Source organism: Chiloscyllium plagiosum, unplaced genomic scaffold, assembly GCF_037043375.1.
Source record: "Chiloscyllium plagiosum isolate Xiang-an unplaced genomic scaffold, Cpla_swu_hap1 HiC_scaffold_4, whole genome shotgun sequence".
Taxonomy (NCBI): Eukaryota; Metazoa; Chordata; class Chondrichthyes; order Orectolobiformes; family Hemiscylliidae; genus Chiloscyllium; species Chiloscyllium plagiosum.
The window spans coordinates 137,855,836-137,927,924 of record NW_028270142.1 but is presented as its reverse complement, the minus strand read 5'-3'; positions in this window follow the sequence as shown (position 1 = coordinate 137,927,924).

Here is a 72,089-nt window from a genome sequence, read left to right as displayed (position 1 = left end):
CATCTTAGCTCCAGGACATCTCTGCAGGAGTCCCTCAGGGTAATGTCCTAGGCCCAACAATCTTCAGCTGCTTCATCAACGACCTGTCATGTGGTCAGAGGTGGGGAGGTTCATTGATGATTGCACAGTGTTTAGCACCATTCACGGCTCCTCAGATACTGAAACTGTCAGTGCTCAAATGCAACAAGGTCTGGCTTGGGCTGACAAGTAGCAAGTAACATCTGTGCCACACAAATGCTAGACAATGATGATCACCAATAAGAGACACTCTAACCACTGCCCCTTGACATTCAACGGTATCACCATCACTGAATCCCCCACTGTCAACATCCTTGGGGTTACCATTGACAGAAACTCATTTGGACTCACCACATAAATGCAATGGCTACAAGAGCAGGTCAGAGACGAGGGTTTCTGCAGCAAGTAACCCACCTTCCAACATCCCAAAGTCTATCTACCATCTACAAGGCACAAGTCAGGAGTATGATGGAATACTCCCTACTTGCCTGGTTGGCTGCAGCTCCAACAACACTCAAGAAGCTTGACATCATCCAGCACAAAGCAACCCACTTGATTGGCACCACATTTACAAACATTCAATCCCTCCACCAGCAACAGTCAATAGCAGCAGGGTGTATTATCTACAAGATGCACTGCAGAAATTCACCAAGTATCCTTAGACAGGACCTTATAAACCCACAACCACTTCTATCGAGAAGGACAAGGGCAGCAGGTACTTGGGAACACCACCACCTGCAAGTTCCTCTCCAACGCACTCACCTCTCTGAATTGGAAACATACTGCCATTCCTTCCCAGTCATTGGGTCAAAATCCTGGAATTCCCTCCCTACTGGCATTGTGGATCAACCCACAGCAAGAGGACTGCAGTGACTCAAGAAGGCAGCTCCCCACCATCTTCCCAAGGGCAAATAGGGATGGGCTATCAATGCTGGCCCAGCCAGCGATGCTCAAGTCCCACAAACAAATAAAAAAAAGTTTGTTGATTTCCAAGTGTTACAACTTTATTTCTGGATTTTCTGTTCATATTACTGATCCAGTGACATTACCACTCTACACAAATTCCCCATTCCCCAACAATTGCAAGCATTTATTCTGTTCAGGTTAGGAATGGCAAGGCCTGTATCTTACCCTGGATGTTATGACCTTTAGAGTTTCAGATTAAATCAAAGGGAAAGGTGTTTTTTTAAAAAGAAAAATTTATGACAAGAAATGCATTGAGAACATGCCTTCTAGAGATGCAGCTTGATGCTTGACAACATGAAACAATTTTGTTTGAAATACGGTCTATTTTCTTCACAAGTAATAATACCTGTAGGGGAAATAAATTGAATTGGACAAGAATGGAAGAAGGATAGGAAATGGAGAACAGCTTTTAAGTGACCAATGTTGCCATACCTAGTCGATAAGGACCATTACGCACTTTTTAAAATTTTATCTTCAAAATTTGATGCCTGCAACACAATTTCGGGTCTGCTTGCTGTGTTCAGACCTCACTCTGTTTAAGCCAGTCACTAAGATTGATAAAAGAATGGAAGTGTGTGTAAAGAGCACCACAGGAATTACAAAAGATGAATGACACATCAGGTCCCCTTCCTTCCTGCCTTTAGTGTGATCAATCTTCTAGAGGCTGAGGCTGGAGATACTTGAGGGTTCTTGTGACTTGGTCCAACTGAGTATTGTACGTGAGTTTCCCACAAGATGTTACAGGTTTTTAACACACGGGGTGGTTCTCTTCCAGGCTATTTACTGTCCTACAAACTCATGCTCACCTCTGTTTGTGTTTTTATATGTGTGTTGATTATTTTTCCTCAGCTCAGCAGCTTTTATTACGTTTATGCTCCTGTCCCAACACCCACTCACCTCTGCTCACTTATCGCCTCACGATTCACTCCCAAATATGTCAGTTTTGAAATTCTGTTCCTGGCTTTGACCTGCACCTGCTCCCTCCTCCCTACCTCTGTTACCTCCTTTGACCCCACCACTCTCCAAGCTCTCTGTCAGTTCTGGCTTCTTTCCTGAGCACATCATGTTTGCAATGGTGTTCATTGTTGCCCTGAACTTTCTGCTCGGCTCAGGTAATGTTTTGGGGAACCTGTGCTCAAATCCCACCACGGCAGATGGTGAAGTTCGAATTAAAAAAGTAAAATCCGGAATTAAGACTCTAATGATGACCATGCAACCATTGTTGATTATCAGGGAAAAAGCCATTTGGTTTGCTAACATCCTTTAGAAAAGGAAACTACTGTCCTTACCTAGTCTGGCCTACACGTGACTCCAGACCCACAGTAGCGTGGCTGACTCTTTACTGCCCTCTGAGCAATTATGGATGAGCAATAAATGCTGACCTAAGCAATAATGCCTGCATCCCATGTATGACTTTTAAAAAAAGCCTTTTCCTATCTGTGTCAGTAACAAAGTGACTCAGTTTCAATTTTGTTTTGAAAATGCTACATAGAGAGATTAAAAAGTCGGATCTGGGATATTAATATTAAAGGCACGATAGGAATGAAAATTATTGTAAATGGACGGACAATTTCCTCCGAGAAAGCAAAACACCCATCTATACACTAGCTCCAACCAAAAAATAAGCTTGGTTATGCTTTCCAATGCATCAAGTAGCTGAAGTACAAGAGAAAGGGATGGTATTTTGACTTTTAGACAGAACCATATTGAGTTACTGAGAGCTTTCACCATTGTACCAGGCCTTTTGGCCCATTTGGTCTATGTTAACATTCATACTTCCCTCTTCCCATTCCTCTTTGTCTCATCCAATCATCATATTCCTTTCTTCAGCACATGCTTATCCAGTTTCTCTTTGAAGGCATCTGTACTGTTGACCACAATTCCTCCACATGACAGTGAGGTCTAACCACTCTTTGAGTGAAGAGGTTTGTCCTAGTTTTCCTATTGGATCTATTTTCTCTTGACGGCCATGAGGTTTCGACATCCCCAGAGTGAACGCATTTTCAGATTGCCGACCCTACCTGAAGATCATGCAAGGATCTCTATTAGGTCACTTACTCCTAGCTCAGTCCCTCTCAACCCCAGTCAGCAGTCCCCTTATCTCCCCGGCAATGTGACATATTTTGCAGTTCCTTTTTGTCATCAGGAGCTGGCGGATTACTGGTTGTGTTGCTTCTTTTACAAATCCAGAAACTTAGGCTAATGGTCTGTGGAATTGGAAATGGGAGGGTTCAATATTTAATTATTAATGTGAAATATTATGAAGCATGGAATATGTACCTCGTCTCAGTAATGGTGGCCATAAGAGCATAAGAAATAGGAACAAGAGTAGGCCATTTGGCCAGTCAAGCCTGTTCCACCAATCAATGGCTGATCCAATGCTCCTCACATCCACTTTTCTACCCCTTTCCCATAACCCTGGATTGAAAATGTGTTGCTGGAAAAGCGCAGCAGGTCAGGCAGCATCCAGGGAACAGGAAAATCGACGTTTCGGGCATAAGCCCTTCTTCAGGAATTAGGGAATTCCTGAAGAAGGGCTTATGCCCGAAACGTCGATTCTCCTGTTCCCTGGATGCTGCCCGACCTGCTGCGCTTTTCCAGCAACACATTTTCCGCTCTGATCTCCAGCATCTGCAGCCCTCACTTTCTCCTCATAACCCTGGATTCCCTAATTAATCAAGACTGTCTCAGCCTTAAATGTACACAAGGACTCTACTTCCACAGCTCTCTGTGGCAAAGAGTTCCAAAGACTTACAGCTCTCTGAGAAATTAAATTCCTGCTCATTTCAGTCTTAAATTAGTGCTCCTTTATTCTTAGACTATGCCCTCTGGTCCTGTACTCACCCATGAGGGGAAACATCCTCTCAGCATTGACCCTGTCAAGTCCCTTAAGCATCTGAGATGCTTCAATGAGATAATCTCTGCAGGAAGTAGATTCCCATCTGTTTGCTCATAAGACAATCTCTCCATACTGGGGATCATCTCAATGAACCTTCCCTGAACTGCCTCCAATGGAGTATAATCTTCCCATAAGTAGAGGGACCAATTTGCTCAAATAGCCCAAATCGATTCACCCGAATCAAAGCAAAGTACTGCAGACACTGGAAATCGAAAACAAAACCTGAATAGTTTGGAGAAGCTCAGCAGATCTGGCAGCATCATTGGAGAGAAACAGAGTTAATGTTTCAAAGTCTGGTATGACTCTACTTCAGAACTGACAGGGTTCTGGGAAAGAGGTTGTTCTCTCTTCTGTCTGAAATGTTACTCCAGATCTACAGCAATCTGATTGACTCTGAGCTGCCCCCTGGAACAGCTGAGCAAGTCAATCAATTCGAGGGTGATTAGGAATAAGCACCAACTACAGGCCTTGCCTGGGGACCCCAACCATCGAGGAAATATAATAAAGGCTGAACACTTTCCAAATCATCTAAGAAATACATTCAGCTAAATCGGAAACTCACCAAATTTACCACCCAATTTAAAATAACTGAAATGTGGAAAATAGGAGCAGCAGTAGACCATTTGGCCCTCTACTCTGCCTTTTAAAATGATCATGGCTGATATCCAACTCAGTGCCCTGTTCCCACTTTCTCCGCATAACCTTTGATCCTCTTGGCCCTAAAAAACTATATCTAACTCTTTTTTTTAAAAGCATTCCATGTTTTAGCCTCAACCACTTACTATGCAGAGATTTCCAGACTCCCACCACTCTCTGGGTGAAGACCTGAGACACTAATCCAGAAATAACACCAAGAGGGTCTATAAAGGTCTCCCATCACCTTCTTGGTAGCTGTTACTTAGCAATTCCAAAGAAGGACTACGTTCAACTTTAAGCTGTTTTTCTCTGTCCATAGGTACTGCTGAGCTTTCTGAGACATTCCATTTCATGTTTGGGCTTTCCAACATCGACGGAGCTTTACTCTCATTGCAACAGCTTTGCAGTTGATTCAGACTGAAGTGTGCTTTCTCTTTGATGAGCTGCAATGTGAGTCATTCTCATGGCAGTACTTCGAGATACTGGAACAGATTAGTCAGGCTCCAAGCAGAACTAATGGCTCCGGACATTGATTTAACCGTGTTTACAGCAATGTGCCTCTTGGGACAAATCCTAGACTTGGTTTCTAGTGTGGAAACGGAAAGAGAGAAAACTGTTTAAGTGAGTTCCCGTAACAGGCCAAAACTTGCTGTGAAAAAGTTGTCAAGGCTGATTGCGTTCATATTATTTATTGGCAAATGGTAAGTAATTTCAAGTGAAGAGCAAATATTGGTTGAATTTGTGTATCCTTTTGTTGTTGTCAAGTGTCAACACTTTGTATTTAACTTTGTGAAAAAGGCTTTTCTTTTCCCTTGGGTTAACATTTTATTTCGTCACTTACTGTGTTTGCCAATTGAAATAATTGCACAGAGGCTGGTATCCCATCCCAAGTCACCCTCTCTTCACATGTGTACAGTGGATGGGCTCTGATCAGCTAGCTCAGAGCCAGGCCCTAGATTGAAGAGACTCTCTGAATCTCTCGCCAACACCAAAATACCTCCAGAGAGGTCAGTATCCCGTCATCAAGTCACCCTGTATTTACACGTGCATAGTACATGTCACTGACCCAGCTCCCTCAGAGCCAGCTCCGAGAGTGAGCAAAACCCCGACCCTCCTGTTTATTTTTTTCCCCCACATTACCCTCTAACAGCGGTGGTGCTTATATTTTCCCCAGCAACCATGTTGTGTGTGTGTAGGTGTGAGAAACAGTGAAGACACAAGGTGTACAAATCTTTATTTATTTTACTCCTGTGCTTTTCTTGTTTTTTCTTTAATTTCTCTTTTTTTAAAACCCACATTGTGTGTGTGTGTAGGTGTCAGACACAGTGAAGAACAACAAGTGTGCAAATCTTTGTAATCTCCTGTCAGCCAGAGCTCCCTGATTGGGACAGGTTAACAGCCGCAATCAAGGATTTCACAGTCAATGAGATCCACCTGCCCCTCTTTCCAATCGCTATACCAGTCAAAGTTGTCACAGAACGTTAAGCTCTAATACTGCGAGTGTAAGGTCCACTTTCAATAATCCAGCAAACTCTCTGGCCTTGAGAATGAGCAGTTACAAATGTGGAGCCTTGGAAATTCAGTCTTTGGACATTTTCTGGAGAGATCCTAATATGACAAATGTCAATATTTTAGTGAAAAGATAAAATGCAGTACTTATTCTGACATGATCCATGGGGAGAGCAACAGATTTAATGTTCCAGGTTGATGACTTATGAGATTTTCACTCTTGCTTTCGCCTGACATTTTTTTTACTTTTTCTTACTTCTCCTTTGTCTTTTCCTCTTTCTATTTGCCTTAATTCAATCTTTCTTTCCTGCTCTTTATTTTTCTTGCCAAAGCTGATTTTACATTGATTATAACTCATTTAACACAGCTTCCTTTCTCCTTTCACAGTTTATTCTCAATCTTTCATTCTCACTGGTTATGTTTATCTGTGCAGCAAGTCTTGAATCCCTGGACAACCTCCACACAATCCTTTAAATTATGCCGTGCACATGCTTGTGTTAAAAAGTAAACATTAGTGGAGTTCCATTACATTATTAGCCTTTGCACTGGACAGAAACAAATAGAGGGAACATCATGTTCTGACTTGGAACTGTTGTGTTAACTGTATTATCCTCTATCTAAGGTAATCAGAGGGTTAGATAGAGTGGATAGTGAAAGCCTTTTTCCTCGGTTGGCAATGGCTAGCATGAGGGAACATAGCTTTAAATTGAGGGGTGATAGACATAGAACAGATGCCAGAGGTTGTTTCCTTACTCAGAGATAGTAGGGGCGTGAACGCACTGGCTGTAACAGTAATAGACTCGCCAACTTTAAGATCATTTAAATGATAATTGGATAAGCATATGGAAGAGAATGGAATAGTGTAAGTTAGATAGGCGTCAGATTGATTCCACAGGTTGGTGTAACATCGAGGGTCAAAGGGCGTGTACTGCGCTGTGTTGTTCTATGTTCTATGTTCGATATCTCTTGACTTCAGCTTCCTGTAGTGATTGGAACAAGGTGGATCTCATTGACTGTGAGATCATTGAATGGTGTTGTTACGCTGGGCCAATCAGGAAGCCCTTGTTGTCCAATATAAACAGTGCACTCGCAGGGAGTGGAGTGCATCATTTCTCCCTCCAATTCTATTTTGATTTAGTCCCTACCCACCCCTTCACTGTTTTGATCACACAGCACTGTCCCTTGCTGTGAAGGGCAGTGTTTGTCACTGGCCACCCGGGTGTTTTCCTATCTTCCTGGTGGTGGAAATTGAATAAAGATTCGTGCACTTTGTGTCTTTCACTGTGTCTCACACCTGCACACACACACCATGGGTGCTGGGGGAAAAAATAAGCACTACTGCAAAAAAAAAAAACAGTAGAAAAAAAAATAACCAGGAGACCTAGGGGCAGACCGAGAGCCAGAAGGCGGGTAGCCGTCCGAAAAAAGAGATAAACACAGAAAAAAAAAAAAAAAAAAAAAAAAAAAATATAAACAGTGCACTCGCAGGGAGTGGAGTGCATCATTTCTCCCTCCAATTCTATTTTGATTTAGTCCCTACCCACCCCTTCACTGTTTTGATCACACAGCACTGCCCTTTGATGCGAAGGGCAGTGTTTGTCACTGGCCACCCGGGTGTTTTCCTATCTTCCTGGTGGTGGAAATTGAATAAAAGATTGGTGCACTTTGTGTCTTTCACTGTGTCTCACACCTGCACACACACACCATGGGTGCTGGGGATAAAATAAGCACTACCGCACTTAGGCGGTAGTGTGGGGGTTAAAAAAAAAAGAAAAAAAAAAAAAAAAAAGGAAAAATAAACAGTGCACTCGCAGGGAGTGGAGTGCATCATTTCTCCCTCCAATTCTATTTTGATTTAGTCCCTACCCTCCCCTTCACTGTTTTGATCACACAGCACTGCCCTTTGATGTGAAGGGCAGTGTTTGTCACTGGCCACTCGGGTGTTTTCCTATCTTCCTGGTGGTGGAAATTGAATAAAGATTGGTGCACTTTGTGTCTTTCACTGTGTCTCACACCTGCACACACACACCATGGGTGCTGGGGATAAAATAAGCACTACCGCACTTAGGTGGTAGTGTGGGGGTTAAAACAAAAAAAAAGAAGAAAAAAAAATATAATTTGGAAAAAAAAAGAGAAAAAAAAAAAGGAAGCGGGGAAGCTTCCCCTCCCTGAGGCTATAAAAAAAAAAGAAAAAAATAAACAGTGCACTGCCTGCCCCTCTTCCGCAGTTACGTTAGAGCCCGGGTGTCCTTGGAGAAGGAGCACGCGGTGTCCACCAACACCCTGGAATTGTTCAGGGAGAGGTGAGCGCCGCAGGGAGTGGAGTGCATCATTTCTCCCTCCAATTCTATTTTGATTTAGTCCCTACCCTCTCCCTCACTGTTTTGATCACACAGCACTGTCCCTTGCTGTGAAGGGCAGTGTTTGTCACTGGCCACCCGGGTGTTTTCCTATCTTCCTGGTGGTGGAAATTAAATAAAGATTCGTACACTTTGTGTCTTTCACTGTGTCTCACACCTGCACACACACACCATGGGTGCTAAAAAAAAAAAGAGAGAAAAAAAGAGAGAAAAAAAAAATAAACAGTGCACTGCCTGCCCCTCTTCCGCAGTTACGTTAGAGCCCGGTTGTCCTTGGAGAAGGAGCACGCGGTGTCCACCAACACCCGGGAGGAGTTCAGGGAGAGGTGGGCGCCGCAGGGAGTGGAGTGCATCATTTCTCCCTCCAACTCTATTTTGATTTAGTCCCTACCCTCCCCTTCACTGTTTTGATCACACAGCACTGCCCTTTGATGTGAAGGGCAGTGTTTGTCACTGGCCACCCGGGTGTTTTCCTATCTTCCTGGTGGTGGAAATTGAATAAAGATTCGTGCACTTTGTGTCTTCCACTGTGTCTCACACCTGCTCACACACACCATGGGTGCTGGGGATAAAATAAGCACTACCGCACTTAGGTGGTAGTGTGGGGGTTAAAATTAAAAAGAAAGAAAAGAAAAATTAACAGAGGAGTCAACTCTAAAAAAAATGAGAAAAAAAAATAAAAAAAAAATAAACAGTGCACTGCCTGCCCCTCTTCCGCAGTTACGTTAGAGCCCGGGTGTCCTTGGAGAAGGAGCACGCGGTGTCCACCAACACCCGGGAGGAGTTCAGGGAGAGGTGGGCGCCGCAGGGAGTGGTGTGCATCATTTCTCCCTCCAACTCTATTTTGATTTAGTCCCTACCCTCCCCTTCACTGTTTTGATCACACAGCACTGCCCTTTGATGTGAAGGGCAGTGTTTGTCACTGGACACCTGGGTGTTTTCCTATCTTCCTGGTGGTGGAATTTGAATAACGATTCGTGCAATTTGTGTCTTTCACTGTGTCTCACCCCTGCACACACACACCATGGGTGCTGGGGATAAAATAAGCACTACCGCACTTAGGTAGTAGTGTGGGGGTTAAAGAAAAATAAAAAAATAAAAAAATATAAACAGTGCACTGCCTGCCCCTCTTCCGCAATTACGTTGGAGCCCGGGTGTCCTTGGAGAAGGAGCACGCGGTGTCCACCAACACCCGGGAGGATTTCAGGGAGAGGTGGGCGTCGCAGGGAGTGGAGTGCATCAGTTCTCCCTCCAACTCTATTTTGATTTAGTCCCTACCCTCCCCTTCACTGTTTTGATCACACAGCACTGTCCTTTGATGTGAAGGGCAGTGTTTGTCACTGGCCACCTGGGTGTTTTCCTATCTTCCTGGTGGTGGAATTTGAATAAAGATTGGTGCACTTTATGTCTTGCACTGTTTAAAAAAAAAAGAGAAAAAAAAGAAAAAAAAAACATGAATGCTTCACTGTGTCTCACACCTATACACACACACCATGGGTGCTGGGGAAAAAAATAATAAGCACTACTGCACTTAGGTGGTAGTGTGGGGGTTAAATAATAAAAAAAAAGAAAAAAAAAGAAAAAATTATAGCTTGCAACACACAGCAGTGCCCTCAAAAAAAAATGAAAAAAAAAATAAACAGTGCACTGCCTGCCCCTCTTCCGCAGTTACGTTAGAGCCCGGGTGTCCTTGGAGAAGGAGCACGCGGTGTCGACCAACACCCTGGAGTTGTTCAGGGAGAGGTGGGCGCCGCAGGGAGTGGAGTGCATCATTTCTCCCTCCAACTCTATTTTGATTTAGTCCCTACCCTCCCCTTCACTGTTTTGATCACACAGCACTGTCCTTTGATGTGAAGGGCAGTGTTTGTCACTGGCCACCCGGGTGTTTTCCTATCTTCCTGGTGGTGGAATTTGAATAAAGATTCATGCACTTTGTGTATTTCACTGTGTCTCACACCTGCGCACACACACACCATGGGTGCTGGGGATAAAATAAGCACTACCGCACTTAGGTGGTAGTGTGGGGGTTAAAAAAAAAGAAAAAAAAAGAGAAAAAAAGAGTAAACAGTGCACTGCCTGCCCCTCTTCCGCGGTTTCGTTAGAGCCCGGGTGTCCTTGGAGAAGGAGCACGCGGTGTCCACCAACACCCTGGAGTTGTTCAGGGAGAGGTGGGCGTCGCAGGGAGTGGAGTGCATCATTTCTCCCTCCAACTCTATTTTGATTTAGTCCCTACCCTCCCCTTCACTGTTTTGATCACACAGCACTGTCCTTTGATGTGAAGGGCAGTGTTTGTCACTGGCCACCCGGGTATTTTCCTATCTTCCTGGTGGTGGAATTTGAATAAAGATTCGTGCACTTTGTGTCTTTCACTGTGTCTCACACCTGCACACACACACCATGGGTGTAGGGGTTAAAATAAGCACTACCGCACATAGGTGGTAGTGTGGGGGTTAATAAAAAAAAAATTAAACAGTGCACTGCCTGCCCCTCTTCCGCGGTTACGTTAGAGCGCGGATGTCCTTGGAGAAGGAGTACGCGGTGTCCACCAACACCCTGGAGTTGTTCAGGGAGAGGTGGGCGCCGCAGGGAGTGGAGTGCATCATTTCTCCCTCCAACTCTATTTTGATTTAATCCCTACCCTCCCCTTCACTGTTTTGATCACACAGCATTGCCCTTTGATGTGAAGGGCAGTGTTTGTCACTGGCCACTCGGGTGTTTTCCTATCTTCCTGGTGGTGGAATTTGAATAAAGATTCATGCACTTTGTGTCTTTCACTGTATCTCACACCTGCGCACACACACACCATGGGTGCTGGGGATAAAATAAGCACTACCGCACTTAGGTGGTAGTGTGGGGGTTAAAAAAAAGAAAAAAAAGAAAAAAAAAGAAAAAAAAAGAAGTAAACAGTGCACTGCCTGCCCCTCTTCCGCGGTTACGTTAGAGCCCGGGTGTCCTTGGAGAAGGAGCACGCGGTGTCCACCAACACCCTGGAGTTGTTCAGGGAGAGGTGGGCGCCGCAGGGAGTGGAGTGCATCATTTCTCCCTCCAACTCTATTTTGATTTAGTCCCTACCCTCCCCTTCACTGTTTTGATCACACAGCACTGTCCTTTGATGTGAAGGGCAGTGTTTGTCACTGGCCACCTGGGTGTTTTCCTATCTTCCTGGTGGTGGAATTTGAATAAAGATTGGTGCACTTTGTGTCTTGCACTGTTTAAAAAAAAAAGAGAAAAAAAATAAAAAAAAAAAGCATGAATGCTTCACTGTGTCTCACACCTATACACACACACCATGGGTGCTGGGGAAAAAAATAATAAGCACTACTGCACTTAGGTGGTAGTGTGGGGGTTAAATAATAAAAAAAAAGAAAAAAAAAGAAAAAATAATAGCTTGCAACACACAGCAGTGCCCTCTAAAAAAAAAGAAAAATAAATAAACAGTGCACTGCCTGCCCCTCTTCCGCAGTTACGTTAGAGCCCGGGTGTCCATGGAGAAGGAGCACGCGGTGTCGACCAACACCCTGGAGTTGTTCAGGGAGAGGTGGGCGCCGCAGGGAGTGGAGTGCATCATTTCTCCCTCCAACTCTATTTTGATTTAGTCCCTACCCTCCCCCTCACTGTTTTGATCACACAGCACTGTCCTTTGATGTGAAGGGCAGTGTTTGTCACTGGCCACCCGGGTGTTTTCCTATCTTCCTGGTGGTGGAATTTGAATAAAGATTGGTGCACTTTGTGTCTTGCACTGTTTAAAAAAAAAGAGAAAAAAAAAATAAACATGAATGCTTCACTGTGTCTCACACCTATACACACACACCATGGGTGCTGGGGAAAAAAATAATAAGCACTACTGCACTTAGGTGGTAGTGTGGGGGTTAAATAATAAAAAAAAAGAAAAAAAAAAGAAAAAATAATAGCTTGCAACACACAGCAGTGCCCTCTAAAAAAAAAGAAAAAATAAATAAACAGTGCACTGCCTGCCCCTCTTCCGCAGTTACGTTAGAGCCCGGGTGTCCTTGGAGAAGGAGCACGCGGTGTCGACCAACACCCTGGAGTTGTTCAGGGAGAGGTGGGCGCCGCAGGGAGTGGAGTGCATCATTTCTCCCTCCAACTCTATTTTGATTTAGTCCCTACCCTCCCCTTCACTGTTTTGATCACACAGTACTGCCCTTTGATGTGAAGGGCAGTGTTTGTCACTGGCCACTCGGGTGTTTTCTTATCTTCCTGGTGGTGGAATTTGAATAAAGATTCATGCAGTTTGTGTCTTCTCACTGTGTCTCACACCTGCACACACACACCATGGGTGCTGCGGAAAATTAAGTACTACCGCAGTTAGGCGGTAGTGTGGGGGTTTAAAAAAAATAATAAACGGAATGAATGGGCACTGCTTGTCACTGGCCACTTGGGTGTTTTCCTATCTTAAAAAGAAATAAAAATTAACAAAAGATTTTTGCCCTTTGATATGAAGGGCACTGTTTGTCACTGGACACCCGGGTGTTTTTCTATCTTGAGAGTTGGATCAGTGTGAGTGAGTGTGCACGCGTGCAAGGACTCTCCTCCTTGAAGGGGACTGTCCCTGGACTAGATGCCCTACATAAAAGAGCGAAAAAAAAACAGTGCACTATTTAGTCCCTGCCTTCCCCTTCACTGTTTGATCACACAGCATTGCTCTTTGATGAGAAGGGCACTGCTTGTCACTGGCCACTCGGGTGTTTCCTTTCTTCCTGGTGGTGGAAATCGAATAAAGATTCGTGTGCTTTGTGTCTCTCACTGTGTCTCACACCTACACACACACGCCATCGGTGCTGGGGAAAAAAAATAAGCACTACTGCAGTTAGGCGGTCATGTGGAAAACAATAAAAAAAACAAAGATTCTTGATCACACAGCATATAACCGGGGGAAGCATTGCCCTTTGATGTGAAGGGCACTGCTTGTCACTGGCCACCCGGGTGTTTTCCCTTTTGAGAAGTTGGATCAGTAGAGAAAAAAAATAAAAAAATAAACAGTGCACTATTTAGTCCGTACCCTCCCCTTCACTGTTTGATCACACAGCACTGCCCTTTGATGTGGAGGGCACTGCTTGTCACTGGCCACTCGGGTGTTTCCTATCTTCCTGGTGGTGGAAATTGAATAAAGATTTGTGCACTTTCTGTCTCTCACTGTGTCTCACACCTACACACACACATCATGGGTGCTAGAGAAAAAATAAGCACTACCGCAGTTAGGTGGTAGTGTGGGGGTTAAATAAAAAACAAAGATAACATAAGTGTCAGAAATTCTGTTCTCTCTGAGGAAAAAAAAATAAACAGTGCACCAACTCTATTTTGATTTAATCCCTGCCCTCCCCTTCACTGTTTGATCACACAGCATTGCCCTTTGATGTGAAGGGCACTGCTTGTCACTGGCCACTCGGGTGTTTCCTTCCTTCCTGGTGGTGGGAATTGAATAACTGTTTGTACACCTGTTGTGTTTCACTGTGTCTCACATCTGCACACACACACAAAACATGAAAAAAAATCAGGAGATTTAGAGAAAAAAGTATATAACCAGGAAATTTAGAGTCTCCTCTGTTTAGGGTACTGACTCTGTAAAATAAAAAGAGAAAAAACATAAAAAGACATTCAACATGGGTGTTGGAGAAAATATAAGCACTACTGCAGTTAAGCAGGATTGGGGGGAAAATACTATGTTTAAAAAAAAAGGAAAAAACATATAAAGAATGGATTTTGAATCCTCTCAGTTCAGCAGCCTGACTCTGAGCTAACTGGCCACTGTCAGTATACTGTGCACAAAAAGAAGAAAAAAAAATAAACAGGGCATTCAACATGGGTGCTGGGGAAAATATAAGCATTGCTGCAGTTAGGTGGTAGGGGTAGGGGAGGGGGGCGGGTGGGGGCTGAGGATTTAGAATCTCCTCAGTTTAAGGGACTGACTCTGAGCTGGCTGGGCCACAGTCAGTGTGTTCCCGCTGCTGTTGGTTCCTATGTTTTGGAGGAGGAGGATTTTCTTTTTCTATCCCCTTGTTTAGGGAAGACATTTGTTCTTTTGCTTTTCTTTTTTTTTGGAAAAAAGAAAAAATATAAACAGGGGATTTAGAATGTCCTCAGTAAGATCTGATAATCCTCAACTTTCTTGCCTTATCCTCATAAACTGACGCTGAGCTGGCTGGCCACAAGCTGGGTACTGTGCACAATAAAGTTAAAAATCACACAACACCAGGTTATAGTCCAACAGGTTTAATTGGAAGCACACTAGCTTTCGGAGCAACGCTCCTTCATCAGGTGATTGTGGAGGGCTCAATCGTAACACAGAATTTATAGCAAAAATTTGCAGTGTGATGTAACTGAAATTATACATTGAAGAATTTTTGCTATAAATTCTGTGTTACGATCGAGCCCTCCACAATCACCTGATGAAGGAGCGTTGCTCCGAAAGCTAGTGTGCTTCCAATTAAACCTGTTGGACTATAACCTGGTGTTGTGTGATTTCTAACTTTGTACACCCCAGTCCAACACCGGCATCTCCGAACCCTGTGCATAATAAAGGGGAACTTGGTGACAGGATATCGGCGTCTGTGCAGTTATTTCACTTCCTCACTAACAGCGTTGTAGGTAGCCATTTGCCAGAAAGACAGCAGTTCAAAAAGGCTGTTCACCATCTTCTGAAGGGCAATGAAGGATAAAGTAATGGGGATATTAAAGGGCTGATGTAGGAGCTAAGCTGAAGCACTGCCTATTCAGATATAAGACAGGCTCTAGGTGCACTATCAGGAGCACAGGCAGACAGTTGAGTCATGGCCCAGTCTGTTGATGGCGATACATGTGGCTACTCTACTTCTTATTAGTGATGGTTAATATGCTGAAGTTCTAATGTAACTTGTGGATCATTACTGAGAGATAATGAGCTGCATTCTATTTTCGAGGACAAAAGAACCTTTTGCTGAGACGTATTATTGGTTCACCCTTCACCACAGACATGGAAACATCAAAAATAGGAACAGGAATAGGCCATTCTGCCCGTCAAGCTTGTTTTACCATTCAACATGATCATGATTGATTATCCAAGTGAATGCCCTGTGATTGGTTACTCCTCATACTCTTTCATTTCTTTCAACCAAAGAACTATTTTGAGCTCCTTTTTGATCTGTACAGCCATTTATAAGAGTATAGGAAGGAGACCGCATTCATCCTCAAACACAGGTTGGGATCCTGGCGTCATTAGGTTGCTTCTGGGTGTGGAGGGATTTTCTGATTGGAAGAGGTTGAGTGTGTTGGACGTATATGCATTGTACTTTAGAAGAATGAAATGCCAACCTTTTTTGAAGCATATAAGATTCTTAGGTGGCTTGACAGGGTGGATGTGGTGAGATTGTTTCTGCTTGTGGAGGTGTGTAAGACCAGAATACAGGGTTGCACATGTAAGACTGAGAGGAGGAATTTTAGAGAGTTATGAATCTGTAGAATTCTTTGCCGCCAATAGCTGGGTCTTCAAGTATGTTTAAGGCTGAGATTGATACATTACTAATCTTTAAAGAATTGTGAGTTATGGGGTAAGTCAGGAAAGTGGAGTTGAGGATGATCAGATCTCACTGAATGGTGGGTGTGGACTTGATGGGCTGAATGGTTTACTTCTGCCACTATGTCTATGTCTTAAGATCTCACATCCAATTGTAACATATTGACAATGATGAATTTCCCATCACTGTTATAACAGAGTGGGTCTTACCAGTGATGGATTGGTTAGCTCAGTTGGCCGTATGTTTGGTTCTCTGACCAAGAGTGACACCAGCAGTGAGGGTTCAATTCTCATGCTGTCTGATGTCACTATCAAGTACTGCCTTTTGAACCTCTCCCTTTGCTTGACATGTGGCAATCCTCAGGTTAAACCACCCCCAGCCAACTCTCCTGCAATGAGAGAGGCCCCCTATGGACCTCTGGATCAAGGCTGACTTCACTAGCCAGTGATGCTCACATCTATGAGGCCCTGATGTAAGATGTGTTGAAACAAATGCCTCACTGTTGCTTTTTTAATTGCTGATATAATGAAGTTTGCTTGTACCAACCCTTCCTGCCTTTTTTTGCCGCAAATGGATGACAGCTGTGGATGGAAATGGGTACCTTTTCGACAAAGGCTGCTCTGTCATTGCCATAAACTCTCTAGCGTGTGGTGAGCGATGGGCAGTAGACATGGCAGGAACACATCCAAGCAGGTTATGGACCTCAGAGAGGATATTTGACTACACTTTTCTTTATTCATAATGTTGCTTAGTTCCCCAGCGGCCTGGGAACGGGGCACATCCAAATTCCAGCTTCCAAGGAATGCTCTCTCCAGTTTGCTGGCTAACCTCAGTGTTTGGGTTTCAGCTCCAACTTCAGATAATCCCGAGCCTTTGGGTCTGCATCTGAAATCCAAACGGTCTCCTCCCAAGGCTTGAGTTACAATGGGATCCATTTTACTGTAGGGGTTAACATCTGTGCAGCTGTCTGGACTACTCAGTTCAAGAGTAATATTTCTTTTGGGTGTTCCATTGCTTTCGTAATTCACATATACCAAAAGGTACGAGCAGATGTACATTCAGCAGCACACTGTAAACCTTATTTAGTTTCTATAGTATTTTGATGTTTAAAGAATTGGAGCCAAATCTTGGAAAACTAATGTGCTAATGGCATTTACCGCTGTTAATTCACAAGGCAACCATTCAGAGGATTAAGAAATTAAGAACATTGAGAGTTCAGGCACTCCAGAATTTGCTATTGGGTTTGCTCTACCTTATTTGTTTCAAACCACTAACTTTGCTTCCTTTGTACTTTATGAGATTGATATAAATATTAACTGACCATTAAGCTCCACACAGAAATTAGATTGTGACTTAACACCATAATTCTCACAATAATAGAATTCCAGTTGACCTCTGTGGCCCAGAAGAGAAGCAATTTAAAACTGTTTTCTCCAATCCTTGCATGTCCTTTATTCTTTGAAAACAAAGTATTTTTACATTTCCATCTGTCTCACGTTTTCTTCTCTCTCTCTCTCTCATACACTCCATTCTTTCTGTACTTAACATGTTTTCATTCACTCTCTAGCTAGGTTAGCTTTACTGCCCATCTCCAATTGCCCAGGGGGTGGTTAAGAGTCACCCACTGTGCTGTGGGTCTGTAGGCCAGACCATGTAGGCCAGACCATGTAGGCCAGATCATGTCAGGATGGTAGCTTCCTCCTCTGAAGAGCATTAGTAAATTGGATTCTTTTTCTCTAACCAAAACAATAATTTCACAGTCATCATTAGAGTCTAAATTCCAGATTTTTATTGAATTCAAATCCACAACCTGCTGTGGTGCGATTTGAATGGGGAAAGAAGTCTTTGTTGTTAGTTATTTGGGGGCGGCATGGTGGCTCAGTGGTTAGCACTGCTGCCTCACAGTGTCAGGGACTCAGGTTGGATTCCAGCCTCGGGCAACTGTCTGTGTGGAGTTTGCACATTCTCCCTGTGTCTGCGTGGGTTTCCTCCGGGTGCTTCGGTTTCCTCCCACAGTCACAGAGATGTGCAGGTCAGGTGAGTTGGTCGTGTTAAATTGTCCATAGTGTTAGGTGCATTATTCAGGAGTAAGTGTAAGGAAATGGGTCTGGGTGGGTTACTCTTCCGGGACGGGGGGGGGACGGGGGGGGGTTCAGTGTGGACTTGTTGGGCTGAAGGGCTTGTTTCCATAATGTAGGTAATCTAAAGAGATCTGAGAACATGACATGATGGGAGGGAGGGAACTGAAGGCTACTGTCTGACCCGCATCTCTGAAGCCTCTGTCTCCTCCCACACGCTGGTGACCCACTGGCCTCCTTCCTGCACTGATTTGCCTGTAACTAACCATCCAATGATGATAATTGGCTGAAGTCACAGAGCTGCCAATGGGAAAACACCCACTCCTTGCTGGCATTGGGTACTGTTGGTCCTAATTCAGTGTGGTGACCAGATAAATACCTGACAGATGCATTCCTGATGAAGGGCTTATGCCTGAAACATTGACTCTCCTGTTCCTTGGATGCTGCCTGACCTGTTGTGCTTTTCCAGCACCACATAATGCCCATCATGTGCAGGACAAATGTGGTATCCAAGATTCCATGCAGAGACTGCACAAAACACTATATAGGAGAAACAGGCAGACAACCAGCAATTTGCATTCATGTCCATCACTTAGCCACTAAACACAACAACCAGCTAACCTCAGTATCTAGGAGAAAGTGAGGACTGCAGATGCTGGAGACCAGAGTTGAAAAATGTGGTGCTGGAAAAACACAGCAGGCCAGGCAGCATCCGAGGAACAGGAGAATCGACGTTTCGAACCTATGCAGACAGATGACAAGGACCATAAATTTGACTGGAACAACCCAACAATGATAGGACAAGCCAAAACAGAGGACAGCCAGAGAATTTTGACTCTGGTCTCCAGCATCTGCAGTCCCCACTTTCGCTTAATTTAATTGAGCCTTCTTCACAACAGTGACAAAGTTTTCCTTGGAAAAATTCCAAAGAAAGGTCAAGATTGGAGCAGATTTTCCGAAGGTCACACAGGCATTATGTTAGTGTAGATGAGAGTTCCACATTAGGATCTGATGGATTCCCAATATTCCTCTATGTTTGGAGCCCTCCAAAACTCTCCATAAAAACTGGAGAGTTTGATGGTTTCAATGAAATTGAGAAAAATGGTTATACAGAGAAATATTAGGCAATTAAATACATCACCTACCCGCTGAGGGATTAATTATCTCACCCTAATTGTACCCGCACACCTCTCCCTTATACATCCCAAAGACCATACAGTTTCTCCATGAATTTGCCTGACCCCCATTCACCATTCACCATCAAACTCACGCCCAAAATGCCCACACCTTCTCCCCAAGTCCCTGCCATCACCTGATCTGACCTCCCCCCCCGAACCCCCACCACTCTGAAACGGTCAGCAGACTAAGCCCTCCTCCCTCTCCACCCACAGCATCATATCCAACAGGATCTGACACTCTTGACATTTATTCCCATCTCTGCCCCCTCCAAACCAATCCAAGGTGACTACACCTTTAAAGTTTGGAACATAGAGTCACAGAATCATACAGCACGGAAAAAGACCCTTCGGTCCAACCAGTCCATGCTGAACATAATCCCAAACTAAACTTAGTCCCACCTGCCTGCATTTGGTCCATATCTTTCCAAACATTTCTTAATAATGTACTTATCCAAATGTCTTTTGTTGTAACTGTACCCACATCCACAGGATGGACGTTCTATCTACCCATGAACCACGCTCTGTGTGAAAACGTTGCCTCTCATATCTTTTTAAAATCTTTCTCATCTCCCCTTAAAAATATGCGCCCTAGACCTTACATCTCCCATCTGAGGGAAAAGATACCTGCCATTCACCTTATCTTCAATGTCTGTGCGAATCTTGTTTACACAAAGTTCAAAAGGGCTACAACACACTGCAGCACCAGCAACCTATGAAGAGCAGAAGAAGAATATTTCTACAAAGTCTTTGCCAAGAACAGATATCCCGTAACTTCAATCAGCAGATGCCTGGCAGGCAAACAACATGACAAGGACATGCCACGACCTATCGCACTAGCCATGCTACCCTAACATAAAAAAACACCTCGGAACGGACAACCAGACTCCTCCGACCGCTGGGATCCATGACAACCCATAAACCGACAGCCATGCTCAGACAACAACTCACCAGGACAAAAGGCCCAATACCCAGCATGTGCCAGACAAACGTGGTATCCAAGATTCCATGCAGAGACTGCACAAAACACTATACAGGACAAATAGACAGACAACTAGCAATCCACATTCATGAACATCAACTAGCCACTAAACACAATGACCAGCCGTCGTCAGTATCTATGCAGACAGACAACAGGAACCATAAATTTGACTGGAACAACCCAACAATGATAGGACAAGCCAAACAGAGGACAGCCAGAGAACTTCCAGAAACTTGGTACTCATCCACAGACTACATCAACAAGCACATTGACCTGGACCCAATTGACCGATCACTGCACCAACAACCCGAACTGGTAACTGGAAGCAGCGGGAACAAAACCAAATACCAATCGACACAGTACATCGGCAATTTACAGCAGGATCCACAGCACTGAGGATATCACGTGGAAAGGGGATGGAACATCTGCCAACCAACTTCCCAGCTCGGCAAACATACCCACAACAACCGCGTTCACCTTATTGATACCCCTTATTATTTTACAAACCTCTATAAGGTCGTCTCTCAAACGCCTACACTCAAGTGAAAAAACTCCTGTGCAAAAGTGAGGACTGCAGATGCTAGAAATCAGAGTTTAGATCAGAATGGTGCTGGAAAAGCACAGCAGGTCAGGCAGCATCTGAGGAGCAGGAAAATCGACGTTTCGGGCAAAAGCCCTTCATCAGGAATAGAGGCAGAGTGCCTGCAGGGTGGAGGGATAAATCACTCCACTGAGGGACTGGAACTGTGTTTACTCCACTGTGGGACTGGGTCTGCGCTCACTCCACTGTGGGACTGGGCTGTGCTCACTCTACTGTTGGACTGGGTCTGTGCTCACTCTGCTGTGGGGCTAGGCCCGTGCTCACTTCACTGTGGGAATGGTCCTGTGTTCACTCTACTGTGAGACTGGGTCTGTGTTCACTCTAGTGTGGGACTGGGTCTGTGCTCACTCCACTGTGGGACTGGGTCTGCGCTCACTCCACTGTGGGACTGGGTCTGCGCTCACTCCACTGTGACTGTGTCGGTGCTCACTCTACTGTGGGACTGGGTCTGTGCTCACTCCCCTGTGGGATTGGGCCTGTGCTGACTCCACTGTGGGAATGGGTCTTTGCTCACTCCACTGTGGGACTGGGCGTGTGATAACTCCACTGTGGGACTGGGCCTGTGTTCACTCTACTGTGGGACTGGGCCTGTGTTCACTCCACTGTGGGACTGAGCCTGTGATCACTCCACTGTGGGAGTGGGCCTGTGCTATTTCCACTGTAGGACTGGGTCTGTGCTCACTCTATTTAGTGACTGGGTCTTTGCTCACTCCACTGTCGGTCTGGGTCAGTACTCATTGCGCAGTGGGACTCTGTCTGTGCTCACTCTCCTGTGGGACAGGGCCCGTGATCACTCCACTGTGGGACTGGGTCTGTGCTCACTCCACTGTCGGACTGGGTCTGTGCTCAATCCCCTGTGGGACTGGGTCTGTGCTCATTCCACTGTGCGACTGGGCTTTGCTCACTCTACTGTGGGACTGGGTCTGTGCTCCCTCTAGTGTGTGGCTAGGCCCCTGCTCACTTCACTGTGAGAATGGGCCTGTGTTCCCTCTACTGTAGGACTGGATCTGTGCTCACTCCACTGTGGGTCTCGGCCTGTGCTCACTCCACTGTGGGTCTCAGCCCGTCTTCACTGCGCAGTGGGTCTCGGCCCATGCTCGCTCCTTTTCACTGTGGGAATCGGTGAAAGCTGCAGTCAGTACCATCTACAGATTGGACCATAACAATTCACTTTCTAAACCTTCAACCTCTTCTACCTCGAACGACAAGGACAGCAGAGACATGAATACACAACTACCTTAATGTCCCCGTCTGTTCCTTCAGTGTCGCTGGGTTAAATCCCTGGGCCTCCCTCCCTAATATCATTATGAGTCAACTTATAGCAGCACATGGACTGCAGTAATTCAAGAAGGCAGCTCACCACCATCTTCCCAAGGGCATCTGGATACAGGCAATGAACGCTGGTCTAGTCAGCAATGCTCACATCCAGTGAATGAACTTTTAAAAACAAAATACCTCAGGTTTCTTGTAAGTGATATTAATCGAAATTATCATTGTACATTACTGTCAAAAAACATTTTATCAACTCTGAACAAACTTGAAAATGAGGAAAAACCTTTTTATAGTCAGCCAAGTCTTTAACGGTTACCTGAAACCACTTCAGTGTAAATCTTTTCGACATGCAAATTCTTTTGAAGCTTCTAAAATAGCAACAGAAATAGGTCATTTACCCTCTTGGGTCTGTTGTGTCATTCCATTAGATCATGCCTCTTCCAAACTTCAATTCCATTTCTGAGACTTTGTTCCATATCCCTGCACAACAGAAGTATATCGCTCACAGTCATGAAAGTTTCAACGGATTTAGCAGCAAGACTTTTAGGGAGAAGAGTTTCGGAATAGAATTATCCTTTAAACTCTCCTAGCTTTCACAAAAACAGTGCAAGTACTTTCTATGAATAATGGACATTACAAAGTACAATTAATTGCAATGTAATAGTTACATTGGAATAGTTTGAGAACCAACTGGGCACACAGTTTCAATCCCAGGAGCAACATTTTTTGCATTAGGCCACTTGCCTTACCCTTCTATGTCTGGAACTCACCCCAACTTGCCATTAGGCCCTAGGTTATTTCTGGCTTGGCCAGGAACCATGGCGATAGATCCCCAGTTACCAAGGTGACAAGGACAGGGAAGATCTCCTTGCTATCTCCCAGTGCTTCCCTGAGCGCCTTAGTCAATAATTTGGCCCCCAGACACACCAGGGATCCTGTTGTCAGGGAGCAGCACAGGGCCCCTAGGCCATCATCAGAGCCTCTGGAGGATTCCTGAGAGGACCCTGTCCACTGGCTGATCCTAAGGGTGGCATCCTTATGGAGAAGGAGTCAGCTGGTGCCTATGAACAAGGGAGCGTAATTGTATCCAGCTCTGCTCAGCATCAGTGGTGACATTGAGGGGTTTGGTTGAAACCTTGGAGTTGATGGATATTTGGTGACATAAAAACGTAGAAACACAGAACATAGGAGCAGGGGATTAGTCCATTCAGCCCTTCAAGCCTGCTTCCCCCATTGAAAAGGCACATGGCTGATTGTCTTACTAGATCAGTGGTGCTGGAAGAGCACAGCAATTCAGGCAGCATCCGAGGACAGGCAAAATCGACGTTTCGGGCAAAAGCCCTTCATCAGGAATAAAGGCAGAGAGCCTGAAGCGTGGAGAGATAAGCTAGAGGAGGGTGGGGGTGGGGAGAGAGTAGCATAGAGTACAATGGGTGAGTGGGGGAGGGGATGAAGGTGATAGGTCAGGGAAGAGAGGGTGGTGTGGATAGGTGGAAAAGGAACTGGGCAGGTCGGACAAGTCCGGACAAGTCAGGGGATCGAGTTGCTGGAGGTTAGAAGCTAGGATGAGGTGGGGGAAGGGGAAATGAGGAAACTGTTGAAATCCACATTGATGCCCTGGGGTTGCAGTCATTGTTTTTACCTCGTGATTGTCTTACTACCCTGTTCCCACCTTCTCCCCATACCCTTTGATTCCTTAGCCCGAAGAACTATATGTAACTCATTCTAGAAAACATTCAATGTTCTGGTCTCGATTGCTTTCTATGACAGAGAATCCCACTGGCTCTCCATGCTCTGGGTGAGGACATTTCTCCTCATCTCAGTCCTGAATGACCCATATCCTTAAACTGTGAGCCCCTGGTTCTGGACTCCCCAGCCACTGGTAACATCCTTCCTGTGTTTGCCAGGTCTAGCCCTGTTAGAATTTTACCCGTTTTCTTTAGATTACATTGCAGTGTGGAAACAGGCCCTTCGGCCCAACAAGTCCACACCGACCCGCCGAAGCTCAACCCACCCATACCCCTACATTTACCCCTTACCTAACACTACGGGCAATTTAGCATGGCCAATTCACCTGACCTGCACATCTTTGGACTGTGGGAGGAAACCGGAGCACCCGGAGGAAACCCACGCAGACACGGGGAGAACGTGCAAACTCCACTTCACTAGAGAGGAAATAAGGAACATTCCAGAGTTAGCTGTAAATCGAAATTGAAAGGGATGGCAGAACTCAAGAAAACTACAATGTATACTCTATAATCTTCTGGATTTAATATTGAATTTAACACCTTCAAACTGAGAACCCACTCCCATTCCTTCCTTTCTTTAGCTTTACATATCACGTTCTCTGTCACCATGTCCTCTCTCCCCTCTCCCCTCCCCCCGAGGGTCTGTCTGTCCTTTCCAGTCTGGCAGTTAGATGCACCATCGTTTTGCCATTCTCACATTCTTATCACTTAATGTGAACAATCAACATCTTTTCTCCCCCAGCAATCTAACCCCCATGCTCTCCCCGCCCCCAACTATTACATAAATACTGCCCCCTCCACACTTCGTGTCAGCTCTGATTAAGTCATTGAGACTCGAAACATTAGCTTGCTCTCTCTCCATGGATGCTGTCTGACCCACTGTGATCTCCAGGATTTGTTGTTTTCAGTACAAAATTACAATTACACTTAGTAAGTTGTTGGAACTATGGATTGACAAGTTCCTGATGGATTTCATTTTAAGATACGAAAAGAAGTGGACAGTGAAATAGTTGATGTGCTGGGTTTAATTTTCCAAAACTGATTGGATTCAAGGAAAGTCCCTTTTACAATGGAAAATAGCTAATGTAACTTCTTTCTGTGGAAAGTGAGGGGGCACAAAGCAGGAAACCACAGGTCAGTTAGCTTAATGTCTGCTATCGGGAAAATGTTAGAAGCTATTATTAAAGATGTTATAACAGGGCACTTAGATAAGCTCAAGGTAATCTGGAAGAGTTGACATGGTCTTGTTAAAGGGAAATCGCATATAACTAACTTATTGGCATCCTTTGAAAAACTAGGGAAGGCAATGCCTTGTGGACTGTTAATCCAGAGAGCCAGATAATGTTCTGCGGACCTGGGTTTGAATCCTACTATGGCACATGGTGGAATTTAAATTCAATTTTTAAAATCAGATGTTAAGTGTCTCATGATGATGATGAATCCTTTGTCAGAAAAACCCACTAATGTTCACTAATGCCTTTTAGGGAAAGAAATTTACTTGGTCTGGCCTACATGTGACTCCAGACCCATAGCAATGTGGTTGACTCTTAACTGTCCTCTGGGCAATTAGGGATGGGCAATAAATGCTGCCTAGCCAGCCACATGCTGTGAATGAATAACAAAAAAACTAACCTGTGCTCTAAATAAAGGTGTACCAGTGGATGTATTTTACTTAGATTTCCAGAAGGCATTTCGTGAGGTGCCACATTGAAGGTTATTGCAGGAAGTAGAAGCTCATGGTGTTGGGGATAAGACGTCGGCACGTACAGAAGATTGGCTAGCCATCAGGATATTTCAGGCTGGCAGGATGTCACGGGCAGTGTACCACAGAGGCTGGGTGGCAAGGTGCTTCAGCATTGCTGCCTCACGGTCCCAGGAGCCTGGGTTCCATTCCAGCCTCAGGGTGACAGTCTGTCTGGAGTTTGCACACGCTCCCTGTGCCTGCGTGGGTTTGCTTCAGCTGCTCTGGTTTCCTCCCACCTCCCACAGGTCAGGTGAATTGGCCATGCTAAATTGCCCATAGTGTTAGGTGCAGGGGTAAATAGGAAAAATGAGTCTGGGTTACTCATCAGAGGGTTAGTGTGGACTTGTTGGGCCAAACGGTCTGTTTCCACATTATAGAGATTCTTAGCTAATCTTATTAGTGCTGCAGCCTCAACATTTTACAACTTATACGAACAATTTTCATGAAGGGATTGAAGGTATGGTAGCTGAATTCGCTGATGACACAAAAATAGGAAGGATAGTGAGTTGCGAAGAGGACATAACGTGCCCACGAAGAGATGTAGGTGAGAAGGTGAGTAGGCAAAGATCTGTCAGATGGGGTACAATATAGGGAATGAAATATTCCATTTTGGCAGAAAGAAGGCAGCATGATTAGTATGTGATTAATTTAGAAGTACAGCAAGTAATCAGAAAAGATTTTAGAATGTTACGTTTTATTGCAAAAGAAAATTGAATGCAAGACTATGGAAACTATGCCTCAGTTAAATTGGTCATAGGGTCATAGAGATGTACAGCATGGAAACAGACCCTTTGGTCCAACCTGTCCATGCCGACCAGATATCCCAACCCAATCTAGTCTCACCTGCCAGCACCCGGCCCATATCCCTCCAAACCCTTCCTATTCATATACCCATCCAGATGCCTCTTAAATGTTGCAATTGTACCAGCCTCCACCACTTCCTCTGGCAGCTCATTCCATACACGTACCACCCTCTGTGTGAAAACGTTGCCCCTTAGGTCTCTTTTATATCTTTCTCCTCTCACTCTAAACCTATGCCCTCTAGTTCTGGACTCCCCGACCCCAGGGAAAAGACTTTGTCTATTTACCCTATCCATGACCCTCATAATTTTGTAAACCTCTATAAAGTCACCCCTCAACCTCCGACGCTCCAGGGAAAACAGCCCCAGCCTGTTCAGCCTCTCTCTATAGCTCAAATCCTCCAACCCTGGCAACATCCTTGTAAATCTTTTCTGAACCCTTTCACGTTTCACAACATCTTTCCGATAGGAAGGAGACCAGAATTGCACACAATATTCCAACAGTGGCCTAACCAACTGGTGAGACAATATCTGGAATATTCAGTACATATTGATCACCATTCTTAGGGAAAAATGTTAATGTATTCATATCATTTCAGAGGTTTGCTGGACTAATACCTGGAATGAAAGGATTGCAGTGTAGCAAAGCCTTGATAGGCCAGCCCTGTGTCCGTTGGAGTTTAGAAGAGTCAAAGGTTACTTAATTGAAACATATAAAATCGTGAAGAGAGTGCGATCTGGTGGATGTGAAAACAATGTTTTCTCTTTGGGGATAATTTAACAGAAAGGGGTCATAGGTTAACAATAAAAGGTTGGCCATTTGAGACACAGATGAGAACTTTCTTTCTCTCAGAGGCTTGTGAGGATTTGGAATTCCCTTCCTCAAAAGGCAGTGTCTGCAGAATCTTTGCGGGCATGGGGAGTGGCGTTTGTGTTTACCAAGGAGATCAAAGATTACTGGGGCTATGTGGAGTTGCTGTTAAAATCAGCCATGGTCTATTGAATGAAGGCCTGAGTGACCTCCTCTTGTTCCTTCTTCGTATGATCGTGTCTCTATGACCCAAGGACTGCAGCATTTCAAGAAGACATCTCACCACCACCTCACCAAGGCAATCAGCGATGGACAGTAAATACTGGCCTAGTCAGCATGCCCACATTTGTGAACAAATCTAAAAATGGATAGAACCATGGTGTCTTTTATGTCCAAATGAGAGGACCTGATTTAAGGCCACACTCTAAGGAAAACAATGCAACACTTCCTCATTATTACAATGTACAGGTCAGTCTAGAAACAGGTGCCTGGAGCAGGACATGGTACTGAAGGCTTCAAGTGAGAACGAGGTACAGCTGACAACCATGCTATGAGAGGTTTAAACATCTCCTGCAAGGATCTCGGGACTATTGATGGTCCAGCCCCTTTTGGGGCAGGTTTCAGTGACTGATGTTGGGACAATAACAGAGTTAAACATGTATTCAACTCACCTAACAGTGGGTAAGATATCCGAAAGGTTTCGGTAGTAACTGAAGCTGCCTGCTTCGTGCCACTACAATGCAGTGTGTGTTGGCCACTATTAGCAAGCTGTCATCAGGAAAAAAACGACATTCTACCTCTGACACAAGCGAGCGCTGAATGTGTCTAATCTTCAGTGCTGGTGTATTGTAGATTGGAGACCGTAATTCTCAACTGATTTATTATTTAATTAATAATTCAGGTTTGCAGACCATATGTCCCAAAGGTTGGTATCATGTCAAGCAGCATAACGATACGGGGTATACCCCTCTGCTAATTTAAACCAACAACACTGAAAAGATTCATCCTATGTTGTAATCTGTTAAAATTCAAGAGGCAAAGAACTATCCCAGAGGTAAATATTTAAAGTAAAAATTAACAACTTTGTTTCTTTAAGTTTAACAGAGAATATTAACAAGCAACTATTGACAACTCCTTTCTCTTAACCCTACCTTTTAAATCCCACTCGACAATTCTGGTTTGACAAAAACATCCCGATTATGATTTATAGAAAAATTAATCATGTTTCAAAACCAGACAGCTTTGCCGAGGTTCCTGTGTAGGTTTTTCTTTGTAGATTCTCTGTCCAGGTCTGTTTCCATATTCTGTTGTACCAACTTCTTCCACAGCCAGGTCCCTTTATGAGAGATCTGAAACGAGCCGCCTACATCTGTTGGTCTTCTCGCAGTCCTCTTTGCCGTTCTGACCAACTGTTCAACATGTCTGATATTTATATCCCAAAACATCAGATCATTTCATTGGTTTTAATATTATCAAAATTCAAGATGATTAGAGTTTGGTATCTCGGGGCACAATTTGAACTGATTGACCAAATTTGAAATTTGTTTTTGTCTCAGAGCAATCTAGCTGTTCGACCAAATGTTATGTTTTTACCTTGTTCGGAACACTTTGTGTAGTTTGTTAATAATAATAATAATAACTTTGTTTTTTCAATGTGCAGGGAATTCTGGTTTAACATCTCATCTGGCAGCCAATACCTTGAAAATGGTGCAGCCATTATTCCACAGTGCACAGGAATATCCAACCGGATTGTTGCACTGAAATCTCTGGACAGGGCTTGAGCCCACAGCTTTCTGACCCAGAGGTGAGAATTCTAGTCAGTGAGCCAAGATTGACACCTAATTGAGCAGGCGATGGACTGAATTATTCAAATATTTGGCCCACTAGATACAAGCCTGAAATATTCCTCAGACTGAAGGAGTTCAATAATATATACAAAAGCAAGTAAGCAGTTAATCCTTTGTGGAAAATGTTGATAAACAAACACATCTAATTTCATTTGTAGGGTGTTCATAAATATTTTAACAGTTGGTACAAAGAACAGTGGGGTTGCAGACAGATTGGTCAAATGTCTACCCATAGATTACATTAGCCAGTGACCACCCCTGGACCCCAGCCCCCTGCCGATGGCTAGTGGAAGAGAGGTTACATCCTGCCCTTTGTCAGCAATAATTTGACGTGAGCCGACACACACAATGCTGCCTCTTCTCGTAGATCCTCCTTATGTTTTATTCACCAGCTCTCATTGTAAAGGTCACTTCCCCACCTCGCCAAGAAAAATGTCAAGTCAGATAAATAAATGATATACTCCACTGGAGTGGCAAAAGGAGAATGGTAATTCAGGGGTAATTTGCAGGCTGCTCAGCACACAATTTAAAAATAATGTTTCTGGAGCAGGAGTTTACACTTTGATTGTGTAAACGGAAATCGGGAGTTGGAATCCATGAATGCTTATTTGGCTAAAATGCTGCTCTATCTGTGATTTAGAATCCATTCAATTGAAAAGGTTTGCACAATTGCTAAAACAACAGAAAGAGGATCTGCTTTCCAAGGTGTCTCTTTAAGGTTCTGCTGTTCACTTTAACCCTTTGTAATTGTAAGAGAAAGATTATTAAATCAGATCATAGAATCCCCACAGTGTGGAAGCAGACCGTTCAGCTCATTGAGTGCACACCATCCCTCCGAAGAGTCTCCCACCCAGACACAGTCCCCTACTCGCTCCTTGTAACCCTGCATTTCCCATGGCCAATTCACCTGACCTGCACACCTTTTGACTGTGGGAGGAAACCGGAGCACCCAGAGGAAACCCACGCAGACACAGGGAGGATGTGCAAACTCCACACAGTCAGTTACCCTCTGCTGGAATCAAACACAGGCCCCTGGAGCCCTGAGGCATAGAGCATGCAGAAAAAAAACAGGCCATTGGTCTGACAAGTGATATTTATTCTTTGCATTTCCATGTTTTTTCTGAGGAAACGCTAAATCTCCTGGTTATGTTTATCTTTTTTTTCTTTTTTTCTTTTATTTTCCTGTCTTTTTTTCTTCTTCTGCCCCACACTGATGCCTAACTGTGGTAGTGCTTATATTTTCCTCCATCTATGTTAATTGGTAATAGTGTCATAAAGCCAATAGAGCACAGTTAGCTGCTAGCCATTCTACCCAACAAGTGCAGGCCAAAACTCTACATAGAAATCAAGTCAGTCCCATTACCCTTTAGCCCTCTTCCAGCCAGCTCCTATTGATGCGCTATAGGTTAAACACTGATTAATGTACACCATCTGATTAAAATATAAACCAATTTTATCTTAATGTAATGACATATCAATAATATAACATAGATTAGATTCCCTACAGTGTGGAAACAGGCCCTTCAGCCAAACAAGTCCACATCAATCCTCCGAAGAGTAACCCACCCAGTCCCATTTCCCTCTGACTAATCCACCTAACACTATGGGCAATTTAGCATGGCCAATTCACCTGACCTACACATCTTTGGAAGGAAACCCACACAGACATGGGGAGAATGTACAAACTCCACACAGATAGTCTGTCCAAGGCTGGCACTATGAGGCAGCAGTGCTAACCAGTGAGCCACCATGCCGTTTAATTGCAGGAGGTTTGATAAAGTCTACACTGTCATGGCAGGTTGATGTAAAGTAGGCAAAAGAAAGTAGCTGTTCCTCTCAGCTGATTGTTAAAAGGCTTTTGGAGGCACAGGTTAAAGGTTTTGTGTTTGAGATGCAGGTTGAAAGTGAGGAAGAGTATTTTTTTTTGTGAAGGAAGCAGCAATAAAGGAACACCAGACTCCCAGTTTTCGCTGATGCCAATGAACTATGCTAAAGGCTTTTTTTCACTGTACGGCATGAAGCTGCATGGAAGACCCTCCTAGACTTCTTTACTGAACAAACATCTTGCTTGGCTCATAAAGAAATTCTTCGGGAATCAATAGACCTAATGCTGGGCAGTCAAATCAACTCCAATTTAAGAAGGGAGTCAGGCAGGAGTGTTTAATGCTATACTAGATAGGTTTATGAAGATGGTGGAGCAAGTGTTACTAGAGAGAAATGCACTGCATTGTGCAGTCTTAAAGTTGCAGTTTAGACCACACACTTGTGCAAAACAGAGCACGAGATAGAGACTATATCATGTCTGGACAATAGGCACACTGACTCAGACCAAAAGTTAAACCAAGCAATGACCAACATTAAGATCTCTGAATGGCAGTGGAAAAGTTAAGATTGAAAATTCAAGCAACTTGTCTCAATGATAAAGACTAAAATTTGAATGAATTGCATTGAATTGAACTGAATTTATTGTCACGTGTACCGAGGCACAGTGAAAAGCTTTGTTTTGCGAGCAATACAGGCAGATCACAGAGTTAAGTAGCATAGATAGGTAAATAACAGGTAAACAGCGGCAAAAACAAAAGACAGTTATAGGCGAATGTTAAGAGTTTGTGAGTCCATTCAGTATTCTAACAACAGTAGGGTAGATACTGTTTCGAAACCTGTGGGTGCATGTGTTCAGGCTTCATACCTTCTCCCCGATGGTAAAGGCTGTGGAAAAACATTGCCTGGGTGGGATGGATCTTTGAGAATGCTGGCGACTTTTCCTTGACAGTGGGCCTGGTAGATGGATTTTAGGTAGAATGAAGTTTAGGTTAGGTTGGCTGTGCTAAGAGAAATGGCCATTAACGTAAGTAACCAATGGGCCATCTCCAGTAGCTTCCTATGAAGTTAGAATGATATGTTACAGTTATAAAATATTACAGTTAATCATGTGAGTCCTACATTCTGTGGATGTGAGAGTTGGACCCTGGAGAAATAGAATGGAGTAGAATAATGCTTGAAATGTGCATCTGGTAGACCATGCTCAGAACCAGCTGGATGGACACAGGACAAATAATTGGGTTAGATCTGCTCTCCCTGCTATAGGAAAGATGTTGTGAAACTTAAAAGGGTTCAAAAAAGATTTGCTGGGATTGGGGGGGGGGGAGGTTTGGGCTGTAGGGAGGGGCTGAATATGCTGGGGCTTTTTTCCTCAGAGCGTCGAAGGCTGAGGGGTGACTTTATTGAGATTTATAAAATCATGAGGGGCATGGATAGGGTAAATAGACAAGGTCTTTTCCCTGGGGTTGGGGGGAGGGGGGGTCCAAAACTGAAGGGCATAGTTTTAAAGTGAGAGGGGAAGATATTAAATAGCCTTCGGGGCAATGTTTTCACGCAGAGGGTGGTGCGTGTATGGAATGAGCTGCCAAAGGAAGTGGTGGAGGGCTGGTACGATTACAACATTTAAAAGGCATCCAAATAGGTACATGAGTTGCAAGGATTTAGAAGAATATGGACCAAATGCTGGCAAATGGGACTAGATTAATTCAGGATAACTGGTTGTCATGGACACGTTGGACTGGAGGGTCGTTTTCTGTGCTATATAACTCTATGATTCTGTGACTCAAGCAGAAATATGAATCTCATCTGAAGAACCATGACCATGAAATTCGCTCTGATTGTTGTAAAAATCCAGTTCATTCACAATTAGGGAATTTTTAGTTTGGTCCGCACGTGACTCAATACCACATAACAATCTTAACTACACTCTGAAATAGTCCAACAAGTCAGTAAATTCAAGAGCAATTCGGAACAGACGGCAAATCTTAGTATTGCCCGTGACACCTCCATTACCGAAAAAGCAAACAAAAGGAAGTCATGCTCAGTTCCGACAAAATGTACTTTCAGCTGAAAACATCACTTCTCTTTTACTGTCTCCAGAGCTGCTGCTGGGCCTGCTGTGCTTTTCCAGCATTTTCTGTCTGATTGCAGATTTCCAGCAGCATTTTGCTTTTGAATGTGTGGCGAAGGCAAGTACTTTCACAGGCCACAGGGACTGGTGCTGCCATGTCAGTAATAGCATGGCTGATGACTGATCCAGATCAAAACCAGTCACAAATGAGGAATTGCCTGAGTCGAATCTCTCCGCCTGGATATCTATGACCTGATGCAGTGCCAGTGGGACAAGGCAGCAGCTGTTCAACATATTCAGAGAGCATCCTCAAAGGAACTGCCTCAGGCTTGACATCTGGGTGGGAGAAATCAGGCAGTCTCTATGGTGTCCATTGCTTTCATCAAATTAGTGCATCAGCTGGATGGAAATATCCACATGCCACAGAGCTTGCACTTTCTGTGAACTGTTTATATTCTGTGCTTTCAGACACAACATGCACCAACACGCATTAGAGCTGGCATAAACAATCTTTTTTTAAGTCCTGTACCTTTAACACACAAGTTGGAAGGGAGCATTACTTCAGACATTTAGCATTATCCTGTTCCTGCCACTTCATCGTTAAGTTGTCCCGTAAAGCTGAGCTTGTTAGGAAGATGTGGGTGTGCTGTACTTTTCAGAGAGTTAAAAGTAGCAGAGCTACCTGACACAGCACCAAGTGTTCTGAGAAAGGTAACAATATCACACTTGGTCAAAAGCTAGGGTAGCTGGTTACCTTTAGACAAAAACAAATTTGAATTAGGCCAATCAGTTTAAATTATACCCCCCGCCCCCAAAAGAAAACCAAACTCCAATCAAGTTTGAATTGAATATATTGACAATATTAAAAGCCAATGAAACAATCCAATGCTTTTGGGGGCGGGGGGGGGGGTAGATGATGGGAGAAAATTGAACAGTTGGGAGGAGAACTACCAAAAGATGTAGACTGCTAGATTAGATTAGATTCCCCACAGTGTGGAAACAGGCCCTTTGGCCCAACTTGCCCAAAACCCATTCCGGATTATGGATTAGTGGTGCTGGAAAAGCACAGCAGTTCAGGCAGCATCCAAGGAGCTTCGAAATCGACGTTTTGGGCAAAAGCCCTTCATCAGGAATAAAGGCAGTGAACCTGAAGCATGGAGAGATAAGCTAGAGGAGGGTGGGGGTGGGGAGAAAGTAGCATAGAGTACAATGGGTGAGTGGGGGAGGGGATGAAGGTGATAGGTCAGGGAGGAGAAGGTGGAGTGGATCGGTGGAAAAGGAGATAGGCAGGTAGGACAAGTCTGGACAAGTCATAGGGACAGTGCTGAGCTGGAAGTTTGGAACTAGAGTGAGGTGGGGGGAAGGGGAAATGAGGAAACTGTTGAAGTCCACATTGATGCCCTGGGGTTGAAGTGTTCCGAGGCGGAAGATGAGACATTCTTCCTCCAGGCGTCTGGTGGTGAGGGAGCGGCGGTGAAGGAGGTCCAGGACCTCCATGTCCTCGGCTGAGTGGGAGGGGGAGTTGAAATGTTGGGCCACGGGGCGGTGTGGTTGATTGGTGCGGGTGTCCCGGAGATGTTCCCTAAAGCGCTCTGCTAGGAGGTGTCCAGTCTCTCCAATGTAGAGGAGACTGCATCGAGAGCAACGGATACAATAAATGATATTAGTGGATGTGCAAGTAAAACTTTGATGGATGTGGAAGGCTCCTTTAAGGCCTTGGATAGAGGTGAGGCCGGAGGTTTTACAGTTCCAGCGGTGGCAGGGGAAAGTGTCAGGATGGAACTGCTGTGCTCTTCCAGCACCACTGATCCAGAATCTGGTTTTCAGCATCTGCAGTCATCGTTTTTACAACCCATTCCCCCTAACTCCGTGGGCAATTTAACATGACCAATTCACCTGACCTGCACATCTTTGGACTGTGGGAGGAAACTGGAGCACCCAGAGGAAACCCATGCAGACACGGGGAGAACGTGCAAACTCCACACAGACAGTTGCCCAAGGCTGGAATTGAACCTGGGTCCTTGGTGTCTTGAGACAGCAGTGCTAACCATTGAGCCACCGAGAGGTACTATCTAGAGAAGGAGTTTGCACAGAGAAAAACATCAACACTGACCTGGACAGCAAATCTACAGAGGAAGGTATAAAAAAAGAAGAATCGACAATTGTTTTGAATTGTGTTCCTTGTCTCGCAGTCTGTTGGTGACATATGGCATCATAGAGTCACACAGCAAGGAAACAGACCCTTTGGTTCCAACCAGTCCATGCCATACTTAATCCCAAACTAAACTAGTCCCACCTGCTTGCTCCTGGCCCATATCCCTCAAACCTTTCCTATTCATGTACTTATCCAAATGTCTTTTAAACGTTGTAGTTGTACCTACATCTATCACTGCCTCAGGAAGTTCTTTCCACACGTGAACCACCCTCCATGTAAAACATTTGCTCCTCATGTCTTTTGAAAATGTCTTTCCTCTCATCTTAAAAATGGGCCCCCGGTCCTGAAATTCCCCTATCCTAGGGAAAAGACAATGAATATTTTAAACAATATTTTTTTACCCCTCATTATTTTGTACACTTCTGTATGGTCGTCTCTCAACCTCCTACGCTCCAGTGAAGAAAGCTCCAGCCTTTCATTGTAACTCAAGCCTCCCATACCCCGATAACATCCTGGTAAACCTCTTCTGAACCTTCTCCAGCTTAATAATATCCTTCTGAGATCAGGGCGACCAGAATTGCACACAATATTCCAGAAGGAGTATTAAGGTCCTGTGCAACCTCAACGGAATGTCCCAACTCCTACATTCAAAGCTCTGAGCAACGAGGACAAGCGTGCTAAATGCCTTTTTATCCAGCTGCCTGTATGTGGTGCAAACTTCAAAAATTATGTCCCTGCACCCCTATCTCCACTCGATTTGTACAAAAGTTTCTTTCAGAACGAGTTGATGGGTCTTTTGTCTAAGTTAGCTTCAGTGAATGTTTCGGTGTGGGTGAATTATTAGCTGTCTATGGATTCTCTCAGTCCCTTTTCTGGCTGTTGTCAGCACGGACATGAACTCAAACTTCAGCTTTTCTTCAAAACTCGAAGACATTTTGCCAGGATGTTTGCAATCATGAAAAGAAACGCAGAAGGAGTTTATTCTTCTTCAAGCTTCAATGTCCAAAATGAGAAAACGTTTGACTCACTGTCATTCTCTGTATGCCATCTTGTAAAAATGGAGTCTTTCATTGAATAACTGATGGAACGTGGGTGGCACGGTGGCACAGTGGTTAGCACTGCTGCCTCACAGCGCCAGAGACCCGGGTTCAATTCCCGACTCAGGCGACTGGCTGTGTGGAGGTTGCACATTCTCCCCGTGTCTGCGTGGGTTTCCTCCGGGTGCTCCGGTTTCCTCCCACAGTCCAAAGATGTGCAGGTCAGGTGAATTGGCTATGCTAAATTGTCTGTAGTGTTAGATAAGGGGTAAATGTAGGGTTATGGGTGGGTTGCGCTTTGGTGGGTCGGTGTGGACTTGTTGGGCCGAAGGGCCTGTTTCCACACTGTTAGTAATCCAATCTAAACATTAAAGGCATTCCAATTAATACAGAAATGTTTGCTTTCTTTCCTTCTTTTGGAGACTAATTGCTCTGTATATGTTAGTATGATAAACTATATGGCAATGTAACGTTTTTCTACCTTGTAGCTGCTGCTTTTTTTTGTAAGTTGCCACATTGTTAGGCATTATTGATTGTATGAAGGTAGGAGTCAAGACAAGGTAAGGAGTTTCATGGTGAATCAACTAGGCAAAAGTGAGCACTGCAGATGCTAGAGATCAGAGTCTAGATTAGAGCGGTGCTGGAAAAGCACAGCCGGTCAGGCAGCATCTGAGGAGCATGAAAACCGACGTTTCGGGCAAAAGCCCTTCATCAGGAAGCTTTTGCCCGAAACATTGATTTTCCTGCTCATCAGATGGTGCCTGACCCACTGTGCGTTTCCAGCACCACTCTAATCTAGTTTCATGGTGAATGGTAGGGTCTTAAGGAGTGTAGTGGAACAAAGGGATCTTGGAGTTCAGGTGCACGGTTTTCTGGAAGTAGAGTCACTGGTAGACAGGGCAGCGAAGAAGGGTTTGGTACACTGGCCTTCATCAGTCAGGGCACTGAGTACAGAAGTTGGGAAGTTATGTTGCAGTTGTACAGGATGTTGGTGAGGCCACACTTGGATTATTGTGTCCCGTTCTGGTCACCTTATTACAGAGAGGATGTTATTAAACTGGAAAGAGAACAGAAGAAATTTACAAGAATGTTGCCAGGACTTAACAGTCTGAGTTATAAGGAGAGATTGGACAAGCTAAGACCTTTTTTCTTGAGAGTGTAGGAGACTGAGGGGGATCTTAGAGAGGTGTATAAGATCATGAGAGGCATGTTAGGACGGATGCACTTGGACTTTTTCCCAATGTTGGGGAATCAAGGACTAGAGGGCATCAGAGAGTCATAGAGTCATAGAGATGTACAGCATGGAAACAGACCCTTTGGTCCAACCCATCCATGCCGACCAGATATCCCAACCCAATCTAGTCCCACCTGCCAGCACCCGGCCCATATCCCTCCAAACCCTTCCTATTCATATACCCATCCAAATGCCTCTTAAATGTTGCAATTGTACCAGCCTCCACCACATCCTCTGGCAGCTCATTCCATACACGTACCACCCTCTGTGTGAAAAAAGTTGCCCCTCAGGTCTCTTTTATATCTTTCCCCTCTCACCCTAAACCTATGCCCTCAAGTTCTGGACTCCCCGACCCCAGGGAAAAGACTTTGCCTATTTACCCTATCCATACCCCTCATAATCTTGTAAAACTCTATAAGGTCACCCCTCAGCCTCTGACGATCCAGGGAAAACAGCCTCAGCCTGTTCAGCCTCTCCCTATAGTTCAAATCCTCCAACCCTGGCAACATCCTTTCAAGTTTCACAACATCTTTCTGATAGGAAGGAGACCAGAATTGCATGCAATATTCCAACAGTGGCTGAACCAATGCCCTGTACAGCTGCAACGTGCCCTCCCAACTCCTGTACTCAATACTCTGACCAATAAAGGAAAGCTTACAAACACTTCTTCACTATCCTATCTACCTGCGACTCCACTTTCAAGGAGCTATGAACCTGCACTCCAAGGTCTCTTTGTTCAGCAAAACTCCCTCGGACCTGACCATTAAGTGTATAAATCCTGCTAAGATTTGCTTTCCCAAAATGCAGCACCTCGCATTGATCTGAATTAAACTCCATTTGCCACTTCTCAGCCCATTGGCCCATCTGGTCAAGATCCTGTTGTAATCTGAGGTAACCTTCTTGGCTGTCCACTACACCTCCAATTTTGGGGTCATTTGCAAACTTACTACCTGTACCTCTTATGCTCACATCCAAATCATTTATCTAAATGACAACAAGTAGAGTGCCAAAACTAATCCTTGTGGCACTCCACTGGTTACAGGCCTCCAGTCTGAAAAACAACCCTCCACCATCACCCTCTGTCTTCTACCTTTGAGCCAGTTCTGTATCAAAATGGCTAGTTCTCCCTGTATTCCATGAGATCTAACCTTGCTAATCATTCTCCCATGGGGAACCTTGTCAAACGCCTTACTAAAGTCCATATAGATCATGTCTACTGCTCTGCCCTCATCAATCCTCTTTGTTACTTCTTCAAAAAACTCAATCAAGTTTGTGAGACATGATTTCCCACACACAAAGCCAAGTTGACTATCCCTTATCAGTCCTTGCCTTTCCAAATGCATGTACAGCCTGTCCCTCAGGATTACCCTCCAACAACTTGCCCACCACCGACGTCAGGCTCACTGGTCTATAGTTCCCTGGCTTGTCCTTACCACCCTTCATAAACTGTGGCACCACATTAGCCACCCTCCAGTCTTCCGGCCCCTCACCTGTGGCTATCGATGATACAAATATCTCAGCAAGTGGCCCAGCAATCACTTCTCTAGCTTCCCACAGAGTTCTAGGGTACACCTGATCATGTCCTGGGGATTTATCTCATGTCCCCGTTTTGCCCTCCTGATTTCCCTCTTAAGTATACTCCTACTTTCTTTATACTCTTCTAAGGATTCACTCGATCTATCCTGTCTCTACCTGACATATGCTTCCTTCTTTTTCTTAACCAAACCCTCAATTTCTTTAGTCATGCAGCATTCCCTGTACCTACCAGCCTTCCCTTTCACCCTGACAGGAATATACTTTCTCTGGATTCTTATCTCATTTCTGAAGGCTTCCCATTTTCCAGCTGTCCCTTTACCTGCAAACATCTGCCCCCAATCAGCTTTTGAAAGTTCTTGCCTTTCTCCAATTTAGAACTTCAACTTTTAGATCTGGTCTATCCTTTTCTGTCGCTATTTTAAATCTAATAGAATTATGGTCGCTGGCACCAAAGTGCTCCCCCACTGACACCTTAGTCACCTGCCCTGCCTTATTTCCCAAGAGTAGGTCAAATTTTGCACCTTCTCTAGTAGGTACATCCACATACTGAATCAGAAAATTTTCTTGTACACACTTAACAAATTCCACTCCATCTAAACCATTAACACTATGACAGTCCCAGTCTATGTTTGGAAAGTTAAAATCACCTACCATAACCACCCAATTATTCTTACAGATAGCTGAGATCTCATTACAAGTTCATTTCTCAATTTCCCTTTGACCATTAGGGGGTCTATAATACAATCCAAATAAGGTGATCATCCCTTTCTTATTTCTCAATTCCACCCAAATAACTTCCCTGGATATATTTCCGTGAATATCTTCCCTCAGCACAGCTGAAATGTTATCCCTTATCAAAAATGCCACTCTCCCTCCTCTCTTGCCTCCCTTTCTATCCTTCCTGCAGCATTTGTATCCTGGAACAATAAGGTTGGAGGGGAAAGAATAAAAGGGAACATGAGGAGCAGCTTTTTTACACAGAGGGTGGTACGCATATGGAATGAGCTGCCAGCGGAACTGGTTGAGGAGGGTACATTAACAACATTTAAAAGGCATTTGGACACATACATGGAATAGGAAAGGATTAGAAGGATGTGGGTCAAGTGCAGGGAAATGGGGTTAGAGTGCATGGACATTATGGTGGGTCTGCACCATTCTGGGCGAAAGGGCTTGTCTCTGTACTGTAGGACTCTATGCCTCTATGACTCTATGTATGAGCATCTTTGCCTGTGGATGGCAATCTTGTCAAAAAGAGTGATGTCTGGCTTTTTTTAAAGTTTCATGTCAACTTGGAAAAAGAAGATGGCAGAATCAACAAATCTCTGGACATAAGTAAGGAAGTCTAGAACTGAAAAAATATTTTATAGCCTGTTTTAAGTTCTTTTTTGTTCTCATTACATTTTGGGTCTGTCTTATTCATTCCATTTCAAACTCACATCATCAGATCAGATGCCTCATGTATACATTTTCTTTTCTTTTTAAAGTCAGAGAGAGAATGAAAGCTAAAGTACTCACTGTGCCTCAGTACAAATTTTTCACCTTTGGTTTGGCTGTAGTGCTTTAGTTTTGGTTGTAGTTGCAACTTCAGCTCAGAAAAGAGGTAGGAAATGAAGGAAGATGGCTGTTGGGAAAAAGCATGTTAGCATATGTCACAATGCTATCAGCTTTTCAGCCTTTACTGTTCATAGACTGACACGGACTCACTGACATGACTTGCTTTTAGCAACTAGATGTTGCCCCTGTGTTTGCGTTTTACTGTATGTCAGGTCACGTAGCATATACCACAGGTAGTTGGGTACTATAGAATAAGCTATCTTTACATTTGTTTACAACACCTTTTACAAAGCTACAACACCAAAGTCATATGCACTGAGTCTGCATTCTATGCTACTGATGTCAAAATACATTATACACAAATGATCATTAAAATAAAAGCAAAATACTGTGGATGCTGGAAACCTGAAACAAACACAGAGAATGCTGGAGAAACTCAGCGGGTCTGGGGTAACAGTCGTGGCAGGGACAATTATAATGTTTAAAAGACATGTGGATGGATCTATGCATAGGAAAGGTTCGGAAGGATAGGGGCCAGGAACACGCAGGTGGGGCAAGTTTAGTTTGGGATCATGATCGCCATGGACTAGTTAGACCAAAGCATCTGTTTCAGTGCTGTATGACTCTATGACTTTATGAGAGAAACCGAGTTAATATTTCAGGGAAATTTCAGGGAATAACATAACAGTTCTGAAGAAAAGCCATTTTGCACTCAAACTGTTAAATCTGTTTTTCCTTCCACAGATACTGCCAGGCTTGCTGAGTTTTTCCAGCATTCTCTGTCTTTGTTATAGACAAAGAACTAACTGGGTGCATTCACTCCATGGCACAGGGGCAGAGTCTGAACATGAGATATATATTGGAAAGACATATATTGGGAAGTCATAGACCCATCTTTAAGCTGAGGACTGTCTGGGCAGGAATCTATACCATAATACACAGATGTAGTTCACTGGGGCCAGTCAGGGTAGCTCTATTGGTGGTGTGGGATTGGGGGAGGGATGTGGGGAGATTTGGGGGATGACGAGGGCAGGAGGTTCAGGAGGATGGGATGGTGTGAACTCTGCTGCCATGAAAGGGGATGCCTCAGGTGGGCACATTCAGGAGGCTTCAACATATCCCCCGATCTGCTGTGAGGCCACCAGGCTAATGCATGGTATCCCTGCATGGCACACTGAGCTCCTGTAATACACCAGCGATGGCTGGATAGCAACCTGAGGTGGTCATTCATGAACTACCGGACTAACCCTGTGCTGGAGAAGAAGTTGTGGGTAAACAGGAAAAGGACGGGTTATCCACACCACCCAATAAAAGGGCAGTCCCCATCTCTTAGCTCCCTCCTTATGCTTTTGCTCATAACCTATTGAGTCTGCATCGGTGTAATCCACTGGTCCTCAGTGCATAGTAGTCAAGGTGAGGGCATCATTACATTCTCATCTAGAACTTAGAACCCAAATGGAAATTATCCCCTGCAGTTCAAATCACCCATTGTTGCAATGCTCCCAATACCTGCATCTGTCACTTAGTAAACTAATTAACAAAGATAAATGGGTCCTAATATTGGAATTGTACAATCTATGGAATCATCTCCATCACCAAGATTGAAACTTTCCTTTATGGGTCAGTGCATTAAGTATAAGAGTTGGGAGGTCATGTTCCAGCTGTACAGGACATTGGTTAGGCCACTTTTGGAAAATTGTGTGCAGTTCTGGTCTCCTTTCTATTGGAAGGATGTTGTGAAACATGAAAGGGTTCAGAAAAGATTTACAAGGATGTTGCCAGGGTTGGAGGGTTTGAGCTAGAGGGAGAGGCTGAATAGGCTGGGGCTGTTTTCCCTGGAGCGTCGGAGGTTGAAGGGTGACGTTATAGAGGTTTATAAAATCATGAGGGGCATGGATAGGGTAGATAGACAAGGTCTTTTCCTCAGGGTGTGGGAGTCCAGACCTCAGAGGCATAGGTTTAGGGCAAGTGGGGGGAAAATTTGAAAGGGACCTCAGGAGCAATCTTTTCACACAGAGGATGGTACATGTTTGGAATGAGCTGCCAGAGGAAGTGGTGGAGGCTGATACAATTAGAACATTTAAAAAGCATCTGGGTGGGTATATGAATAGGAAAGGTTTAGAGGGATATGGGTCAAGTGCTGGAAAATGGGACTAGATTAGTTTAGGTTATCTGGTCGGCATGGACGAGTTGGACTGAAGGGTCTGTTTCTGTGCTGCACATCTCTATGACTCTAAGAAACATTAATCTCTCCAGCAGATGAAAACTATAGGACAACCAGAAGCAGACCATTCAGCCCATCAATTCTGCTCCTTCATTCAATGAGATCATGGTTGAACCGATAATCCTCAACTCCACTCTCCTGCCTTACTCTGAAGATGGACGAGGGAGATCCAGTAGATGTAATGTACCTGGACTTTCAGAAAGCTTTTGATAAAGTCCAACATAGGAGGTTAGTGAGCAAAATTAAGGCGCATGGTATTGGGGGCAAAGTACTAACTTGGATTGAAGGTTGGTTGGCTGATAGGAAACAAATTCTGGATTAGTGGTGCTGGAAGAGCACAGCAGTTCAGGCAGCATCCAAGGAGCAGCGAAATCGATGTTTTGGGCAAAAGCCCTTCATCAGCATATTCTTGATGAAGGGCTTTTGCCTGAAACGTCGATTGCATTGCTCCTTGGATGCTGCCTGAACTGCTATGCTCTTCCAGCACCACTTATCCAAAATCTGGTTTCCAGCATCTGCAGTCATTGTTTTTACCTGATAGGAAACAAAGAGTAGTGATAAACGGCTCCATTTTGGAATGGCAAGCAGTGCCAGTGGGGGACCGCAGAGATCAGTAGTGGGACCGTAGCTTTTTACAATATATGTTAATGATATAGAAGATGGTATTAGCAATAACATTAGCAAATTTGCTGATGACACTAAGCTGGGTGGCAGGGTGAAATGTGATGAGGATGTTAGGAGATTACAGGGTGACCTGGACAAGTTAGGTGAGTGGTCAGATGCATGGCAGATACAGTTTAATGTGGATAAATGTATGGTTATCCACTTTGGTGGCAAGAACAGGAAGGCAGATTACTACCTAAATTGAATCAATTTAGGTAAAGGAGCAGTACAGAGAGATCTGGGTGTTCTTGTACACCAATCAATGAAGGTAAGCATGCAGGTACAGCAGGTAGTGAAGAAGGCTAATAGCATGCTGGCCTTCATAACAAGAGGGATTGAGTATAGAAGCAAAGAGGTTCTTCTGCAGCTGTACAGGGCCCTGGTGAGACCACACCTGGAGTACTGTGTACAGTTCTGGTCTCCAAATTTGAGGAAAGACATTCTGGCTATTGAGGGAGTGCAGCGTAGGTTCACGAGGTCAATTCCTAGAATGGCGGGATTACCTTACACTGAAAGACTGGAGTGACTGGGCTTGTATACCCTTGAGTTTAGAAGACTGAGAGGGGATCTGATTGAGACATATAAGATTATTAAAGGATTGGACACTCTGGAGGCAGGAAACATGTTTCCGCTGATGGGTGAGTGCCGAACCAGAGGACACAGCTTAAAAATACGGGATAGACCATTTAGGACAGAGATGAGGAGAAACTTCTTCACCCAGAGAGTGGTGGCTGTGTGGAATGCTCTGCCCCAGAGGGCAGTGGAGGCCCAGTCTCTGGATTCATTTAAGAAAGAGTTGGATAGAGCTCTCAAGGATAGTGGAATCAAGGGTTATGGAGCTAAGACAGGAACAGGATACTGATTAAGGATGATCAGCCATGATCATATTGAATGGTGGTGCAGGCTCGAAGGGCAGAATGGCCTACTTCTGCACCTATTGTCTATTGTCTATTGTCCCATAATCCTCAATTCCTTTACTGATTAAAAATCTGTTTCACAGCCTTGAATATACATGATGTGGAGGTGCTGGACTGGACTGAACAAAATCAGAAGTCACATGACACCCGAATATAGTCCGCAGGTGAAGTTCCTGATGAAGGAGCAGCGTTCTGAAAGCTTGTGATTTTAATAAATCTGTTGGACTATAATTTGGTGTCGTGTGAGTTTTGACTTCGAATACACTTAAGAAACTTCAACAGCCCTCTGTGTTAACAAATTCCAGAGAGTCACTATCCTCTGAGAGAAGAAATTCCTCCTCATGTGTTTAAGTGTGTGGACCCCTTATTCTGAGATGATGCCCTCTTGGTCCTAGACTCTCCCACAAGGGTTAGCAACTTTCCTGCATTGACTCTGTCAAATTCCCAGGTTAGCTCTTATTCTCAACTTGTAAATATTAGAATTAAATCAAATCTAAAACTTCAGCTTGATTTACTCTCACCAATTTGTTAGTCTTTTATTTGAAACCTTATCAGTTCTGCTCCCTGTTTTGTTAAGTTGCTCTGCCAATGAGTTCCTTGCTGTTTAAAATCTCTAGCTGGCCCTGAATATATCTACTTGTGTGTATTGACTTTTCAATATTTTACTGCAAAAGCTATGATTCTTCAGTCAATAAATAGTGTGTAACTTTTTATCTGATAATTTTGGAAATAAGGACGAATCTGTTCGCTCAGTAGGCTGTTGATGTTTTGGAAATTGGACTCAATTAATATAAATGGGATGGAGTAAGATGATTTGATAATCTGGCACAGTAGTCATTCACTCTTTGATGTAAACTGGTGTGGAAACTGCATTCCCCAGATGATGAAATAGCACAGAACAAGATCATTACCAGCCCTTTGATGAGTTTGTTTCTCTTTTACCATGGTCCTGCAAATTCCTCCATTTTAATTCTCCAGCAAAACCACTTTCCAAGGTTATGACTGAATCAGCTTTCACTACCTATTCTGAAGGTATACTCTAGGTCTTGATAACTCATTGTATACGACTTTGAACCCCCTCCTATGCTTTGTTCCCATAAGTGGAACATGATATGTGGATACCAGAACAGATTGAAAGAACAAGCATCTCTTCTAAAGATGGAACTCAAGACGAGCAAGAGGTTCAATATGTGTTCGACCAGGGCTACTCGGTTCCTCGACTACAGCCAGCTCCAGCAGCACGAGCCTTCACTATCATTCTCCTTTTTAGTCAGATACGTGAGCAGACAATTTAACTTTGACTTTCAAATCCAGACTTGATGCACTCATGCATCGTAGAATCTCGACATTGTGAAAAGAGGACATTCAGCCCATTGAGTCTGCAGTGATCCTCTGATGAGCATCCCACCCAAACCCAGCCCCCACATTTCCCATGGGGTGTGGGGTGACCCCATCTAGCCTCCGTATTCTCCAGACAATATGGTGCAACTCAGCATGGCCAATCCACCTAACCTGCGTATTCATGGACTGTGGGAAGAATGTGTGAACGGGGAGAAGGTGTGAACACAGTCACCCAAGGCTGGAACTGAACTGAGGTCCCTGTGAACTAGGAGTGAGGCAGCAGTGCTAACCACTGAGTTACCAGGCTGCCGCTACTCGAGTTCAGATCTTTTGACATGTTTATACCAAGGTTTTATTGATATCAGGAGCTGAGTGGTCCTGGCAGATTCCAAACTGGGCGTCACTGAGCAGGTTATTGCTGAGCAGGTGCTGTTTGATGACACTGTTGATGACACCTTCCATCACTTTACTGATGAGCAAGTGTAGACTGTGGAGTGGTAATTGACCTCATTGGATTTGTCCTGTTGATTGTGAACAGGATATACCTGGGCAAATTTCCACTTTACTGGACAGATGCCAGTGATAGACCATAAGATCATATGATATAGGAGCAAAAGTAGGCCATTTGACCCTACCAGTCTGTTCCACCATTCAATCACGCCTGACATGTTTCTCAACCCCATATTCCTGCCTTCTTCTTATAAAAACACAGAAACAGAAAATAGCTGCAGGAGTAGGCCATTCAGCCCTTCAAGCCTGCACCACCATTCAATATGAATATGGCTGATCATGCAAACCCAGTATCTCATTTATGTCCTCTCCCCATATCCCGTGATTCCTTTAGCTGCAAGTGCCATGTCCAGCTCCCTCTTGAATATATCTAACAAACTGGCCCCAACAGCTTCCTCTGGGAGAGAATTCCACAGGTTCACAACTCTCTGAGTGAAGAAACCCCCCCTCAGCTCAGTCCTGAATGGATTGCCCCTTTTTCTTAGGCTGTGCCAGGCATATGGATGCCAGTCCTGAGCCAATTCAATTTACTTCAAGTGATGTCAAGAAACAGCTGGAGGCATTGGATACAATATTCCGGTAATAATACTGAAGATTCGTTCTCTAGAACTTACTGTTTCCCTAACTGTTTCAGTAGATCTACAATACTTTGACAAGGTGCTGCACAGGATGCTACTAAACAAGATGAGAGCCCATGGTGTTAAGGGGCAAAGGACTGGCATGGGTAGAGGATTGGTTGACTGGCAGAAGGCAGAGACTGTGGCAGTATGGCAGCTGGTGACTGGTGGAGTTTCACAGGGATCGGTGTTGGGACCACAATATTCACATTATACATTAATGATGTGGACGAATGAACTGTGGGCATTGTTGCTAAGCTTCATAGGTGACACGAGGATAGGTGGATGGTCAGGTAGTGTTGAGGAATTGGAGAGGCTGCAGAAAGACTTGGACAAGGTAGGAGAGTGGGGCAAGAAATGACAGATGGAATACAATGTGGGAAAGTGTAAGGTTATGCTCTTTGAGGTTCTACATTAGCCTTTCAGATGTGTTTTAATATCAGAAAGCCAATCTTTGCAGAGGTTTTATTTTTGTGAAGAATATATATTTGTGTCTTGTGGGTATTTCGAGGAATAAACGTTTACATTTCTGTACTACTGATGGCACCTGTTAACTGAATATCACACCTTTATTCAATAAGCTTTGTTTTAATTTTTAAAAACCCAGAATTGTAAGAAACTTGGTTAATAGATATTTTTATTAATGGACAACTTGTTAACTGGGGAAAAGGAAGCTATGTTGCGATTCATGGAAAAGTGGCTTCGAGATTCAGGGGCAGCAGTTTCTTCCGCATAAAAATAAGATATAGGAGCAGACGTAGGGTATTCAGCCCATTGGGTCTGGTGCAATATTCAATCAGATCAGGAATGATCTGATCATCCTCAACTCCACTTTCCATGCTACGGTCCCAAGTATTGCAACAATGAATTTCACAACAACTTTGGGGAATTTTGATGATAATTTGTAAGTAACCTCCCTTAAAATAATTGCAAGCTCCCAGATGTTGCTCTGAACTCCGCCACTCTCCCTGTGCAATTCTTAAGCAATGCTAATACCTCTGCCTCGTGGGGAAAATAAACTAACGAGCTGCTCCTTTTTAAAATGCGGAGTTCTTAGAAGCAATTTCCAAGAGCTGAATTTTCAGACAGGGAGGATATTCATCCATATTGCTTGCTTCCTGCGGTGTAATTCATTGACATTATCAGAACACACTGTGACTGAGCAGCAGCCTGCTGCTTAAACAGGTCAACATGAGCAGGTTTGCGTGAATCAGAAAGACTGAAATTAATTTTGCAATGGGACCGATGAGGCATTTTTAACGTGCTAAATTGGATGGCAGGCCAATTTATGACAGGAGTCAACACTTCTCCAAATTCATAGAGGAGAGTTATTTTATTCAGGCCATTCAACCTATTGCCTCTGTACTGGCTCTTTCAAAAAGCAAGCCACCTCTCTAACATAGCTGAAAATGTGTTGCTGGAAAAGCGCAGCAGGTCAGGCAGCATCCAGGGAACAGGAGAATCGACGTTTCGGGCATAAGCCCTTCTTCATGCCCGAAATGTCAATTCTCCTGTTCCCTGGATGCTGCCTGACCTGCTGCGCTTTTCCAGCAACACATTTTCAGCTCTGATCTCCAGCATCTGCAGACCTCACTTTCACCTCTCTAACATACCCACCCAATATTTCTCCCCCAAATTATTTTGCTGCTTCAGATTTTTATATGTTAAAAACAGAACTTGCCCAACCTTTAAATGTCAAGGAGACAGTAATGTGGGAAAGTACAGTTTTATAAACCATGAGTTTAGTGATTGGCCAGCCAGGTAGACCTCATAGAATATGAGTTCTCTGATTGGGGCTGTTAACCTTGTCCAATCAGAGAGCCCTGGCTGACAGATATAAACAGGAGTGTCAGAGGTACTGTTCACTCTGAGAGCTGGCTGAGATCAGTGTCATGGTCTCTCCATGTGTCAATAAAGCATGACTTTGTGAGGGATATGGCCTCTGTGGAGTTAATTCAGTGAGTTCACAGTGAGTTTAGATGAGACATCAGTCAGGGTCACAAATGGTGATGGAAGCATGGTGATTTTTAATCCAGAAACACAAGTTCAAATCCCACCACAAGAGTTTGGGAATTTAAATTGAATTGAATAAATGCTCATTTGATTTAAAAAAGCTAGTATCAGTAATAGCCGGTGCAGACACAATGAGGCAAAAAGCCTCTTTCCAACCAGAAGAGATTAAACAGTGGTATGACTTCTGAAAGAAGTGATAATGGGATGAGGTGCTAATAAGATGGTCCCCTCACAATTCTACACCAAAACAATTCTGTAGCAACTGAGAGAACACTGATTTGTTACCAAAGAATTGTCATCCTCACCTGCTTTGCTCTCTATGGAACTCCGAATCTGCAACAATGTGGTTGACTCTATAAAGTGCACCTGGCCTGTTCATTCTTTCTGAACAGGAAGGGTTACACCTGAAATGTCAATTCTCCACCTCCTGATGCTGCCTGCCTTGCTGTGTTCCCCCAGCCTCCTGCCTGTCTCTCCTGATGCTGCCTGCCTTGTTGTGTTCCCCCAGCCTCCTGCCTGTCTCTCCTGATGCTGCCTGCCTTGTTGTGTTCCTTCAGCCTCCTGCCTGTCCCTCCTGATGCTGCCTGCCTTGCTGTGTTCCTCCAGCCTCCTGCCTGTCCCTCCTGATGCTGCCTGCCTTGTTGTGTTCCCCCAGCCTCCTGCCTGTCTCTCCTGATGCTGCCTGCCTTGTTGTGTTCCCCCAGCCTCCTGCCTGTCTCTCCTGATGCTGCCTGCCTTGTTGTGTTCCCCCAGCCTCCTGCCTGTCTCTCCTGATGCTGCCTGCCTTGTTGTGTTCCTTCAGCCTCCTGCCTGTCCCTCCTGACGCTGCCTGCCTTGCTGTGTTCCTCCAGCCTCCTGCCTGTCCCTCCTGATGCTGCCTGCCTTGTTGTGTTCCCCCAGCCTCCTGCCTGTCTCTCCTGATGCTGCCTGCCTTGTTGTGTTCCCCCAGCCTCCTGCCTGTCTCTCCTGATGCTGCCTGCCTTGTTGTGTTCCCCCAGCCTCCTGCCTGTCTCTCCTGATGCTGCCTGCCTTGTTGTGTTCCTTCAGCCTCCTGCCTGTCCCTCCTGACGCTGCCTGCCTTGCTGTGTTCCTCCAGCCTCCTGCCTGTCCCTCCTGATGCTGCCTGCCTTGTTGTGTTCCCCCAGTCTCCTGCCTGTCTCTCCTGATGCTGCCTGCCTTGTTGTGTTCCCCCAGCCTCCTGCCTGTCTCTCCTGATGCTGCCTGCCTTGTTGTGTTCCCCCAGCCTCCTGCCTGTCTCTCCTGATGCTGCCTGCCTTGTTGTGTTCCTTCAGCCTCCTGCCTGTCCCTCCTGATGCTGCCTGCCTTGTTGTGTTCCCCCAGCCTCCTGCCTGTCTCTCCTGATGCTGCCTGCCTTGCTGTGTTCCTTCAGCCTCCTGCCTGTCCCTCCTGATGCTGCCTGCCTTGCTGTGTTCCTCCAGCCTCCTGCCTGTCCCTCCTGATGCTGCCTGCCTTGTGTTCCCCCAGCCTCCTGCCTGTCCCTCCTGATGCTGCCTACCTTGTGTTCCCCCAGCCTCCTGCCTGTCCCTCCTGATGCTGCCTGTCTTGCTGTGTTCTCCCAGCCTCCTGCCTGTCCCTTCTGATGCTGCCTGCCTTGTTGTGTTCCTTCAGCCTCCTGCCTGTCCCTCCTGATGCTGCCTGCCTTGCTGTGTTCCCCCAGCCTCCTGCCTGTCCCTCCTGATGCTGCCTGCCTTGTTGTGTTCCCTCAGCCTCCTGCCTGTCCCTCCTGATGCTGCCTGCCTTGCTGTGTTCCCCCAGCCTCCTGCCTGTCCCTCCTGATGCTGCTTGCCTTGTTGTGTTCCCCCAGCCTCCTGCCTGTCCCTCCTGATGCTGCCTGCCTTGTTGTGTTCCCCCAGCCTCCTGCCTGTCCCTCCTGATGCTGCCTGCCTTGTTGTGTTCCCCCAGCCTCCTGCTGTCTCTCCTGATGCTGCCTGCCTTGTTGTGTTCCCTCAGCCTCCTGCCTGTCCCTACTGATGCTGCCTGCCTTGCTGTGTTCCTACAGCCTCCTGCCTGTCCCTCCTGATGCTGCCTGCCTTGTTGTGTTCCCCCAGCCTCCTGCCTGTCCCTCCTGATGCTGCCTGCCTTGCTGTGTTCCCCCAGCCTCCTGCCTGTCCCTCCTGATGCTGCTTGCCTTGTTGTGTTCCCCCAGCCTCCTGCCTGTCCCTCCTGATGCTGCTTGCCTTGTTGTGTTCCCCCAGCCTCCTGCCTGTCCCTCCTGATGCTGCCTGCCTTGTTGTGTTCCCCCAGCCTCCTGCCTGTCCCTCCTGATGCTGCTTGCCTTGTTGTGTTCACCCAGCCTCCTGCCTGTCCCTCCTGATGCTGCCTGCCTTGTTGTGTTCCCCCAGCCTGTCTACTTTGGATTCCAGCATCTGCAGTTTGTTTTTGTTGCTGCCCATTTCACCAAGCAGTCTGGGAAACCTTCCCTGTACTGCCTTCAAAGTATTGACACCTTCCCTGAAATTCCCCAATACACTTTAGCCAGCTCTACCTTCACACTGTCTGTAATTCACCTAAAAGAGTCTCTGACCCACTCCTCTCTCCTTCAACCAGAATATAATCTTCCAACATATGATGGTCACTGCTACCCAACAGCACTTACACTATGACATAATTCATTAATTCTATATTATTGATTTGATTTGATTTATTGTTCTCACAAGAACCTAGGTACAGTGAGCTGGACAAAGCAAATCTTAGCTAACGAGGACGTACAGATCATAGGGTGTCCAGACAAAGTGAGGCACACAAGGTTATAGCTGCACAGAACATGTATAAAAGCAAGAACAGCATTAGATTTGAAATTTGAAAGGTCCATTCAGCAGTCTAATAACAGCAGGGAAGGAGCTGTTCTTGAACCTGGTGGTGGGTGTGTTGAAGATCTTGTACCTTCTGCCCAATGGAAAAGGTTGGAAGAGAGGATCACCAGGGTGAAAGGGGTCTTTGATGATGTTGGCAACCTTTCTTTGGCAACGAGAAGTGTGGATGGAGTCCATGGATGGGAGATTGGCTTTTGTGATGGTCTGGTCTGTGTACACAACCTCCTGGGCAGAGCAGTTGCCATACAATGCTAGGTTGAGTATGGCCTCTTCTCTGCTCATTTCCAGAACATGTTGTTAAAAACAAACTATATGGAAAATGATTTCTGAAATCAACATTTAACCTACATCAGCCCATCTATGTTTGAGTTTTTTTATCGTTCAATCAAATTAGCATATTCATTCACACTATATTGTTGGATCAATAGGAAATAAATGCCATCTGGGGGGATCTAAACAGAATACTTATTTATTTAGTGCAGCAATGCTTTCCTGATTGACTTCCTCCACTTAGTCATCAGAGTTTGCAACTCAGAAAGAGACCCTTTGGCCCATTGTGTCCTTTACTGCTTATTAAGCATCAATCTAATCTAACCCCATTTTTCAACATGTGACCCATAGATTTGTTTGGGGAGGTACAGAGATCTAGGTAATGTTCCGGAGACCTGAGTTTGAATCCCACCATGGTAGATGGGAGAATTTGATATCAATTAGCAAAAAATAGTCTGGAATTTAGAATCTACTAGTGACCATGGAAACCATTGCCAATTGTCAGGACAACCCCATCTAGTTCACTTATGTCCTTTAAGGAAGGAGACTACCATCCCTACCTACATGGGACTCCAGACCCACAGCAATGTGGTTGACTCTTAACTGCTCTCTGGGCAATTAGGGATGGGAATTAATGCTGACATAACCTGTGATTGAATAAACAAAATTTCAAATATTCATCTCAATGCTTCCTAAACGTTGGTTCCTCTTCAATCTTTTCAGGAGCTCACTGCAGATACGCACCAACCATCTCAAACCACCCCTCACCAGTTAGAGTCCACTTTGCCAACTGAAGAGTACTCTCATCTCATGCAATATAAATGTTGCTTTCTGTTTACTTTGATATTCTTGTGAAAAGTCCTGATGAGTGCAAGATAAAAAAAGAGTCTTTGGCAAAACCTGTCTTTTTTCATCAGTACTCAAGTATCATCTCCAGCCTGAACAGTTGCAGGTAGAGTTTGTAATCCACTTATGTTAATGTGAGGAGTTTAACAGGTAAGGCAGATGAGCTTGGATGAATACCTATAACAATGATGTTGTAGCTATTACAGAAACTTGGTTCAGGGAGGAACAAAACTGGCAGCTTATCGTTCTGGATTTAGCTGTTTCAGATGTGATAGAGAGGGATGTAACAGAAGTGGGGGAGTTATGTTACTGATCAGGAAGAATATCACAGCTTCACTGTGGGAGGACACCTTGGAGGGCTCACCCAGAGAGGGCATAGAGCTCTACAATTATAGTAAAACATCCTTGTTCTTATACTTGAATCCTCTTGCTATGAAGGTCAACATACAGCTTGCCTTCTTAACTACCTGCTGTAGCTGCATGCCTACTTTCAGTGCCTGGTGCACGAGGGCACTCAGGTGTCATTGAACATACCCCTCCCTCAATTTATAGACATTTAAATAATGATCTATTTTTGCTACAAATGTGGATATCCTCACATTTATCCACATTATACTGCATTTGCCATGCATTTGCTCACTCACTCAACCTGTCCAGATCACACTGCAACATCTCTGCATTCTCCTCATAGCTCACCCCCCCCATCCAGCTTTGTGTCACCTGTAAATTTTAAGACATTACATTTTGTTCCCTCAACAAAATCAATACCATATATTGTACCAAGCCCTGTGGTGCCCATTGGCTTCCATTCAGAAAAATGACCCTTTTATTCTTACCCTTTGTTTCCTGTCTAGTTACCAGTTTTCTCCCTATCTCACTACACTACCCATTCCCATGCCCTTTAGTTTTACATATTTAAACTTAATCTCCCAGAATATTTGAGTGTGTCTACATTATGGGACTGAAGACATTCCCACTGCACCACTGTCTCCCCAGTGTTAGTACAATGGCTCTAGAAAATACATCAGTGATGCTGCTGAATAGCAGCTCAGACTCAATGGGCTGAAGGGTGATTCCTATTTCTTCCACACTCTGCACTAACCTGTACAACCTCACTCTATACAGCAGGCTCCCATCAAGAAAGTGAGAGACACAGGAGTCTTTTACATTAGCGGTCTGTTTTTACCATCCCATACCTCAGCATTTCGTTAGTGAACTTGGATTTCTTTCAAAAATTGTCAATCAGTCGAACAGGCACAAATGGCAGCTGTCAAAATCACTCATGTCAACTGGAGGTCAACGATGAAAGCTGTTGAAGCCAATTTTTCCTTCACCGGTTATGACAACGAGCCTCTGACTAATCTGAGTCAGCCTTCCAAAAAGCTGTCAACGTAGACAACTGCATCAGCAACTCCTCTCCAATTCACCTTGGGACAACGTGTTCTTAAAGGAACAGGATTACTCACCGCATTGGAACAGAGATCTCTTCAAGGCAGCCCCTCACTGGTTAGCATTGTATCATTGTACAATGGTTTAACAGGCAGCTCGCTACCACCTTCGTATGGGCAGTTCGGAGCAGGCAATAAATGTTGACCCAGCCAGTGATGCTCATGTCCCGTGAATGGAGACAAGTAATAATAATTGATCCAAGTTGTGATACCCTTGCTGCAATAAAGTGCCGCATTCTTTGATTTATCATGACTAATTTCACCACAGGCCCAGAACTGACATGAATCAACACAGAAAAATTGGAATATTGGAAAGTAATTGCAAACATGACATCTCTATTCCAGAAGGGTGAGCGACAGAAAGGTCAGTCAGTCTGACCCTTGTTGTTGGGAGGATGCTATGCCCCATTCGGAGAGTTCGAAGCTTGCACTTTCTTGACAAGGTGTGAATTTCATTGGGTTTCATAGAGGGTTTCTCTCCATGAGGCAGGTTTTCCTACTGTGTCTTCCCCAGCCTCTCACCGTCTACCTACCCCGCTTCTCCCTCACTTCTGCTCTAGAGCTCTAAAGTACTTAGGTGGGCACTTGTGATGCCAAGGAATACAAGGCAATGGGCCAAGTATTGGAAATGGGATTAGAATTGATTGGTTGTCGTTATTGATCAGTGTGGACACGATGGGCTGAAGAATGTTTTTGTGCTATAGATCAAGATGATTAGGGGTTTAGATAGGGTTGACCATGAGAACCTTTTTCCACGTATGGAGTCAGCTATTACAAGGGGGGATAGCTTTAAATTAAGGGGTCGTAGGTATAGGACAGATGTTAGGGGTAGATTCTTTACTCAGCGAGTCGTGAGTTCATGGAATGCCCTGCCAGTAGCAGTGGTGGACTCTCCCTCTTTATGGGCATTTAAACGGGCATTGGATAGGCATATGGAGGATAGTGGGCTAGTGTAGGTTAGGTGGGCTTGGATCGGCGCAACATCGAGGGCCAAAGGGCCTGTACTGCGCTGTATTCTTCTATGTTTCGATGTTTCTATCACTATGACTCTATGACGATCTGAATAAGTTCTTATTACCTATTTGATCTTGTTTCGTCTGTGTGAGCCCTTGCTGGGGATTTAAGATTCTCTGTACACATGGAACCTCACATTGATGATCTCTGTACGATTGCAAAGGTTTCTTGCCTACTATTGGCTTCTGTCATAGCACTGTCCATTTTGACTGAAGCTTCCACGGTCTTGGGTTAATTTTGAAGTTCTGAAAGTTGTCCCTGGCAGGAATAATTGTGCACTCATCAGATTGTGGGGCTACACGAGGAGCTGAGGAAAGGTTTAAAACGTCACTTATTAATAATGCAAAGTTACTTTCTTGCTTCCCAGTAGCAATGTGGCTATTTCTAGGAGGAGGAATTTCGTAAATCTAACTGTGATATCAGTTGCTTGTTGCTGCGTTTGCTAGCCTGATTCTGTACAATATATAGACAACTGGGTTTTCAGTAAGAGGAAACAGGGCTTTCCTTGGTTATCCACATGTCAACCTGTGTCATAGCTTCAGCAGGTTTTTTTATTCCTGATGGTTGAGGTCAGGGGGATATCGAGGAGGGGAAATGGAGTTCCCAAGGAATCAAAAAGTGGCATTTGGGGTTCAACAAGAGTAATTGCATCAGGTTGGGGATTGAAGGCTCAATTGTCCTTTTACCCTGAAGTCAGGTTAACATAAATTCAAACTGCCTGATCTTTGTACACCCCAGTCCAACACCGGCATCTCCAAATCATGCCTGACCTTTGCCTGACAACTTCTTCAGCGCCTCCCAGGGAACAGGGGAATTACCCAGCGGCAGGTCAAACTCATAGTCATAGAGTCATACAGCATGGAGACAGATCCTTCAGTCCAACCAGTCCATGCTGACCAAACTAATACAGGCCCACCCGCCTGTTCTTGGTCCATATCCCTCCAAACCTTTCCTATTCATGAACTTTTTCCAAGTGCCTTTTAAACGTTGTAACTGTACCTGGATCCATCACTTACTCTGGCAGTTCATTCCACACACGAACCTCTCTTTGTGTAAAAAGGTTGGCCCTCATGTCCTTTTTAAATCTTTCTCTTCTCTCCTTAAAACTATTCCCTCCCTGGGAAAACGACCATTGTCATTCACCTTATCTATGCCCCTCATGATCTTATAAACCTCAATAAAGCCACTCGTCAATTTCCTATGCTCCAATGAAAAGAATCCCAGCCTTTCCAGTCTATTTTTATATCTCAAACCCTCCATTCCCAGTAACATCCTGGTAAATCTCTTCTGAACCCTCTCAAGTTGAATAATATCCTACCCATAACAGGATATATAGAAACTGGACACAGTATCCCAAATCAGGCCTCACTAACGTTCTGTACAAACTTCCTGAGTAATTCCGACAGAAGTTAATGTGTCAGATCTTCCTTAGGATTTCTGCACTCCTCTTACCAATGCCCTCTCTAACATCCCTTTTAATTTTGTTTGGATTACCATTGAACCTTCAGCTGTTCAGGTGCATCGCTCTGGAATTCTTTCACTGAACATTTCTCTCACCCAACAATCCTTCAAACATACCCCACCTGCCCTTATATCTCCTTACGTGGCACAGTGTCAACTTCTCATTGGCATTTGTTTCAGTGAATCTGTTTAGGTTATAGCTGCTACAGAAATATAACTGGGCTTTTTTTTTATTGTACATTCAGTCAGAACCCTTGGGTCAGATACTGAGATGTCACTTCGGGTCAAATGAGTTCAGAAAATTCCAAAAGATATGAACCTTTTGGCAGGGTGTGAGGGTGTTTGAAAGAGGGAGTCTGAGACAGAAGGTTAATTTGGGACGTTCCCTCCTCTCTGTGCATTGTTGAATTAGAGTTCATTTGCATATTTTTGGAGCTGTTTCCCTTTGTTCTGTCGTATCAGGGGAATGCACTGACATGTGGCATATATCATTATTCTGTCGGGAAGTGAGCCCCAAGGTTCATTTCTCTCATGCCACATTAAGTTCATTACTGTCCTGGGACATTTTACAGCTGATTTCTGCTTAGACTGCAGATAGGATTTTTTTTTGCTTCACTGGGATGCGGATGAGATTAGATTTCTGCCTCGTTTTCATTTTTCTTAAGTGCGCTCAGTGCATGACATGTAAATTTGGCCAAGTTGTTTTTTCAAATTAAGAGAGCATCTTGACCCAAGTGAGAGGGACTGCATTTTGGAAGTTAAAATGAGGTGAAACCATATAAAGCAAACATGAGGAGGAACAAGAGTCAGCTACTCAACCCTTGTTCGACCATTTGATACGATTATGTCTGATCATCCAACTCAGTCCTCTGTTCCCATTATCTCCCCCATTCCCTTTGATCCCTTTAGCCCTCAGACTGTATCCAACCCTTCCTTGAAAACATTCAATGCTTTGGCCTCAACTGCTTTCTGTGGCCGAGAGTTCCAGAGGCTCTCCATACTCTCTGGGTGAAGATGTTTCTTCCCATCTCAGTCCTGATGGAATGTCAAAGAGGATGCAGGAACAGAGTAGCCTGGGACTTTGCACGCACGGAACTTTCTAACACCGCAGGACACATCAACAAAGCTGTTTTTTAAAAAATACAAACAATAGCAAAAACAAAGGATTTAAACAGCTTTGTCCACAGTGTTTTGACACTAACTAAAACTAGCTTGACCAAAGCTCCCAGCATGCTTGATTTAACCAGTCTCATGGCCATTTCCCCTTCTGACCACCTGACCACATTTAAGACCAGGGGGTGCAGATTGAAAAATTTGGGGCATTGAATTGAGATGGTGAAGCATTTCCTTTCTCAGATGATCATTAAACTTTGGAATTCTCTTCCTCAGTGAGCAGTGGAGACTGGATCTTTGAAGGATGAGTGAGGCAGATGTTTGATCTACAAGGGAATCAAGGTTTTACGGACTCAGACTAAGCAGGGGACTTCGAGGGAAGATATTATTAAACTGGAAAGGGTTCAGAAGAGATTTGCTAGGGATAAAAGGTTTGAGTTACAAAGAAAGGCTGATTAGGCTGGGTCTTTTTTCACTGGAGTGTAGGAGTTTGACAGGTTACTGTCAAGAGAGTGAGGGGGCAGAGCTGAGTATGGTGGCCATCACCAAGGAGAAGGTGCTAGAAAATCCTCCATTTTGCCAGAGCGGCGAGGAGAGAAGGAGTGGTGAGGCGAGGGCTGCCGGGAAGGGTGAGTTTTCCCACATTAAAAGGGACTTACCTCAGGAGTTGGGCCTCTATTTTGCCAGAGCAGTGAGGAGAGAAAGAGTGGTGAGGCGAGGGCTGCTGCGAAGGGTGAGTTTTCCCGCATTAATAGGGACTTACTTCGGGAGTTGGGCCTCCATTTGCCGAGAGGTGCGAGGGAGGAGCGAAGGTCCTCTGGGAAATCCTATATTTGTGTGGTTGCATTACCCGAAACACGACTCAGGTAGTGTCTCCCACCCATCCTCCTCCTCTAACCAAAAAAAAGGTTTTGTGCGCCAGATTGGTAAGGTAACAAGTTTATTCTTTATTCCTTATTTTTCAACAGTCTCTTTGGGAATTTAGAATTGTGGGAATGGCGGTGCGGGCAGTTGAATGTTCCTCCTGCAGAATGTGGGAGGTAAGGGTCACCACTAGTGTCCCTGCTGACTACACCTGCGGGAAGTGCACCCAACTCCAGCTCCTTGAAAACTGCGTTAGGGAACTGGAGCTAGAGCTGGATGAACTGCGGATCATTCGGGAGGCAGAGGGGGTTATTGAGAGGAGTTACAGGGAGGTAGTCACTCCTCAGGTACAAGAAAAAGGCAGATGGGTTACAGTCAGGGGACGGATAGGGAACCGGCAGGCAGTGCAGGGATCCCCTGTGGCCATTCCCCTCAACAATAAGTGTACCGTTTTGGATACTGTTGGGGGGGGGGGACTTACCAGGGGAAAGCCGTGGGGCACAGGGCTCTGGCACAGAGTCTGTCCCTGCTGCTCAGAAGGGAAGGGGGAAGAGGAGCAGAGCAGTAGTCATTGGGGACTCCATAGTTAGGCGGACAGATAGGACGTTCTGTGGGGACGAGAGAGACTCACGGTTGGTGTGTTGCCTCCCGTGTGCCAGGGTTCATGATGTCTCTGATTGTATTTTTGGGATCCTTAAGGGGGAGGGGGGGCCCCAAGTCGTGGTCCACACAGGCACCAATGGCATAGGTAGGAAGAGAGATGGGGATTTAAGGTAGAAATTCAGGGAGCTAGGATGGAAGCTTAGAGCTAGGAAGAACAGAGTTGTTGTCTCTGGTTTGTTGCCCGTGCCACGTGCTAGAGAGGCAAGGAATAGGGAGAGAGAGAGGAGTTGAACACGTGGCTACAGGGATGGTGCAGGAGGGAGGGTTTTGGATTCTTGGATAATTGGGGCTCTTTCTAGGATAGGTGGGACCTCTACAAGCAGGATGGTCTTCATCTGAACCAGAGGGGTACCAATATCCTGGGGGGGGGGGGGGGGGGGGGGGGATTCGCTAAGGCTATTGGGGTGGGTTTAAACTAATCCAGAAGGGGGATGGGAACCAAAATTGTAGTTCAAGTATAGAAAAGGTGGAGAGTAGGGAGGTCCAAATCATGTTTCAGTGACGCAAGATGGCACCAGCAAGCAAGAAGTTGGTTTGAAGTGTGTCTCCTTCAACGCCAGGAGCATCCGGAATAAGGTGGGTGAACTTTCAGCATGGGTTGGTACCTGGGACTTTGATGTTGTGGCCATTTCGGAGACATGAATAGAGCTGGGACAGGAATGGTTGTTGCAGGTTCCAGAATTTAGATGTTTCAGTAAGAACAGAGAAGATGGTAAAAAGGGGGGAGGTGTGGCATTGTTGGTCAAGGACAGTATTACAGTTGTAAAAAGGATGTTTGGGGACTTGTCAACTGAGGTAGTATGGGCTGAAGTTAGAAACAGGAAAGGAGAGGTCACTCTGTTGGGAGTTTTCTCTCGGCCTCCGAACAGTTCCAGAAATGTAGAGGAAAGGATAGCAAAGATGATTCTCAATAGGAGTGAGAGAGACAGGGTAGTTGTCATGGGGGACTTCAATTTTCCAAATATTGACTTGGAACACTATAGTACGAGTACTATAGATGGGTCAGTTTTTGTCCAGTGTGTACAGGAGGGCTTCCTAACACAGTATGTAGACAGGCCAACAAGGGGTGAAGCCACATTAGATTTGGTACTGGGTAATGAGCCTGGCCAGGTATTAGATTTGAAAGTAGGTGAGCACTTTGGTGATAGCGATCACAATTCTGTTATGTTTACTTTAGTGATAGAAAGGGATAGGTGTATACCACTGGACAAGAGTTACATCTGGGGGAAAGGCAATTATGATGCGATTAGGCAAGATTTAGGAAGCAGAGGATGGGGAAGGAAACTGCAGGGGATGGGCACATTAGAAATGTGGAGCTTATTCAAGGAAAGGCTCCTGTGTGTCCTAGATAAGTATGTACCTGTCAGGCAGGGAGGAAGCTGTAGAGCGTGGGAGCCGTGGTTTACGAAGGAAGTGGAATCTCTGGTCAAGAGGAAGAAGAAGGCTTATGTTAGGATGCAATGTGAAGGCTCAGTTAGGGCGCTTGAGGGTTACAATGTAGTCAGGAAAGACCTAAAGAGAGAGCTCAGAAGAGCCAGGAGGAGACATGAGAAGTTGTTGGCGGATAGGATCAGGGTAAACCCTAAGGCTTTCTATAGGTATTTAAGGAATAAAAGAATGACGAAAGTAAGATTAGGGCCAATCAAGGATAGTAGTGGGAAGTTGTGTATGGAGTCAGAGGAGATGGGGAAACACTAAATGAATATTTTTCGACAGTATTCACTCTAGAAAATGACAATGTTGTCGAGGAGAATACTGAGATACAGGCTACTAGACTAGGTGGGATTGAGGTTCACAAGGAAGAGGTATTAGAAATCCTGCAGAGTGTGAAAATAGATAAGTCCCCTGGACCGGATGGGATTTATCCTAGGATCCTCTGGGAAGCCAGGGAGGAGATTGCCGAGCCTTTGACATTGATCTTTAAATCGTCATTGTCTACAGGAATAGTACCAGAAGACTGGAGGATAGCAAATGTGGTTCCCCTGTTCAAGAAGGGGAGTAGAGACAACCCTGGTAATTATAGACCAGTGAGCCTTACTTCAGTTGTTGGTAAAGTGTTGGAAAAGGTTATAAGAGATAGATTTATAATCATCTAGAAAAGAATAATTTGTTTCGGGATAGTCAGTATGGTTTTTTGAAGGGTAGGTTGTGCCTCACAAACCTTACTGAGTTCTTTGAGAAGGTGACCAAACGGGGAGATGATAGTAAACCGGTTGATGTGGTGTATATGGATTTCAGCAAGGTGTTCGATTAGGTTCCCCACAGTAGGCTATTGTACAAAATGCAGAGAATGGGATTTGTGGGAGATATAGCAGTTTGGATCAGTAATTGCTGAAAGAAGACAGAGGGTGGTGGTTGATGGGAAATGTTCATCCTGGAGTCCAGTTACCAGTGGTATACCGCAAGGGCCGGTGTTGGGTCCACAGCTGTTCGTTACTTTTATAAATGACCTGGATGAGGGCGTAGAAGGGTGGGTTAGTATATTTGCAGATGACATTAAGGTCGGTGGAGTTGTGGATAGTGACGAAGGATGTTGTAGGTTACAGAGAGACATAGATAAGCTGCAGAGCTGGGCTGAGAGGTGGCAAATGGAGTTTAATGCGGACAAGTGTGAGGTGATTCACTTTGGTCGGAGTAACCGGAATGCAAAGTACTGGGCTAATGGTAAGACTCTTGGTAGTGTAGATGAGCAGAGAGATCTCAGTGTCTAGGTACACAGATCCTTGAAAGTTGCCACCCAGGTTGACAGGGTTGTTAAGAAGGCATACAGTGTTTTAGCTTTTATTAATAAGGGATCGAGTTCCGGAACCATGAGGTTATGTTACAACTGTACAAAACTCTGGTGCGGCTGCACTTGAGTATTGTGTATAGTTCTGGTCACCGCATTATAAGAAGGATGTGGAAGCTTTGGAAAGAGTGCAGAGGAGATTTACTAGGATGTTGCCTGGTATGGAGGGAAGGTCTTACGAGGAAAGGCTAAGGGACTTGAGGCTGTTTTTGTTGGAGAGAAGAAGGTTGAGAGGTGACTTAATAGATAATCAGAGGGTGAGATAGAGTGGGCAGGGAGAGCCTTTTTCCAAGTATGGGGACAGCGAGCATGAGGGGGCATAGCTTCAAATTGAGGGGTGATAAATATAGGACAGATGTCAGAGGTAGTTTCTTTACTCAGAGGGTAGTACGGGTATGGAATGCTTTGTCTGAAACTGTAATAGATTCGCCAACTTTAAGTGCATTTAAGTCGTCATTGGACAGGCATATGGACATGCATGAAATAGTGTAGGAATAGTGTAGGAATAGTGTAGGTGAGATGGGCTTCGGATTGGTATGACAGGTCGGCGCAACATTGAGGGCCGAAGAGCCTGTACTGCGCTGTAATGTTCTATGTATGTAAAAACCGAATAGCTGGAAGGTGGATAAATCACCTGGACCAGATGGACTACACCCCAGAGTTCTAAGGGAGACAGCTGAAGAGATAGTGAAGGCATTAGTGGTGATCTTCTCAGGATTGCAGCCAGTGACAAGTGGCATTCCACATGGGTCAGTGTTGGGACCACAACTTTTCACTTTACAAATGCAATGATGGCACTTATTTTGAGAGGACTTGAATATAAAAGCACGGATGTACCTCTGAGGCTCTATAAGGCTCTGGTCAGACCACATTTGGAGTATTGTGTGCAGTTTTGGGCCCTATATCTCAGCAAGGATGTACTGGCCCTGGAACATGTTCAGAGGAGGTTTACGAGAATGGTCCCAGGAATGAAAAGCTGAACATATGAGGAACATTTGACGACTCTGGGTTTATAGTTTAGAAACATACAGAATACTGAATGGCCTGGACAGAGTGGATGTTGGGAAGATGTTTTCTGTGGTAGGAGAGACTAGGACCCAAGAGCACAGCCTTAGAGTAAAAGGGAAGATTTTTTACAACAGAGATAAGGAGAAAAGTCTTCAGCCAGAGAGTGGGGAATCTATGGAATTCATTGCCACAGGAGCTCAGGTCATTGAGTATATTTAAGACAGAGATAGATAAGTTCTTCATTGTCAAGAGGAGAAAGCAGGAAAATGGCGTTGACAAACATATCAGCCATGATTGAATGGCAGAGCAGACTCGATGGGCTAAATGGCCTAATTTCTGCTCCTATATCTTATGGCCTTATAGAGCTTTTTAGAACCATTAGAGGTATAGACAGATTTAACGGTGGTTGTCTTTTCCCTATGGCTGGGGATTTCAAGACTAGGTGGCACATTTTTAAGGTGAGGGGAGAGAGATTTAAAGAAGACACAAGGGGAAAATAATTTGCACAGAACTTGGTTCACGTGTGGAATGAACTTCCTGAAGAAGTGGTGAATGTGGGTACAAATACAAGGTTTAAAAGACAGTTAAGTAAGTACATGAATAGGAAAGGTTTAGAGGAACATGGATCAGGAGCAGGCAAGTGAGACTAGTTTAGTTTGGGCTTAAGTTCAACATGGACTGGTTGGACCGAAGGATCTGTTTCCATGCTGTATGACACTATGACGTGGTTATCTCATTGAATGGCAGAGCAGATGTAGTGGTCCTCTGTGCAGGTCTGACTGAATTATAGTGTTTCATCTCCGAGAAAGTGAGGACTGCAAATGCTTGAGATCAGAGTCGAATAATGTGGTGCTGGAAAAGCACAGCTGCTCAGGCAGCATCCGAGGAGCAGGACGATCGACGTTTCAAACATAAGCCCTTCATCAGGATTGAGGCTTGTGGGCCAAGGGGGCTGAGAGATAAATGGGAGTGAGATGGAGCTGAGGAAAGATAGCTGAGAGTGCGATAGGTAGATGAAGGTGGGGGTGAAGGTGATAGGTCAGAGAGGAGGGTGGAGCAGAGAGGTAGGAAGGAAGGTGGACAAGTAGGACCATTCAAAGGGATGGTGCCAAGTTGGGAGGTTGGGATTGGGTTAAGGTCGGGGGTGGGAGGGGGTGGGGGGTGGGGGGGGTAAGTGAGGAAACTGGTGAAATCCACATTGATCCTGTGTGTTTGGAGTGTTCCAAGGCTGAAGATGAGGCGTTCTTCCTCCAGGCGTCAGGTGGTTCAGATTTGGCGATGGAGGAGGCCCAGGACCTGCATGTCCTTGGCTGAGTGCAAGGGGGAGTTAAAGTGTTTAGCCACAGGGCAGGGGGGGTTGGTTAGTATGGGTGTCCTACAGATGTTCTCTGAAATGATCCACAAATTGGCGTCCTGTCTCCCCTGTGTAGAGGAGACTGCATCAGGTGCAACGGATACAGTGGATGACGTGTGTGGAAGTGCAGGTAAATCTCTGTCAGATGTGGAATTTATCTGTACTTCCACACCCCTCATCTAAATGGATGAAACACAGAGAGCTAGCACATAGGTAATCAGGAAGGTTTAGGGAATGTTGGCCCTTATTTCAAGGGGGTTGGGGCATAAGAGTAAGAAAGTCTTACTGTAGCTGCATAAGGTGCTGGTGCGACCACAATTGGAGTGCTGTGGGCTTTTTGGTCCCCACACTAAGTAAAGATATTATTTCATTGAAGGCAGTTCAGAGAAGGTTCACTAGGATGATCCCCAGTAGGAAGGGGATGCCTTATGAGAAAGATTCAACAGGTTGGGACACTACTCACTGGAATTTAGAAATCCATTGAAACATATAGGATGCTTAAGGAGTTTGATAGTGTAAAAGCTGAGAGGATATTTCCCCTCATGGGAGAGTAAGAGACCAGATAAGTCTCAGAATAAAGGGACACCAATTTAAGACAGATTAGGAGAAATTACTCTTCACTGAGTCTTTGGAACTCCTTGCCACGCAGAGCAAGGGGCAGAGTCCTTGTGTATGTTTAAGGCTGAGGTAGATTCTTGGAGAAAGTGTGGACTGCAGATGCTGGAGATCAGAGTTGAGAGTGTGGTGCTGGAAAAGCACAGCCAGTCAGGCAGCACCCGAGGAGCAGGAGAATCGAGGTTTCCTGATGAAGGGCTTATGCCCAAAACGTTAATTCTCCTGCTCCTCGGTTGTTGCCTGACCTGCTATGCTTTTCCAGCACCACACTCCTGACTGAGATAGATTCTCGATCAGTCAGGGAATCAAGGATTACGGGGAAAGGGCAGGAAAGTGGATGCGAGGAATGTCGTTTCAGCCATGATCCTGTTGAATGGCAGAGCAGGCTCAGGAGCTGAATGGCCTCTTCCTATTGTTATTTCTTATGGTTTTATGGAACTGTCTTTGACAACAGTTGTAATTAACATTGTCAGCAATATTCTGCTTCACTGGACAGATGGATGGAGATCCACTCAAACAGTGATTCGTCAGACCATGAGAAACTTTGGTGAGATAAATGGTCGAGATAGGTGAGTCGCATTCCCAGTTGTACACACGCTGAGATATGAAGTAATGAGCAGAACCAATATGGAGCAGCTAGGCAGAAGCAGAAAACACCACAGGGTAAAAAGAAGATGAGTAAGACCCAAAGGAAAACTATTTCACAAGAACCAGCAAAGAAATGATGGGCTGAATGGCCTTGTTCTGTGTCATGTGATTCTCTGATTATGAAGTAGAAGCCACAAAAGTGCAAACTGGAAGAGTATGGCATCTTTTCATGATTCACTTGTGGGATGGGAGTAGCAATGGCTGGACCTGCATTTATTGCCCATCCTGAGTTGCCTTTGAGGACATGGCGGTGAGCTCCCTTCATCATTGAATCCCAATAGTGTGAAAGCAGGCCATTCAGCCCATGACATCCACGCCAACCCTCTGAACAGCATCCCACCCAGAGCCCCCTCCTACTCTGTCCCATAACACTGCACCTCCCATAGCTAACCAAACTATCCTGCACATCCCTGGATACTATGGGCAATTTAGCATGGCCAATCCACCTAACCCGCACATCTTTGGACTGTGGGAGGAAGCTGGAGCAAATCCAGACAGACACAGGGAGAACGTGCAACTCTACACAGACAGTCGCCCAAAGTTGGAATCAAACCTGGGTCTCTGGCACAGTGAGGCTGCAATGTTAATCCCTGAGCCACTGTGCCTCTCAAGCTCATTGGAAAGAAACACTCAGGAACAGGTTCATTCATAGAATTAGCTCCTGTTTTCATAGAATCCTTACAAGTGTGGAAACAGGCCATTTGGTGCAACATGTCCACACTGACCCTCCGAAGAGTATCCCACCCAGACCCATTGCCCTAACCTATTACTCTACACTTCCCTGACTAATGCACCTAACCTACACTATGGGCAATTTAGCATGGCCAATCCACCTAACCTGCACATATTTTGGACTGTGGGAGGAAACTGGAGCATCCAGAAGAAACCCACACAGACGCAGGAAGAATGTGCAAACTCCACACAGACAGTCGTCTGAGACTGGAATTGAATTCAGGCCCCTGGCGCTGTAGGGCAGCAGTGCTAACCACTGAGCCTTACAGCGCCTCTCTCATTATTTTGCCAAATACTTTAAATCTGTATTCTCCGGTTACCTGGATGGCTACACTTAAGACTGGGATAGACTAATCTCAGCATATCAGGAGATATGAGGAGTGAGTAGATAAGTGGAGCAGTACTCAAAGATGAGCCTTGATCACACTAACATGGGGAGGCAGTGGTGTCGATGTTACTGGATTACTCTACATGTAATGCAGAACCTCAGGCTAATCTTCTGGGGCCATGAGTTTGGATCTCCTAGTTCATAGAACATAGAACATTACAGCGCAGTACAGGCCCTTCGGCCCTGGATGTTGCGCCGACCTGTCATACCAATCTGAAGCCCATCTAACCTACACTATTCCATGTACGTCCGTATGCTTGTCCAATGACGACTTAAATGTACTTCAATGAAATTGCCTCTGAGTCACAACACCCATTGTGCAATCCAGATCTCCACTACCCTTTATGTGGAGAACTGATTCCAGGAGAACTAATTCCAGACGGGGGTCCTGACCAGTCTCTCTCTCTCTCTCTGGTGGCATGTTGGCTCAGTGTTTAGCACTGCTGCCTTGCAGAGCTTGAACATTCTCCCCGTGTCTGCATGGGTTATCTGCAGGTCCTTTGGTTTCTTCCTACAGTCCGAAGAAATTGCCCATCGTGTGTAGGGATGTGTAGGTTAGATGCACTGGGAATGGGTGTGAGTGGGATTCTCTTTGTAGGGTCAGTGTAGATGAATGGCCTAAGGAAAATATCTTTCCCTTGCCTTGATTTGAAATCCCTCTCCCAGTTTGAAACAAAATGAACCTCCATTTCTTTTTAGAAACATTGAATGTCAGAGCAGGTCTAGACCACCCAGTACTTCCAGTCTGATCTGCCATTCAATACAATCATCAATGATCATCCAAATCAGTTTCAGTTACTCCCTACACCTTTTCATCCCTTTACCTGCAACAAAACATTTCCTTTCTTTTCAAATGAATTCATTTTTCAATTATTAATCATGAAAATTGAACTGCGAAAATTTGCAGGGACTTATCTGTAAGAATGAACCTCATTTGCTTATCAGAAGATCAGAAGTATGGTTCATGTGTCAATAATTTGAAAGTTGGCTGTCTTGTTTGAAAGACTTTAATTAAGTTGAAATGGGAGATACGGTTCTGTGGCTGCAAAAAAAAAGATTAAAACATGTTAAATTGCTAACAAGCCTGAATCACAATTCTTGAAAGGCTTCCCAGATTTTCATGCTTCTGAATATTGCTCAAAACTCTGTACGGAGCAGCATGAATAATTTACAAGTTTATCCCTGTTGGGTGTTCTCATTATTTTCTGAGGCAGTTGGAGCCTTTTCGTGTGATTTTCCATTGTGACACAATACACATGAAAGCAAAGAGCTTATCAGAACTCACCGCTAAGGCAAACTGCACTGCAAACAGATTGTGGAAAAAATAATTGCCTGAATTTACCATTGACAAGGAGGTAAGAATGTAAGGAATAGCAGGAGCAGATCACAGTGGCCTTTGAGTCGGTTTTGTCTAAAAATATGATAGTGACTGATTTTCTACCTCTGCCTCACTTTCCCCCACCTCAATCCCTGACTTGGATTGATTCAATGATTGAGCATCTGGAACTCTCTGTCAATTCCAAAGACTCACAAGTCGTGAGTGAAGACGTTTCTCTTCATCTTGGCAAGGGTATGGTAAGTGCTGCATTGCAGTGGTTTGAGATGGCAGCTCACCAGCACCTCCTCCAGGGCAACTGGGGTTGAGCAATAAGTATTGGTCCAGCCAGTAAAGCCCACATTCTCTGAACGGATTTTTAAAAACTTGTTAAGTTAAAATTGGTCATGTTACTTGTGAATTCTTTGCCCAAATACACTTTCTTGCATGCAATTTCACAACATATTGTGGAAAAAATAATTGCCTGAATTTACCGTTGACAAGGAGGTAAGAACGTATGCTTCTTCTGCTTTTATTCATGGCTCAGTTGGTGAGGGTCTGGATCCCGAGATTGTGAGTTAATAGGGAAGACTTGACCTGAGAAAGTGAGTCTTACACACCAGTGCAGTACTGAGGGAGTGCCACAGTGTCCGAAGTGCTGTCTTTCAGATGAGACGACAAAATGAGGCTTTGTTTGTCATTTCAGGTTAAATTAACATGTCATAGGGCGTAAGAACGTAAGAGCTGGGAATAGCGGTAGGCAATTCAGCCCATCAAGGTTCTAGATTAGAGTGGTGCTGGAAAAGCACAGCAGTTCAGGCAGCATCCGAGGAGCAGGAAAATCGACGTTTCGGGCAAAAGCCCTTCATCAGGAATTCAGCCCATCAAGCCTGCTTCACCATCCAATGCAATCATGGCTGATCTCAACTCCACTTTCCTGTCTGCTCTCCACAACTCTGTAACACACCAGTAACTAAAAGTCCGTCTCACCCTCTCCTTAAATTTAGTCAGTGTGCTCGCATCCACCGCTCTCTGGGATAGTGACATCCACAGCTATAAGACCCTTTGAGAGAAATAATTTCTCCTCATCAATGTTTTAAATCTGCCACTGACTTAAATGATCTGTCACCTCTACCACACCTATCCCCCTTCACCCTCCCCTCTACAGCACCAATCCCCCTCCACCCTCCCCACAACAACACCAATCCCCCTCCATCTCCCCACCACCCTCCCCTATACCACACCAATCCTCCTCCACCCTCCCCGATACCACATCAATCCCCCTCCACCTCCCCTCTACCACACCAATCCCCCTCCACCCTCCCTGCTACTGCACAAATCCCCCTACACCCTCCCCTATACCACAACAATCCCCCTCCACCCTCCCCTATACCACACCAATCCCACACCACCTTCCCCTATACCACACCAATTCCCCTTCACCCATCCCTCTACAGCACCAATCCCCATCCACTCTCCCCACAACAACACAAATCCCCCTCCACCCTCCCCTATACCACACCAATCCCCCTCCACCCTCTCCTATACCACACCAATCCCCCTCCACCCTCCCCTATACCACACCAATCCCCCTTCACCTCCCCTCTACAGCACCAATACCCCTCCGCCCTCCCCTATACCACACCAATCCCCCTCCACCCTCCCCTATACCACACCAATCCCCCTCCATTCTCCCCTCTGCAGCACCAATTCCCCTCCACCTCCCCTATACCGCACCAATCCCCCTCCACCCTCCCCTATACCACACCAATCCCCCTCCACCCTCTCCTATACCACACCAATCCCCCTCCACCCTCCCCTATACCACACCAATCCCCCTTCACCTCCCCTCTACAGCACCAATACCCCTCCGCCCTCCCCTATACCACACCAATCCCCCTCCACCCTCCCCTATACCACACCAATCCCCCTCCATTCTCCCCTCTACAGCACCAATCCCCCTCCACCCTCTCCTATACCACACCAATCCCCCTTCACCCTCCCCTCTACTGCACCAATCCCCCTCCACCCTCCCCTCTACCATAACAATCCCCATTCACCCTCCCCTATACCACACCAATCCCCCTCCACCCTCCCCTATACCACACCAATCCCCCTCAACCCTCCCCTATACCACACCCATTCCGCTCCAACCTGCCCTATACCACACCAATCCCCCCCTATACCACACCAATCCCCCTCCACCCTCCCCTATACCACACCAATCACCCTCCACCTTCCCCAATAGCACACCAACCTCCATCCACCCTCCCCTATACCACACCTATCCCACTCCACCATCCCCAATACCACACCAATCCCCCTCCACCCTCCCCTATGCAACACCAAACCCCCTCTACCCTCCCCTATACCACACCAATCCACTATTCCACACCAATCCCCCTCCACCCAGCCCTCGACCACATCAATCCCCCTCCACCCTCCCCTATACCAAACCAATCTCCCTCCACCCTCTCCTATACCGCACCAAACCCCCTCCACCTCCCCTCCACCCTCCTCTCTACCACACCAATCCCCCTCCACCCTCCCCTAAACCACACCAATACCCCACCATCCCCTATGCCACACCAATCCCCCTACACCCTCCCCATACCACACCAATCCCCCACCCTCCCCATACCACACCAATTCTCCTCCAACCTCCCCTATACCACACCAAACCTCCCGCACCCTGCCCTATACCACACCAATCCCCCTCCACCCTCCCCTATACCACACCAATCCTCCTCCACAATATCCTATACAGCACCAATCCTCCACCCTGCCCTATACCACACCAATACCCCTCTACCCTCCCCTATACCACACCAATCCTCCTCCACCCTCCCCTATACAGCACCAATCCCCCACCCTCCCCTATACCACACCAATTCCCCTCCACCCTCCCCATACCACACCAATACTCCTCCACCCTCCCCTATATATCACCAATCCCCCACCCTGCCTTATACCACACCAATCCCCATCCACACTCCACTCCACCACACCAATCTCCCTCCACCCTCGCCTAAACCACACCAATCGCGCTCCACCCTCCCTATACCACACCAATACCCCTCCACCCTCTCCTATACCACACCAATACCCCTACACCCTCCCCTATTCCACACCAATCCCCCTCCACCCAGCCCTCGACCACACCAATCTCCCTCCATCCTCCCCATACCACACCAATCCCCCTCCACCCTCCCCTACACCACACCAATCCCCCTCCACCCACCTCTATACCACACCAATCCTCCTCCACCCTCCCCTATACCACACCAATCCCCCTCCACCCTTCCCTAAACCACACCAATCACTCTCCACCCTCCCCTATACTGCACCAATCCCCCTCCACCCTCCCCTAAACCACACCAATCCCCCTCCACCCTCCCCTCTACCACACCAATCCCCCTTCACCCATCCCTCTACAGCACCAATCCCCCTCCACCCTCCCCACAACAACACCAATCCTCCTCCACCCTCCCCTATTCCACACCAATCCTCCTCCACCCTCCCCTATACCACACCAATCCCCCTCCACCCTCCTCTATACCACACCAATCCCACTCCACCCTCCCCTATACCACACCAATACCCCTCCACCCTCCCCTATACCACACCAATCCCCCTCCACCCTCCCCTATACCACACCAACCTCCCTCAACCCTCCCCTATACCATACCAACTCCACTCCACCATCCCCAATACCACACCAATCCCCCTCCACCCTCCCCTATACCACATCAATCCCCCTCCACCCTCCCCTATACCACACCAATCCCCCTCCACCCTCCCCTATACCAAACCAATCTCCCTCCACCCTCCCCTATACCTTACCAATACCCCTCCACCCTCCCCTATTCCACACCAATTCCCCTCCACCCTCCCCTCGACCACACCAATCCCCCTCCATCCTCCCCATACCACCCCAATCCCCCTCCACCCTCCCCTAAACTACACCAATCCCCCTCCACCCTCCCCTAAACCACACCAATCCCCCTCCACCCTCCCCAAACCACACCAATCCCCCTCCACCCTCCCGCATACCACACCAATCCCCCTCCACCCTCCC